We start from the raw sequence: 61931 nt of genomic DNA, 5'->3' as shown, positions 1-61931 counted from the left end.
CTCGAACCCGCAGGCTCAGGCAATCCACTCACCTCAGCCTTCCAAAGGCACGGGATTACAGGCTGCGCCACCAAGCCTGGCTGTTTAATGTTTTAAATGCTACTGTAGATGATATTTTTTATTTCATCTTGAAATTTTTCATTGCTAGTGTGTTTAAATATAACTGATATTCGTATGTTGATTTTGTGTCTTGTGACATTGCTAAATTTACTTATTAGTTTTAGTACTTTTCTGGTTGATTCCTTAGGACTTTCTAAACAACATTATCATGTTATCTGCATGACAAAGATAAAGACAGTCCTGGTACTTGTTTTCCAATCTGTATATCTGTTCTTATGTTTTCTTGTCTCATTGCAACAACACTAGTTCCAGCACAATGTTGAATAGAAGTGATGGAACTACACTTCCTTTTTCCAGATCTTAGGGAGAAAGAATTCACTATTTCACTATTAAGTATTATATTAGCTCTATGCTTTTCATGGATGCTCATTACAACTTGAGGAAATTTTATTTCTAATTGGTGGAGACTTTATAATATAAATGGGTAATTATCAAAAGGTTATATAGATATTATTATACAACTTTTCTTCCTCGGCATGCTAAAGTGATGAACTATAGTGGTTGCTTTGCATATGTTAAAAATCACTTTGCATTTGTGGAATAAACCCCATTTAGTACAAAGTTGATCATTTTTTATATATTGATGAGTTTGATCTGCTAACATTTTGCTAAAGATTTATACATCTATAATTTTAGGGATTTAGCCTCACAAAGGATATTTCAGATCATTAGAGTAAAACTCTGGTGTCAGTGTGAGTGTATGATTTTTGTTTGGTCACCGGAAGTAAGCTAATACCTCCTTCTGACTTGGATGGTGATTCTTTGGGAACAGAATACAAAACAGAGTTCTGGAATATGCAGTGGTATCAGATATCACAATATAAAAATTTATTCTGAATTGTATGTGTGTATGTGTGTGAAACCCTCAAAGCAAATTGCATAATCCTGTTGAAACTGTTCTTTCCATATTTACATTTGGGATTTTTCCTATATAGCTGTGTAAATTTATACAAACATTATACATTTTCTTTGAAGCCTATTCTTGTACTCTTTTCATGGGAAAATAAGTAATGTAATGTAGAAATTATAATTTATGTGATTTTATGGAGCATAGAAAAGAGTTGCAGCAAAACAACTCGAATGCAATGTTATTCTATACATAGCTAATCATTTTTTACTTAAAAGCTATTGTGGATTTGTTCCTAGGACTATCTTTTATCCAGTGCATAAGAGGATGATTAAAAAAAATAGTTCAGTAAAACTAGAGAAACCATCAGACAGAACCGTGGTTTGTTAAGGAAGTCCTCAAAAAAACATAAAATAGAGAAAAATGGTACTTCATCATTTATAAGCCTTCATTCGGTGATGAAAGCATTTTATAGTGTCACAAAACTCATGCAATAATAATTCAGTGGTGCTGGCTACTTTCATGATGAGGGGGAGAAAATGCAAAGCAACTTTGACTAAAATTATAATTATAGTACACACTAACTGTAGATTTTGAATAGTCATTTCACTTCCCTGAACCTCTTTACTATTCTCTAAGACAAGAGGCTTAGAAAATATGGTTGGCAACATCTATTCCAGACATCATATGTGCCACCACACCTAATAATGACTATTCATTGCTGTGGTGACTCAGATGCATTATAGAGTCTTGAACTGTCCTTGAATCATCAAAGAAGTTAGGGTCAATATTTTTATTTTGAACATTTACTGTTTTTGCTCACCTGGCATCTATTCCTTCTTTTAGGATTAGCATTCCAATCTTTGCTTGGATGTTGCTTCTTCCCTCACATAGTTCATTGCTTCAGGTGGTGCAAGGGACTCAAGCTTAAAATAATTAGTATAAGTTAATTTTCTTAATTTTAGTGGTTCACTGGATATGGAAAAAATATCTAATTGATTCAATCAGACTCAATCCCAGATCTATTATTTAGAAATTAGGGAATGATTAATTTATTTACTGATCATGAACAAGAAAGGACAAAAACCTGGGAGCTGTTGGCAGCCATTTTCAGACCACAAAGGGGAAGCATGCCGATTGTGGAGCCAACACTGAAAAAAAGCTGAAGAAAAGGAAGAACCAGAATTGAAATCATAGTCACTTTTTTTGAACTTCTAAATCAAGCCTTGCTGGAAGACGCCAACACTGTCAGATTTTTCAGTTACTTAAATCTTTGATTTTCTAAGCTAGTTCATTTCAGGCACTAGAAAAGAGTTGCAGCAAAACAACTCGAATGCAATGTTATTCTATACATAGCTTATCATTTTTACTTAAAAGCTATTGTGGATTTGTTTCTAGGACTATCTTTTATCCAGTGTTGTCTATAATAAAAAAAATCCTGCTGATATTAATTGAGAAAATGCTTTTATTTAAAACATAGTTAGTGTATAAAACAAACTGTGTTGGTTAAGACATAGCTAGCTTGGGCCAATCACAGAATTTAACACTCTTGGCAGAGGGATGAGAATAAGGCTGGGCATGGGGCTCTATAGAGGAGTCAAGCTTTCTTGACATTGATCTATGACATTTGGAAAGAGGAACTTTTTTTTTTCCTGCATGGGGTTCTAGCTATGAGGATTTCAGTGGAGAGTTCCCGGTGGTCATGTCTCCTGTCACTTGAAGAAAAATGTTCACACTACAGGAAAGAATATAGCCAGCCCAGAAGAAAGCAGGCACTGGGGAGAGAGAGAGCCCTGAAAACAGCATTCGAGGCCAATACTCCTTCCTTTCCTGAAGCTGGCTTCACCTTTGAACTCTTTTGTTATTTTGGTCATTACATTTTTCTTTTGAGGTTAATCTAGAATGAGGTTAATCTAGTGAGTAGAGTTTCTGCATTTCTTAAGTCCTGACTAATAATAATATATATGAAAACTTGTTCAGATTTTCATGTGCATAAAGGTACCTTATGACTAATGTCGCTGCACACCAGCTCATTTCACTTTCTCCTTGCCACTTTTGTTCTTTCTTCTTAGTGTTTGATGTTCTGATGGTGTTGGGAAAGCTGATGGCATTCTCTGCCCCCTCCCGTACCTCGTACTGTATATCACTCTCCTGATAGCAGGCTTCCTAATGAGGATGCAGCCTTGGCTGGCTTTTTGAATCACAGCTTGGGTCTTACATCAACTAGACTTAGCAGACACTTTTTCTGGAGCTGTCTAATCCAATACACTGGCCTGCATATGAATTGATTAACTGAAATCTCCCCATCATTTTGCTGTGTACCCAGTGACAGTCAGCTGGTGCTAGGGAGATTATGAGGAGACAGTATTTCTCTCTCTCTCTGCAAATGGATTTCTAGGGAGGAAACAGCTGTGAGAGCACATTCCCAGACCAACCAGAACATCTAACCTTACATTGCATAATGTTATCTTGATACCACATTTTTTTTTTTTTTTGAGTTGAAGTCTCACTTTCACCCAGACTGGAGTACAGTGGCAGCTCCCGGCCACTGCAGCCTCGACCTGCTGGGCTCCGGCTATCCTTCTGCCTCAGCCTTCCAAGTAGCTGGAACTACAGGTGCGTGTTACCTGACTAATTTTTGACTTACTGTAAAGATGAGGTCTCGCCAAGTTACCCAGGCAGGTCTCGAACCCACGGGCTCAGGCAATCCACTTACCTCAGCCTCCCAAAGCACTGGGATTACAGGCTGAGCCACCGAGCCCAGTTTGATACAATTTTTATGCTTATTTTTGTTAAATTTTAATAGAAACTTACATTTTTTCGTTTTCAGATATTCAGAAATGAGCCTAAAGTTGGCACAATTGTCCCCACCTTCCTCAATCTGGAGTCAGTGTAGAAGAGTACTAGAACTTAGTGAGCTGCTGCTGATGCCAAAAAGTGATATTTTTTGATTTGTCAGGTTGTTGTTCTTTATGGCATCAGAACAATGTGTTGGTTAACTCTCAAAATGTCATTGGCTACAGTACATATCTTTATATGAAACTGTCTCTGTATTTTCCCTGATTTCATTATCTCTCAACTGCCCTTTGACTGTCTCATGCATACACATAATTTCAAAGGACCAATCTCTTCCTTATAGCCTAGTTACTATCTGGCTATAGGTATTGCAAGTGTTAATGTTTAGGTGTTTAGAAAACTAACTGTAGACATTTTTCTCATTCTTGTATTCAAGTCTGTGTTTAAGAAACTGCATTGCAGGCAATGGAATGCTTCATCCTTTATCATCAATGTCTAGTCATTTAATTGACTGATATTTTTGAAGTGTATATCTAACTTAGACACCCTGGCAAACAAGAAAGAACTGCAGTCTATCATCATCAAGCTAGTTGATAAATGATGAATTGGGGAGCCTTTAATTTCATTCCCATTTAGTAAATTATCCATTCATCAGAGTTTTAAAAGCGTTAAAAGCATTATCTCAATTGTGATTCATATAACTATTGTTTGTGCACTTTGTAAATTTGTAAAGCTGTATGAAAATATAAGTGACTAATTGTGTCAATAACTCTAAAAGAAACAATAGGATAAAGAAGACATTCACCGTAGCTGCTGGTATTTGTTTTGTATTTATTTCTCTCTCTTCTTCTCCATTTTCTCTTTGGAGGTTGCACAAATTTAGGAAAAGCTAAGCTTTCTTTAACTTCCACTATAGTGACTATGATTATTATTACATTACCTGAAGATGTGAAGGTGATAACTTATAAGTCACTGTTATTTAAATTGGGAAGCTGACAACCATACCCAGATTATAATATTTTTAAAAATTAGATATTAAGAGTTTACAGATGTCTGATTAATTTCATGATTGTAGTTAGAGGATTAAAATTCTAGCCTTGACTCTGTCTATTCTCAAAGTTAATGAGTCATTGAACAAACTTCTTGGGAGAAAGTTTGCCTACCTCAGGACAACCCCTGAATATCCTCCTATAGTTGAGAATGAGCATGTATTTCAGCTAAGTTCCAGAAATATTTTCCTGAATTGTTTCATCAATAAAAGAATTTTCTTTTCTTAGTGCATAGGTTTCTTAGGACAATATGGCATGCAAGCACTGTTACTTAATTTACTACATTACCCAAATGTATTCAAAAGTACCACTTTTAATTGTCTGGAGACAATTTGATCACAAACTATGAGCTGGGTAGAAAAGAGTTAAGGAAACATGGATTCCCAATCTCTGAAGTGGATGATGCTCTAATTATCCATCTTCCTTGCCATCAGCATTTGTTAAAAGAAAAGGAGAAATTTGTTTGCCAAAGAGAGAGGATTGTGGATGTTGGAAAACAATTTTTTCAGTTACATTTAACCTGGAATTGTATTTTCCCCACAGATGACTATAAATAATCCCTCTCATGTTCCCTGTGGGGATTATAGTCACTCCTAACCACAAACAGAAGAAGGAGGCAATCTTATGGTATCCTTTCAAATTCCCAAATATTCAACTGCTCAAAAATAGTCCCACCATGGTAACAGAAAAACTTCCCATTGAATGTGCCTTATTCTGGATGTGGCTAGGGCATTATGTATCCAAGAAGCATTTGATGATTAATAAAGTAGTAGCCGCAATAGAAACAAATATTAATCTTAACCAAGAAAGCCCAACAGTTTAACCTATTCATATTTTTTATTACCTGCCTTTTTACATTTCTGGATTAGCTATCCTGGTCACAAGGCCTGGGGTACTAGGATCTTGCCAAACAATTGTAATGATGGAAAAAGATGAGGACTATTAAAGGTATGAAACACCCGTGTGATACAGAATTTCTTGGTATTGGGTTTGTACTCCAGAAAGGTACAAATACTAAAAACTCATTCACTATCAGACACATGGAGATGTCTTAGTATTGTCTCTTGGACACACAACAGGCCTATGGCCTCCCAAGAGACCATCAGTGTGACATTGACCTTGTACATCTTTTTCCAAAGTCTCATCTGAAAAAATAAGTTCTATGAGCTACTGTGAAATAAAAAGCTTTTAGAGTCAAATTAGTTTACCTATATGTTATATATCACTATTAAAGACTCAACCTTGTTGGACATAATGCATTAAGGGATCTGAGAAGGCATGAATTAAATAAACCTGTTCAAGTTGGTTTCATACAGTAGTCCTTCTCTTCTTTGCAACAGATAATACCTGTGGGTGCACTTTGGAAAATGAGGCTTATGTGACTTTTCTTTATGATCTCTTTTTTTAACCCTTAGAAAGTGCTGACTATATGCCAGATGACTTTCTCAGATGAGGAAACTGAGCTAACAAGGTGGTATAGTTACTAAGTGGTGGATCCTGGGATTCATACTTAAGTTATTTGGTACCCAAATCCAGACATTTGATGATTTCATATCGAAGGTTTGACCTTCAACTTTGAAGTTTTAGAAACTTAATTTTGTTTATAAGTCATGGAATGCTCCATCTGTAGGGTTGTAGGTGCATGAAATAAAATCCATAGATTGATGGTTCAAACCAGAATCCTTATTTATAATTTACAGTAAGAAGCTGCCACCTTAGAGATTAGAACATTCAAAGGCATCCATTACACATTTTTGTTTTCTATGTAGATGTGTATGGGAAACCAGATCCAACTCAAGTGTTGTGGGAATCAGAAGAAAGGGAGGTAATTAGATCATTTCTTCTTATTCTGTGCTTCAGGTACTTGAACTTGTGAGAAAATAATATGAATTAGAAGTCCTTCATCACTGGCATAGTGAAGTTCATTTTTTTCCCACAAAATTATCCGTAGTGGAGAAACTGCACCACAATGAAAGACTGAGAATATATGCCTACTCACCTTCCCTTCTAAAAGCCAATAAAAATATATACAGTATTGTTATTTGGTCACAGGATGAAGCAGGAAGCCAGACCAGGGTCTACAGAACAGAACTGTAAAATCAAGATAAAATACCAGGGAGCTATTTCTCTCCAAAAAAGATCAGGTTGTTTCTAGTCATAAAACAATTCAAGTCCTATCCCAAACTTACCACAGCCCTGTTCTCTCGTCCCCCTTAAGCACCAGAGGTAAGCTATAATCATCAAAGTGGTATAGGGGCAGTGAAAACTTCCCCTTTGCCCTCAGGCCTGCTGAAAATCAACTGACAGGAGATTAACAGGAGAAAAAAGATACCAAATCTATTAACATATTCCTGTGTTCATGGAAGTTATACAAAATATGAAAACTCAAAGGGCTAGATGGCTGATGCTTTTATACGATCTTGAGGTTACAGAAAGAAGACAAGTTTGAAGCATGGCAGAACAGGTTATGGGAGAGAAAGAGAGAGGAAAAAAAGGCATGGCATGCAAAAATGGTTTTGTTATAAAGATGAATTCTCATAGGCAGTAGCCCTCAGAAAGAACAGATGAGAACCTATGACTGAGTTCATCTTTCCTAGATCAGAATAACAGGGAGGGCCTCAGAGAACTCCTGGCTATTATTTCACTAATGTAGATTTTTCTGTACAGATGGAAATATCCTCCACAAAAACAGGTTTTCAGGGCTATTCCTGTCTGAAGGCCCTCTAAGTATCTATCTCAAAATATGTCAAAGTATACTTTGGGAAGAATTTTTTTTTCAACAGTCAAGGGTTATCTAATTTAAATATGATTGAATACCCAAGAAGCACTAAATATATGTAAGAAATTAAAACCATGAGAGTCATTGACTCAAACATAAGTGCAAATAACACCTGACAGAGAAAATAGGAGAACACCTTAGCATAACTAATGTTTACTTGAGGGAAAGTTACAATAGACTGTTATGATCATGGAAAAGAATAAAGTAGAGATTGTGAACATTAAAAGTTTGTTGGGCTTAAAAATAATAGAGGGGAATGGAAATAAAATAGTCACAACCAAAGAGTATATATATATATTTTTTTGTTTTGTTTTGTTTTGTTTTGTTTTTGAGTTGGAGTCTCACTGGAGTACAGTGGCATGCTCATGGCCACCTCAACCTCAACCTGCTGGGCTTAGGCAATCCTTCTGCCTCAACCTTCCAAGTAGCCAAAACTACAGACACACACCACCATGCCCAGCTAGTTTTTGTGATTTATGGTTGTGACGAGGTCTCACTAAGTTGCCCAGGCTGGTCTCGAACCTCCGGGCTCAGGCAATCCTCTTGCCTAGGCCTCCCAAAGTGCTGGGATTACAGGCTGAGCCATCGCACCTAGCCAAAAGTGCATATGTATAAGCTGGGAGAATAGCTAGGATTTTTCCCAAAATTTCAATAAAAATTTTAATATATATAATATAATAATAAAACATAATTAAATAAACTCATAAAAGAGGGGGAAAAAGTTAATTCAGATAAAAATAAATGTAAAAATCAAGATAAATAGTTGAATTTTCAAAAATTAATAAAATAGATTAGCATTTGAGATAAAAAAGAGGACTGTGGAAATAAATTGTATTAGACATGAAGAAGAAGACATAAAGGCAGATTCTGAAAAAAATTAGTATATGTGAGAAATTCTGTACAATTTTATACCAAAGCATTTAAAAATCTAGACAGAATGGAGATATTCTGGAAGAATTAGAACTTACTAAGATTCAAGCAGATGTAGAAATTATAAATGGAATAATAACTATTAAAGAAAAATTTAAAATGTAGTTAATTATTTACTTCAGAATCGATCTTTAAATTTATTGCAATCTCTGTCTAAATCCCAACAAGGTGTTACTTGAGCTAAAGTTCAGATAAAAGACAAAAATTCTGTGAAAAGCTTAATACTTTTCATACAGGGCAAAAATGAAGAGAGCACTGAATTATGAGTCATGAAAGCATATTTTAGCTATGACAATCTAAACAAATTTTTATTCATGGTATCTATGTATGCATACACATAAGCACACTATATATATGTATATATATATGAAGACAGCATTGAGTAACAATTCTATGGATATATGAGAATTTCCTAAAGATAATATTAAATTTGGAGGGGAAATGAAGAAATAATCAATAAATGATGTTGGAACAACAAAGAAATAGACTTTTTAAAAATCATATTCATGTAGTAAATTTAAGGTAGATTAAAGAGCTAAATGAAAATTATAAGATATCTTGAATTGAGGAAATTATGATAAAAAATTTATAACTCACAAAGTGTTAGAAACACAGCATTGACCTCATAATGTTTTTTAAAAATTTTATCATCATGAGCTCCCTACACATGGTTAAAAAAACCTGATGGGGTTGAAAAAATTCTACTACTTTATTAATAGTCAAATGGTACCATCATGTATTTCAAACGCTGCTGACAATTTTTCAGATGACAATAATATCATTAGAAAAATGGGCCCTGCCTTGTTACCTTTCATATGTCATTTGTCTTCATAATACCTTACATACTATGTATATATCTGATTTGCATCTTAGTATCTATCTCCTCCCTATTAGGTCATGTTTCAAGACTGCAATAATTTTTTTCCTGTTTTGATTAATTTTGTAAGCCTCAGTTCTCAAGGTATCATAAGTGTTCACATGCAAATCATAGAACCAAGATACAAACAGCCGATAGCCATGTGATGGCACTGTTCAAGGATCAGAAAAAAGCAAATTAAAACGAGTTCTTAATTTTTGTCATACACATTGGCAAAGGAAAATAATTTCAATAAATAGTTTTGAAAAGTATATGGGAAAATAAGTATTCTTCATGGGATATTAAATTAAAAAACAAGTTTGGAAAGCAATTTGGAAAATTATTTATGATATTCAAAATGTATAAACACTTTGACCATAAGATTTTGCTTCCATGAACAGATTGCAAGAAATACTTGTACATGTGCTCAAACTATCTGAATAAGAGTGTGTTATTGTAGCACTGTTTTTCATAGAAAAAGACTAGAAATAAATCTGTCAGTTCATATGAAGAAGACATGTATGTATTAATATAGAAAGATCTAAAAGATATATAAGCCAGTCATTGTGTCTCATACCTGTTTTCTCAGATCTTTGGGAGAGTGAGATGGGAGAATTGCTTGTAGTCAGGAGTTCGAGACCAGCCTGGACAACAAAGCAAAACATCATCTCTAAAAATATAGAAAAACTAGCTGGTGTGGTGGCACACACCTGCAGTCTCAGCAATTCTAGAGGCTGAGATGGGAGCATCACTTGAGCCCAAGAATTTGAGGTTGTGGTGAGCCATGATTGTGCCACTGCACTCCAGCCTGGGTGACAGAGTGAGACTCTGTCTCAAAAAAAAAAAAAAAAAAAAGCGAATACAAGATATGGTTAAACTTTAAATAGTTTTGAAGGGTACTTATAACTCAGCATTTTTATGTAAATATAAAATAAAAAAAACCTTTAACTGCAGGGAGAGAGGACTGAAGGATGGACATACAGCAAACTTTTATTATGGCTACCTCTGGGTAAAAGATGGGGTTGAAAAAAGATTTTAAAATCCTTCTGTGTGCACTTCTCAATCTTAAAACGAGAATGATTTAGCATATTACTGTGTAGTAAAAAAATATTTAGTAGTGGGATACTCTAAGAGGTGATATTAGAATTTTCCCAGAACTCACTGACAAATATCTTTTTTTCTTCCAAAACTAACATTAATTTTAAAATATAAAATTCTTATACAAACATCAAAGCTATTTTGAAAAGCATAATTGTAATAATGTATAATCTACCATTCATTTTTATGTAGCTATTTATAACTTTTGTGATGCTCTTTCCATGGTTGATTCTAATGCATATAATTTTCACATTATCACAATTATAATGTATTCAATTTTAAGGTTTTAACATTTTTACATTATTATGTAGACTACAGGCTTTATAACTATCATTTGTAAAAGTTGTATGCTATTCCAATATTCTTTACAAACTTGCTGGTCATTGGGTTTAGGTACATTTTAGAGCCTGATCAATGGAACTAGAAAAGGGTTAATGAATTAGTTGGTTTTGAGTTAGCTAAGCCTGTTTTAGGTGGCAGGCATATAAACAACCCTTAAAAACTACCAGAAAGCTGGTGAATTCCCAAGTAGTGAGTTCTACCATTAAGAGGGGAGTAAATATGGTTTAAAATAGTTTTTCTCAGAATATGTTGAAGAATACCAATCTTTTAGAATGTTCCAGTTCAAACACTTTGAAAAGAAAAATTTTGAAAGGACAATGGCTACTATATTTTTATTTTAGAGTTCACAAGTTATATTACATTTATAAGAAAAAAAACCCCTATTTAGTACGGTTTTAAAAACCATTTTATTTGTGTATTTAACAATTGAATTTGTTTTCTATTGCTATGCAACAAATTATCTGAAAATTTAGCAAGTTAAATCATATACATTTATAATCTCGCAGTTTCTTTAGTTCAGAAATTTGGAAGCATCTTAGCTGGGTGTTCCTGGGTCAGAGTCTCTCATGAGTTTGCAGTCAAGCAATTGACTTGAGACTACAGTCTCTCAAAGGCTTAACTGGCCCTAGAGGATCAACTACTATAATGGCTCACATTCTTTTTGACTGGAAGTCTTAATTCCCTACTATGTGGACCTCTTCTTAGGGCTATCTGAGTGACAAGGCCTGTGTTTCCATGACAGTAAGGAAGAGAGAGAGAGAGAGAGAGAGAGAGAGAGAGAGAGAGAGAGAGAGAGAGAGAGAGAGAGAAACTAGAAGAAAACCACCATGCCTCCCTTCCTTGTTTTTTCTTCCTAATACCTTTTAAGATCTCGTCTCAGAAGTTAAACTTTGTTCAAAACAAATTGCTAAGTGTAACCCATTTTCAAGGGAAGGGAACACAGGTCTTGCATCTTGAAAAGTATCAAAGAATTTGTGGATATATTCTAAAGCCACTCCCATAGCAGAATCCATTCTTATCACTTAGCATTATGCATCTCTTTGGAAAAATATGTTTTAAATAATGCATAAATGGGTTACCTGTGATACATTTTTAAACAGAGTACTACTCAAAACAGTCAACAACATGTAAACCTTATATAAAATCAAGCATTTGGGGACAAGGCATGTGTTGCTGATGTGTTACTATATTTGAGCTTCTTTCTACTTTTCACTTATTCATCCATTTACCAACCTATTCTTGAGAGCTTAATGGTCACCAGACTATTGAATATACTGGTATACGAATTCTAGTGAAGAAAAAGCCTCCGATTACTTTTTGAAAAACATTACAGTCTCGTGGAAAGAGACATTCATGGAACCATTTGCAAAGAAAAGTCTAAAGTAGGTAACTCACAGAAATAGAATGAGAATTTGTGAGCAAAAGGATGGAATAGCTAGCTAAGTATGTATGCATAGAATAAGAACTTAGGTTAAATTTTTTCTTCACCGTTACTTTTGTTTTCACTTGTAAATCCTAGCATTGTAAACCTTCACTAGAAGTAGTATTCCGATGTGTGAGTAGTCTATGTACCTGGTAGAATTCATCTAATTAGTGAGTCCTACATACATTTGCTTAATTTTATTTTTGAGAGCATTTTAATTTTATTTTATTATAGAGATGTGGGGTACAAGTAAGGATTAACTGCACAGGTCGGCTGCTTGTAGGTAAAGTTATGGTCTTCAATTGGCCCTCACTTTTCCTGGTTTGGGAACAGGTACCCTTTGTGTTGTTATGTGTATTACATGTGCCACCGCAACCGGTCTGGCAATGTCCAGTGACTGCCAATCCCTCCATTGTGTTAATGTAATTAATACCATTTTACATCCAGGAGCAATTTACTACATCAACCAAATAGAAGAAAGCTAATAGAATCAGATCACATAAAATATGTCCTGTATACAAGTGTGTATGTAAGTTAGATACATAAACATATACATCTGTCCTCTCATGGTCATATGCAAAGAGTGAAGCAATTAGAAAAAAATCTAAATTACATACTGATATTTTTTTCAAACTTTGCTAGGGAGAAAGCACATACATTCACTATCTCTACACACTCTCACTTGCTCACCTTTATTATGCTAATGAGAACACTTTTCCTAGACCCTCAGAACTGCATATTATTTCTTTTTTTTGTTTTTTTGAGTTGGAGTCTCACTCCGTCGCCCAGATTCAGACTGGAGTGCAGTGGCACGCTCCTGGCTGCTGCAGCCTCGACCTGCTGGGCTCCGGCGATCCTTCTGCCTCAGCCTTCCAAGTTGCTGGAACTACAGGCGTGCGCTACCACGACCTGCTAATTTTTGATTTATTGTAGAGATGCGGTCGTGCCAAGTTACCCAGGTGGGTCTCAAACCCGCGGGCTCAGGCAATCCACTCACCTCAGCCTCCCAAAGCGTGGGATTACAGGCTGAGCCACCGAGCCCGGCATATTATTTCATTATTTCTCATTTTTTAACATTGACCACAGAAAAGTGAGATAACAGGTCTAGTTATAAGACTGGAGTTGAAAAAAAAGCTTAAAATCAAAACTTCATGGAAGTCACTTTGGGAGAAATGTGGTCTGTTAGAATAAATATGGGCCTTAGAGTCATGTCCCACCCAGCTCAATGTTGCTGTGTGGCACTGTTATTTAAACTCTGTATGCCTCAGTTTTCTCAACTATAAAATGGTCATAATCATGTCTATTTTCAGTATTTTAATAGAAAGGCAAATACGATTATGCTTCTAAATGTTATAATAGTGCCTTATGCAAAAGTGTTACTCTATAATTATAATAGTATTATCTATTATTTAATGAGCAGCAACTCTGTTTTGGCATTGTGCCAAGTACTTTGTATATATCATTTTTAAAAACCCTATTCATTTACAAAGAAACTGAGAAAGGTTTAGAACCTTGCCCAAGTCACTGACTAAGAGTTAAACATTTTTTTGAACCTAAGTATTACAATTAACCACCACCACATTATCTCTTCCCCACAGGCTAAGTAATCTAAAGCAATCCAAAGTGTAGCTTTTCACCTATTAGTTTATTGCTTCTTTTTACTGTTTTCTTCTCTAGAATAGAGGTCATGAGGACAAAAACCTCGTTTAATATGTTTCCTGTGAAAACTTCTCTTCCTAAAATGATATTTGACACTTAATAGTTGCTCGATAAATGTTTCTTGGACATGTAAGTGAATGACTGTCTAAGTTTAATACTTAATTTCACAACTGTTTTTCGTCAAAAGTTAATAAAATCATGGAATGCTTGAGGCCATGGAAATCATCCTTGTGAGTCTGTTATATTCATTTTACATTTATAGAGAGATGACATTGGTTGTGTAAAGTTACATCCTAATTATTACTGTGTGTAGGTGAGGAATCAGGTCTCAAGCTAAGGCATTTCTGACTTTCCCATATTTCTTTTGGTTTTTCTTACACTCACTCCTTGCTATTATCTTTGTGCAATCACTATCATCTTGCTTTCTTTAGCTATAAGAAAGCTTCAGTGTTTATTTTATTGTGTACTTGACTCTAAATAAAGATGTTTGGTGATTCTGGCCAGTATTAATTCTACTGAATAATGCAAATTTGTGTCTCAAAGAGTTAAAGAAAAGTTATTACTGTTTATACCAACCAATTGCCACCAGAAGACATTTGGCACTCTAGAGCAATCCGGAGTATAAAGTCTTCCCTCAAATTTGCAATCAAATGAGAAAAAAACCCAGCAGCAATACTTGGGCTTTACCGGGTAGTAAAGTAGTTTATCAGATATTTTTTGGCCATCTCTTTGATTCCCAGATTCACTGGCTTACATCATGGCTAAATCCTGATCTTGACCAAAAATAATAAAAGCAATTTATAGTTCAATTTATTTTGGTTCAAATCAGAAGTATTTTGACCCAGAAATGGTGCTTGACACTTTCCAACACACTTTTTTATTCACCTCTTCTATAGAGTCAATAGCCCCATTTTGAAAAGCAGAGATTAAGGTTCCCAAATAGTGACCTGCCCATGGTCACATGTTAAGTAGTAAGTCAGGATTTGAAGCCAGTTTGTTGTGTCGTCTATCAAGCACGTGACCTCTTCTTCATGTTATCTTCCATAATGGGTATGATAGGTAACAAATAGACATCACTGTGGATTCTTTAATAACATAAATAATCAGACTGACTGAGCTGTCAACTCACCTGCCATATTGATTATCATAATGGACCTACAATCTGCTATTTTCTTAAATCTCTTGTTAGGGATAACAGCACAAAGATTTCTAGTATGACCACCTCTATTCATTACAAAAATAGCAGAATATTATTACTGTCTCTGACTAAATGTAATTATTTGGTCTGTGGAATGATAATAATTTCATCTTTTCAGTGCCTTTCTGTTCAGTCTTTCAGGGTAGGACTTACATTATCTTGACCATTAATGATATTCTGGACTATATCATCTGCCTATAAAAGGTATACAAGAAATGGTGATATAAAAGGAATGGTGAGATGGAGTCCACTTAGTCCACTAAAATTTGTATCCTAGACAGAGACATTATCATGAGAAAGAGATTATTTTCTTGTCTTCCTAGTGTACATTGAAGTTTTTGCTGTGTTTTCTTTAAAACTTGTGAACTGAAGATTTTGTACCCATGTTAAGAGTTCAGGCTCTAAGTTAGCTTGACCTTGGTTTGGTTCTTAGCCCTGTGACATAGCCTTGTGACTTATCAAGTGAACTTCAAAAAACCATGGTTTTCTCATCTTCAAAATGGGAATAACAATCATACCAATGTATATCATATGTTCAATAAAAAGATTAAATGAGTAACTACAGATAATGCTCTTAAAGCAGTGCACGGTTTGTGGTAAGCATTGAATAAATATATGGTGAACTTTACTTAGCAAAGATTCTGCAGAATCTTCTCTGTTCTTTGCTCATAGTATTCTAGATGTTGTGGGTGGATTTACAGTTCAAAATCAACAAAAAGTTAGATAAAAACTAGTAAGAAAATCAGCAGTTTTGCTTCTTTTACATGCTGTCTACTCCCATCCCTGAAATCAGGTATCCTCTTCTTTTTCTCTGGGAATCGCTGAATTCCTAGATGTTATTGATTAATAATAGGAGTTGAGTGTCCTTAATTTGAACGTTTGAAAACCAAAATACTCCAACATTTGAAACTTATTGAGTAACAACATGATCTTAAGACAAAAATGTTCATTGAGGCATTTTAGATGTCAGATTTTGGGATTAGAAATATGCAACTTGTAAGTATGTATTCAAAAATCTGAAAGGATTTGAAATCCAAAATATTTCAGTCCCAAGTATTTTGGATAAATGATACTCAGCCTGGATCCTACACACATTACCTACAAGAGAAAAAAATCAGAGATATGGCCCAAGTCTCCTCAGCGCTATTTTTCTATTTTTATAAGCATTTGCAATATCAATTGGATAAGTTCAAAGTTGACCAATCCATAAAAGTCTATACAAAGAATATTAGGGCTGTTCCAGGTATATTATAAAGGATAACAGTCATTTTTCCCTCAAAGTGTCACTTTTTATATCTGTTAAGAGACAGAATCCAGAGTTGGATGGATTATAGTTTTGTCTCCAAATGGCATGTCCTTTTTGAAAGGAACTAACTATAGACAAATGTTTGTATTCCCTTGTCCCCTGAACTAGCAGCATCATTTAGTGTCAATGGATAGAATGAGAGTGACAGTCCAGGTGTAAAAAAATTTATGACCTAAAAATGTACCAGGCTCTCTGTTTATTTTAGAATACATGAAAGCCTCCACTATTTGATTGCCTTTATGGAAGATTAGGGCACATGATTGTATTATAATATTATTATAATAGTTTATCTTGAACTCAATGGCCACGTGTATGGGGTTGAGGGAAGTGTTGTTAGGGAGTAGTTAGCTGGAAAAATAAAATGGAATGATTCTACGTAATAAGAATAGTAAGAATGTCACAACAAAATTGTATTTATAAGATGAAATAATATGTATAAAACACTATTCCTTTCTAAACCATTCATAGTGTAAACTATTTTTATTTTGTAGTTGATCAAGTGACTTAATTAATTTGATTTATTTATTAGAATAAATTCTTGGCATTTGCTAAAGCTAAACACGAATGATTAACATACATATTTAGCATGCAATGTTGCCTATTTTCTTATTTCCTTTTGCTTGATCCTAATAACTCTGTTGAGAAGTATATTAATAAGAAGACTAAGATTCAAGAAGTCAAGTGTCTTGAAAAGTCCACTTAGCCACTTAGTACAAGGTATACAATAGATCTAGCTCCCTATACTCTCCAGTTCAGTCTTCCTCCCAACTTCCCAATTAAAGTGGAGGAAATTTGAAAACATTCACGAAATCCCTCTTTGTAGGACTGTGTCTGAATGTGATAGAGCCATCAGTGCTAGAACAAGTATTTCAATTCTCAGAGATAACTTATTTTATTGAGAAGTCACTTTTCTTTTTTAACGTATGCAGTAAATTTGAATGAGATCACAACTAAAACCCTGTGCCATTGAGGCCAATTTCAGAACAAGAGAAATGTGTATGTGGATAAAGATGCAAAACAATTAAGTATTTTTACTAGAAATAATTGGGCTATTGAGATGTAAAAATATAATGATATAGTTTGGTATATGTAATTGCTGGCTTTTACCTTAAATTTAGAAGCATTAAACTAGTCCCATATCACATTTAAAGTGCACTTTCTTTACAGGTCTGTACACCTGGACTTTAACGACTGGTGCATAAAAATCTCCTCAATTTAGCCTTCTCAGTGATCAATGTGGCTGTCTGCATATATTCTGGGTATTGATTTTGAATGATAGCTATGCTTCGATCCAGATTATCTGTCTCATTGTCCTGGTTAGCAACTTATTTTGATGATCTTCTTTCTATGATACTACCTATTATTAAAGTAATTACTTGTGATTATTTTGTTGCAGCAGTGCTTTATTACATTCCAATATTTTATAAGCCAGATTTATTTTGACACGTTAGGCAGCCTGAGTATGTGGTTAGAATGAAATATTAACATACAAATTAAGAAGAATGCTAATTTATTTTGTTCTGAAAGTTTATTAACTGAAGAAGACCTTGATTTTTTATCTATTTTGAGTATCTAGTGTCAGGAATATCATGTTCATAGCATACCTCATTAAGTAAAGTAATTTAACAAAAAACTGTGTCCAAATGAATTCTAATAACTTATAAAAGCACAAATAAAATCGAATTTATGTGAAGAAGTGTTTGCCTATGTCTAGACACTAGGTAATTAATTTTCACATATTCCCTGGAAATAATTAGATAATTTCATCAAATTTTATTTAGCCTTTGTATTTCAAAAAATACCATATAACATTAAACATTTTTTTTAAAAAGCAATAAATTCTTTTCACTCAAGATTGCTACCTTTTCCAATAAGATTAGCATTATTTTAGAATAATTTGCCATTTAAAAATTCTTTATATTGTTTTCCACATTTGTACCATTTTTTTGAAATTTGGAAAGAACTGAAACCTAAAAGGAAAGTCACAATGATTTTTTTTTCCAGTGATAACACCTTTGAAAGCAAATCTTTCTGGATTCCCCTAAATCAATCAATCAACAAGTGTTGACTCTACCACTTGTAGGGCACTATTTTGAATCCAGATGTGCACCAGGAACTGTATCTTTGGGAAATGGTTCTTTTACGTTGGTGTTCTTCTAGTTACCTAGAAGGTCCAGAATTCAGGCTACCACTACCACTATACATGAAACATTCTTGAGGCCACGTGTGTGAAATGACTAATTTTCAGGGAGAAGGATGGTTTTTAAGGAGACTTTGAAAATAATTTTCAAGTTACATTTGTCTGTCAGACAAGTACTAGTCTTAATGTGGGTAAGACTTTCAAGTTGGAGTTCTTTTTTTTTCTTTATTTTAAAGATGTGGGGTACAATTCAGGGTTATGCATAGAAATGTTTGTTATGCAGGTATCCTTGTTAATGAGGTGTGCACCCTCCCTCCCCTGGCAGTTTCCCACAACTGCCAATCCCTTTCTTATAGCATTATGATAATTGTTCAAGGTCCACTTATCTTTGTTTCTGTGATATATCACAGAGTAAGATTGACTCTAAATCTATCCAAGTTGCCGTGAAGTCCGTATGTTTGTCCTTCTTTATGGCTGCAAAATATTCCATTGTATATATGTACTACATTTTTTTTAGTCAGTCCAGATTCGAGGGGCAGCCTGGTTGGTTCCATGTTTTTACTCTTGTGAATAAAGCTGCAACAAACATGCATGTGCAGGTATCTTTTTGGTAGAATGACTTGAGTTCTTCTGGGTATATTCCCAATAGGGAATTGCTGGGGCATATGGAAGGTCAAGTTCTAGTTCTTTCAGAAATCACCAAACTGTCTTCCAAAGAGGTTGAACTAGTTTGCATTCCCACCAGCAGTATAGAAGTATTCCTTTTTCTCCACATCCTCACCAGCATCTGTAAGTTGGAGCTCTTTTAATGGGCATCTGCTGATATCTATACAACTGATCTTGTTTTCATTTGCATATCTCTCAAGTGCCTCAATTTGCATGTTTATTTATCTGTTTTTTTGGTTTTTTATTTTTTTGGTTTTTTGTTTTTTGGTTATGTTTTTTGTTGGTTTTCCCTACTAGAATGTAAGCTCAATGAAGACAGAGGTTTCTGTTTTGTTTTATGCAAACTTCTGAGCAGCACCTTAATGAAACATTTTTCCTGTCTTTGAGAAATTGGCCATTTAAAAAAAATAATGTTAAAGAGTAAGTGAGCTAAGCTTTGTGATGTAGAATATCAAAAAATGTCTAAATTTTAATTAAAGTCTGTCATTTTGCATTAAGATCTCCAGTCTCTAGCTTCATGCTTAGATTACTTGTGTAAGGGTTGTTATCAGGATAAAAATAAAACAGTTGTGAATCATTTAGAAAAATGCTGATCATATGAGGACCTTTCTATTGCTGTTGGCCTTTCCCCCAAAACACCATGTGTAGTTTTTAATTTGACTAAATTATTTTCAATCAAAAATTATATTTTAAAAATATGCAATACAGTACAATATTATTAGGTGAATCAAATGAACAATAAAAATTTATATCTTGAGAAGCTTGCCTCCTCTTTGATCCCCTTGTGTCATTCCTTTTCACCTATTTTGATAGCCCTTTAAAAACATGTCTCATTTAACCTACCAGGGACCCTTTACGCAAATAGCCTCAAGGGACCCATTTATTAGTATTACTACTGATTATTTTGAGATTTTTACATATTTATATCTTATATATTTAAAACAGTATCTATTCTCTCCAAAGTTCCCTTGCTGAGTCAGAGGGTGTAAAGTTAGTAATTACAGCATGTCTTCAGAAAGACAGTATGGTCTCTGGAACCAGACTAACTTGAATTAAAGTTCCATCTCTGCTACCTACAAGATGTGTCGTTCTATACAGTTGCTTATTGTCATTAAGATAAATTTTAGTATTTCAAAATAGAAACAATAACATTTGCCTTTTAGAAACTAAATTACATGTGGTAGCCATGGAGTTATGACACTTAGAACTTCCTTCAAGGGAAACTGCTGCCAGGAGGGCGGTTGGGACCAGCCTCCACCCCCTGCACCTTCAGACTCAGCATTTACCCGGAGACCATGATTTCTACGGGCTACTCCCAGCCAATAGCTGAACTCAGAAGAAATATCAGAGATGGTCTATGCCTGCTGACACAGGAGTTTGCTGATAGGCAATCTTTGCTTTGGGCTTTCCACAGTGAAAGTTGAAATTACTCTTTGAAGCTTCTGCTATCCAATCCTCCTTCCTTGCCTCACTCTATTCATAAGTGTCAGACCTGCCTTGCTGTCTGAAGTATCTCTGCCCTACTCCTGTATGTCACTTTCAACCCTAATATTTATCTCCAATGATTCTCTTGCGCACATCCACCTCTCTCGGCATCTGCTTCCCATGGGACTCACACTGCCCCAGTTGGTAGAGAAGTGGTTTCAGTAAGGTGGAGCTGGGGACTGCATTGCTCACTACCCAACTGGTGCAGGGACACCTACCTGAGAAGAATGTGAGGTACAAATAATCCCTGGCATAAGATGGTGGCCTAATTGCTGAAAAATTCTCCAGTGATCACCTAGGGACACAAATAATCCCTGGCATAAGATGATGGCCTAATTGCTGAAAAATTCTCCAGTGATCACCTAGGGGCACAAATAATCCCTGGCATAAGATGGTGGCCTAATTGCTGAAAAATTCTCCAGTGATCACCTAGGGGCACAAATAATCCCTGGCATAAGATGGTGGCCTAATTGCTGAAAAATTCTCCAGTGATCACCTAGGGGCACAAATAATCCCTGGCATAAGATGATGGCCTAATTGCTGAAAAATTCTCCAGTGATCGCCTAGGGAGTCCCCTTGCAAAAACAATGACGCAGGCATTTGAAACATGTGGGGAGCACAATGCCTCTGAGGATGGTGGAGTCATATGTTCACGACTAAAATTAGACATGAAAGCCATTTGTGGGAAACAAATAGTTAATAGTAGCCTTGAAACCAGGGGGCCTCTCTGATAGTTTAGAAAGAGACTCATAATTCATTCGGTGAAAGAGCTGGCACAGCAGAGCAGCAAGCTAGAGATCTCATAGTTAGCCGCTCCCAATTAAGAGGTCCTGGGACATTTAAATGTTCAGCCAAGGAAGGTCTGTTCCAATAAGGTCCGAATTCTGCTCAGGACAATCTCGTTCCTTGGAACACTGAATAGGAGCATCTGGTTGACTAGTCAGAAAGATTTTTATACTTGGAGTGAATATACTGTAAGTTAGCCCTCAATTATCTTGAGTAATCCCTTCTCCTTTAGTGTGGGCAGGACTCTGGCTTGCTTCTAATCATAGCAGAACATGGCAAAGGTGGTGAGATGGCTCTCTTGCAAATATGTTCCATTATATAAGATTCCGTCTTAGCAAATTGGAGAGAGAGATTCTCTTGCTGGCCTTGAAGAAGCAAACAGCCATCATTGAACTAACTATAGAGGGAAATCACACGACAACGAATGTGGGTACTGTCTAGGACCTGAGGGAGACTTCAGCTTACAGCTAGTAAGAAACTTGGAACCTCAGTTATATAACCAGAAGAATTCTTCACAACCTGAATGAGTTGGGAAGTAGATTTTTCCCCAAATAAGAACGCAGCCCAAAGACACTTTGACTGCAATCTTGTGAGAACTTGGACAGAAGATTCAGCTAAATCAGATTTAGATTTTTGAACTTCAGGAACTTTGAAATCATAAATCTGTGTTAAGTCACTGAGCTTGTGGACATTTTTTCCATAGCAATACAAAAATACAGCTTGGTAGACTCCTTTAAACACCAACTCCTTGCAAAAGTACACACCCCTTTTTAGTAGGGGTTCCCCATCTGTAAAGATGCTATAAAGGTCTCTCCTTTGCAAGAAGGTAAGTTTCCTTCCTTACCTCCTCTTCTGGTAGTTAGGGTTAGATCTCAGCATAACCAGGCTACAGATAAACTGAACCCCATAATGGGGGAAAGAGTAAAACCAAAGGAACTCCAAATGTGTACCAGATGAATTCAGGGGAATGCCTCTAAAATTGAATTTTAGGTTGCTTGATAAAGTGAGCCAGAATTTAAGAATGTGCAATAATTCATTGACTTGGGTGTCTTTTATTGGAATGTAGGATTTAACACTACAACAAGGACCCTGGGGAACAAGGCAAAATCAGTGTTAGAGTGGCAATTAGAATCTCAGAGAAAGTGATGGTTTGTGCTAAACAAAGTGGACATGCCCAAATTTCCCTTAAAGACGGTAGAAGAGGGAGTGAAAAAAAGCCAGATAAATGGGCATACTTAAATAGGCATATTATGCAAGACCAGAAGACAAACCAGAGGATAGCATTGCATAGAAGAGCCAGAGAACACAACATTCATTAAGGTGATCAAGAATGAGCAAGGAGTATCAGCATCACCAAGAATGTCAGTGGTGGCTTTCCTCTGCAGGCCAGGGCTGATCATAGAAGAAGTGTCCACAGAACTGGCTTCATTATTAGTGAAGGGAATAATGCTCATAAAAAAATAGAGTCCATTTGGAGATGTTTTATTGCCTGAAGCCAAGCAGTCACAGATACTATAATGATTGGTAAAATTGGAAGGACAACCATTGAGACTTGACTTGTAAGGAGTTATGGGATGGTTTTGCCATCTCTAGGACAAAATAGATGGGCAGTCACTGAGGGAACTTCTTCACATTTATATATAGAGGAAGGCAAAACTGAAGGAACATGAGTCTGAAGGCAGTCACCCTTATAAAAAGTTATGATCTTAAAAAGTTAAGTTCTTGGATCTTAACAAATTTTCTTACATAAAGCCCACAGACTAAAGCGATATGAATTCCAGGTGGTAGGATGCTGTAACAATGCATAGACTATAAAGGTTCCCCCAGTGCTTGTGGCATATACTATGGTGTTGGAAATATCATTGGTGGGTAATGATGCAATATGGAGCTTATAAGTCCTGGTGGGAAAATTATAACACAGGCCCCTGGAGTTCTGAAGCAAAGCTGTGCCATCTGCCACAGAGACTTATATGTCTTCTGAGAAACAGATAGATTGTTGTCCATGAAGTAACAAGTGACCATGCATTCAGAATTATTCATTACAGACTAGATTTTGTTGGACTCACAGGTCATAAAGTTGAATGAACCTATTAGGATTCTATTTATTCAAAGATGGAAGTTGTGCAGCCTGAATTGAGCCTGGACAGAACCAGAGGGCATGAGTATGATACATAAGCCGGTATCCTAAGCCACCATGTTAACCACCACATTGCCCACCACATTGCACTTGTAACCCTCCTTCGGCTCATGCATAAGACCTGGTGGGGGAGGGTGTCCTCTATGTTCAGCTGAAGAAGGAAAAATAGCTAGAATCTAGCTATGGATAGGTCAATTTAATAGGTGGGTATGAACTGAACATTAATGGTGGTTGCATCACAGACACGTTCAGGAGTGGCTTTGAAATATGGTGGTGGCAGAAATCCTTCTTAATGGATTGAGCTGCAAGTATGGCAACTGGCTATCTACTTTGTGAGAAAGGAAGAGTGTCCTGAGATGAAAACATTTAAAAATTATTGGACAGAGTTCAATGGCCTAGAACTGGAAAAGAAAAACACTAGGGTACTAAAGACAAGGTGGTCTGTGGTAGAAATATGAGTCAAGACATGGGAGAAGACACAAATGCTGAATACCAAGTAGACAAAATGATTTGCCCGATGACTTCAACCTGACTTTGTCATCAATTACTGCACAATGGGCATATGAACAGCGTTGTCACAGTGGCAGAGGTGGGCTGCATGTTGGCCCTGTGGTATACGTTGCCACCTAACCAAGACAGACCCAACTACTGTCTCTGAATGTTCACCCTTCCAGCAAAAAACTCCAAGTGGACACTTGTTGACAACCTAGTTATATGGGTATTGTTCCATTCTAGAAGGGCTCAGGAGTTCATCCTCAGGGATAGATACTTATTATGAGTTTGGGTAATACTTACGACTTTGACCTTTCTTCCCACAAATATTTAGTCAGCACCACTATCTGGAAGCTAAGAGTATGATCCCCAGACATGGAACCAAACATAGCAACCAATAAGAGGAACTACTTCATGGTGAACATGGTACAAATGTGGGTCACTGATTGAATCACACATCACAACATCCAAAGGCAGCTGATATCATCGAATGCTGGAGTAGTCTTCTACCTTGATGGCAATACTGTGCAAGGAGGGGTTGCTAGACTTTAGGGCACAATTTGAACAATAAATTGGAGGTCTAAATAAGAAAACTACATGGGCCCAAGAGCCAAGGGGTAGAGAAAAATTCACACCATTATCTACTATTGCTTCTAATAAAAGTCCTTGGGGACTGTGTGCTTTCTATTACAGGTTCTAGATGGTAAGATCAGAAAACTCTTGCTAGAGGAAACAGCAGAGATCTCATTAAACTATAAGTCATAGCTACCCCTGGACATTTTAGATTTTGTGTCTAGAAACCAGCAGATGAGGGGAGGAGTCACCATCCTGGCAGGAGTACTCTAACCTGATCTCCAGAAAGAGATAAGGCTGCTTTTACCAGGAGGGGACAGAGAAGAATATGTGTGGAATTCAAATGATCACTGTGATGCCTGGTAGTATTCCATTGCTCAATTTTAATGACAAATGGACACATGCAGCAATCCTAGTTTGATAATTGTGTGATTATCTTGGGCTCAGTACTACCTGGAATGAGTATTTAGGTCACTTCACCAGGAAAATTAGCAGGATCTCTGATACTAATCACCGAGACAAGATTGTAATGTGTGCTCCTAACCTGTCTTTTAAAAAATTTCTTTCACTAAGAGGGACTTGCAGGAATGAGGGACTTCTTCTTGAAAATGTGTGGAGAAGAGACTCCATGATACATATACAGTGATCTGTGGTGGCCACAGAAGTACACCACTCGGATAGCCCTTTAGGAGAACCTGCTGCCAATAGTTGTCAGGATGCTACATTTTTAAGATCCACCACAGTGCTCATGTAAAGTCCATGTTCTTCCTGGGTTGTCCCTAGTTTATGACTGAGCACAACAGAGCTACTAAGACCAGGCAACTCTTCTCAGACATGGGACTCGGTTGAAGTTCTAGCTTTACATTGGGATTGTACTGCTTTTACTCCCCAAACATTTTTTTTTCTCTGTTCACAGATGTCACACTTGCATCAGAAACTGAAGGTGTTCCTGCTCCTGTTCCTCCTTTTTATTCTGCAGGCATTTCTCCCAGTAAATCACTTACACATTTAATTCTGTCTTGGAATCTGCTTCTCACAAGATTCAAATTGTTTCAGCAGATAATGCCTATGGAAGTTCTCATCATTGTGATGAAAACTAAGCACTCTCATATGTTATAGAAATTGTTTATTTCTTATGTCACTTTCTCATACCTCCTAACCATAAAGGTATAAATATTTTGCATGCAAATGAATTTTGACTATGTAAACAAAAGGATACAATTATATTGCATTAATTAATTTGAAATAGCATAAATATTTACCTGTGCTATTTTCCGTATGTCTGAAATCTAATAGAAGTATAGAGAAGTAAAATTCAAATTGTGTTTTATATATTGTCATATGTTCCTTCTCTGCTTGTAGGTATCATACTTCAAAGGAAATAATATTCTCTTCAAGATCCACCTCTACTTATTCAAATTTGAATAAATAGTCTAAGTAGGAAAAAAATTACATAGTTTTCAATTGTGCCATTATGGCAGAACTAGGGAAAAAAGTAATTTTAATTTGGATAAAACATCTCCCAAAGTAGGTACATGTAGGTATTGCTGCAGATGTAGAAGGATTGGCTGGTCTTCTGTTTCTTAGCTGACAGCTGCCATAATCTGTGACAGTGAATTAAAATGAGAACATGTCAAAATAGAATAATTACAGTGAAGTTTACACTGGTATGCAATGCAGAAAATACAGGGAGCATTGATAATATTGACCTCATTACTGTTGTATTTGTCTAACAAGAATGAAGTATTTAAGTCACCATTATGTCAACTTTGAATTTACATTTTTTTTGAATCACACTTTCTTTAGGGATTGTTTTCTTTCCTTATATAGGATATATATTTTAGACATTTGGATAAGAAAGAAGCATAAATAGTTGTTTCTACTTAAGCTAAAGTTTGTATCAGGTTAGCAGTTGATTTCTTTAAAAAATAAATACAGAATATGTTTGGGTGGCTTTTTCTATGCCTACCCTCTTGTCAAGAAATCTACCCTCAACTGCAGCCCTTGCTGAGTAACTATGGACATAGAACTGTAAACCACATGACTTTTCACTTTGTGGGCAAGTCAAATATCTAGTCCTCATTTTTCTCTCTACTCAGCTTGTTTTTGGAGTTTCAGCTGTCTGCCAGAGTTTCCACCTAAAATAGCTTAGTCTTAACTAAAATTCATTCTGTTGTGTGGTAAAGAGTCTGGCTGACATTAGTCTCTGGCCATTGGAAGAAAGCTTCCAAACCCTCAGATTTTCCAAGTGTTTGTTATAGTGGTCTCAATGGACCACATTTGTATTTATGCTAGTGAGATGGCTATGGAGAGCTTCTCGATAGTTTATGCTGATTAGATGGGCAAAGATAAGGGCTGCCATGCCTGAAAGATTTATCATGTGATTGCAGGGTTGGGGCTTTGAGCCACAGAATATCAGCCTGACCTCTGGCTAAAGAGAAGAAGGGGGCTGAAGATTGAGTTCAACTCCATGGCAATGATTCAATCAATCACACCTATGTAATGAAACCCCAATAAAAACTCTGTACAATGAGGTTCAGTTCCATTTTATGGTTGGTGATACACACAATGTGCCAAGAGGGTGACATATTCTGAAGATGAGGGTGATTCACATCTGGGAGCCTCCCAGATCTTGCCCTATACTTATCTTCATTTGGCTGATCCTGATTTTTATCTTTCATAATGAAACTGTAATGTAAATATAGTGCTTTCCTGAGTTCTGTAAGTTGTTTTAGTGAATTTTTAAACTGGGGAGATAGGTGAGAACCTCAAAATTTGTAGCCAGTTGATTTTAAGGGTGGGTAGCTTAGAACTCAAGACCTGTGACTAGAGTCTCAAGTGAAGCTAGTCTTTTGGGGTCGGTGACAACTTGTGTAGTTTGATCTAACATGGGTCAGCATCAGAACTGCATTGGTCAGTCTTAAAATCCTAAAGCATAATCTTTTCCCAGAGCTAATTATCTTATCTGCTGAACTTTCTATCTCTCTTCCCACATTATCAACTATTCAGTACAATTTCCTCCCTTCATAAACCTCTTGCCTGCAGTGCCTTCAGTTCAAGTCCACTGTCACATGTGTAACCCTTTCTGCCTGGGTTGTTTCAATACTATTTAAACTGGCCTATTTACACTGTCATCTATTCTGTATTTCTCAGCCACATTTAGCTTTCTTACTCTCCCTCAAACTCACATATCTTTTTAAGAGATGTCTGTTAAGCACCCACTGCAACATCTCCCAAGTAGCAGGCACATAGGTAGGTATATGTGGAATACACATCTTCCTGCTATCCAAACTCCATAGCTGCAATAATTCTGTGAGTTGGCTCATACACTCCTCTTCAAACCCATATTCTCTAGATTCCATAATTAATTTTGGACTCCAAACCAATAACTTTACTTATTACTTTCATTACTTTGCTTAGACCCATACACCTGAACAATATGGGTCTATTTCCATTCTACTGAATAATCTGTGCATGTCTCAAAGGTTGTTTCCCTCTTTACTTGTCTAAGCTCCACCTCCTCTGTGAGTCATTTTGGGGTTTTCCATTCCTCAGGAATTGCTTCCACCTCTGTATTCTTGTAGCACTTATTGTATGTATATCATATATGTATTGCACGTGGTTTTCATTTGGCTCCCAGTGTAACCCACTTGGAACTTTTGCTTTTTAAATGTTTTAAAAATTCCAGGTCCTTAAAAAACTATACCGTAGATTTATAAAAACAAGGAAATGTAATATGATTTCTTTGAATCTGAACAATGCAAAATTACATAATACTTTTAAGTTTTGCTATAGGTTTTTTCTAATCAGCATAATCAAGTCTGATCTGTAAAAAAAGCAATGCAGATGAAGGAAATACCTTATCTACTAATTTTTAATGTGTTGTAATCAACCCAATGATTCAAATATCTTTGAAATTTTAGAGATAGTATTATCCATATTGTTCTGTTTTTAATCACAATTACAGAGAACCTATATTCAATTTCTGTTCTTCAATAAGGCATGCATGATTTTTCACTTATTTGTTCTAATCCAAACTTTTCTCACTTTAACTTCTAAAGTCAACAAGGCTCACATCTCTCACCACAGATCCAAACAATAATGCACTTGCAAGCATAATGGGTGGCCCCACTCTTGCCAAATAGAGAAAGGATCATGTCCCAAACACTCTTTAAGTAATACAACATTTCCAGGTGTCTCTGCATCTATAATTTGGCATATCTTCTTACACTACTCATATGTCTACATATAACTGAAGACTAAATATTGGCATTCTCTACTTTTCTCATTTTGTGGCAAAAAGAAGGAAACCAAGACATCAGCCTCACTAATCAAAAAGAATACACAATTCAGCATTCATTTAATAGAGACATGCCTTGTGCAGAAATGGTTTTTGTGTGACAAAACATAGCTTTTTAATAAAAACCAAACCCTGGAAGTGACTACAGGAAATTTACTAAGTCTTTTGGGCACATGAGTTCTGGAATGTTAGGTCTACATTTGTTTTAAATATTCTGACCTGACTGATCAAAAATAATACTGAAAAACTAGAATGTTATAAAGCTGAATTTTTAAGTGCAGAGCATCTAATCTGTGAATAAAGATGAATGTGTTTGAAAATAAAGATAAAGTGAATAGTGAAAATTTGCTTCTCTGGAAAGCTTTATCTAATAAATTTCAAATTTCCTTGTAAGAATCCACATTATTTTTACTTACTGTCAATAGAAATACATTTTTGCAGATCTTGCTTTGTCAAATATAATCTTGTAGTTGTTCTATATTCCTACACCTGAGTTAATGATTTCTCTCAAATAGTACTTTCAACCATTTATAGGTTTGTGAGTCGATACACATTTTAAAATGCTCAGTAGGAAATTTTAAAAATTACCTCCTATCAACTCAAAAGGAGAGAAGAACTATGCTATATGCTGATATAATAGTCTATAAAATTTCATGGTGACTGAAAAGTTCAATTATTTTTACTTTCTCATCCCTGCCTCTTTAATTAGTTGTTAAGCATAGAGCTGATAAGAAATCATACTAGTAGAAAGAAATGTAGAAATGAACATCTTTTAAATACATGTTTATTTTAACATTTTACAGATGTATCATAGGGTCTAGTAGCTGATGACCATAGTTGGATCAAAGTTGACTTCAGGAATGAGCCAATGAACATTTTTTTGTAGATAGAGCAAAAACAAAGGTAAATGACTGCTTTTTGGAGAAGGCCCCAAGCTCCAATCACTGGAGGTTTCAATGTCTTCCATAGTGAACAGGATTGTCTTTGGAGGAACGTACCTGAAACCAAACCAAACATACATAGATTGAGAAGGCTTCTTGGGAAATTTTTCATATGTAGTAAAAGGTTGTGTTGTGGCAACAGTGAGTTGTATGCTTATAGGGCAGAGTAAATTCCCATATGATGCCTGAAATGAGAAAGCACAGAATAGCTACCAGTGGCGTGAGTTTTCTTAGTGGACCTCAGACACTGGACCAGAGAAGACAGTGGCCAAGAGACAATGGCAAGAGCAGGAAATAGATTTCATCATATTATTCAAGAGGGGGATACATTTCATCACATTGCCAAGGACGAGGAGCTTGGGCTCTAAATATGAAGGATGTATACCATCCCAAAGAGGACATCTTAGAGTCTTGGGCATATTTCTAGGGCTGAGTTGAATAGCGAACACTTATGTCAGGATTCTGCATACACTGCCTTGTCTCTTTGACAAAACAGAGGCAGGATTGCTTTGTAAACAAATTGTTTTAAGTCGCAGATTTGGATTCCCAAGTAACATCTCTCTCTTTCTTTGAAGAACATCTGACCATTTCCAAGGAAGTTAAATTTGACCTAAGTTTTGGATGTGAGAAGAAAGGTAGAATAGGGAATGGCAGAATTTTACCTAGAACATATATATCAGTAAGTTTATGGTATCAGCAGCACAATACTTAATTCAGGAAATGCCAATCATTGAAGAATCATTTTATGAACACTTCCTATATGCTAATAAAGTGCTACATATTAGAACTATAAAGACAAATAGGACCTATTTTTGCCCTAAAGGAACTTACATCCTTATGGGGTGTAAGCAGAAAAAATAAACAGAAAATGACAATACAGTGTGCTACATTTTCTGATGAATTTGTTGAAACTACTCAGGGAAGGGAGTACTAGTCTACTTTGGGGCAGTGGGGAAGGGTCAGAAAATATTTTCAAGGAAGTGTGGCTGAGGTAAGTCTAAAAATCAAATTTACGTGTTTGTGAGTTTGTATAAAAGGCTATCTGCTGACTTGTGAGAAGAAATTCTATCAGTGGTATTCAAAGATGAGTTAGTAATGGGTCTTGAATGTCAACCAGAAAATTCTGACTTGAAAGTAATAGGAGATCATTTATTGTCAGTGGAACAATCAGATGGAAAGAAGATTGTAGGTGGAAAGGTTTATTAGTAATTGGTTTTGTTCAATAACTTAAGTGTCAGGCAATGGAGACCTAGATCTAGGTGAATGGTTTTGGAGAAAGCACAGATTGTCAGAATGTGAGTCTGAGCTGGGCTCGGTGGCTCAGCCTGTAATTCCACACCTTTGGGAGGCTGAAGTGAGTGGATTGCCTGAGCCCACGGGTTCAAGACCCGCCTGGGCAGCGAGACCTCATCTCTACAATAAATAAAAAATCAGTTGGGCGTGGTAGCGCGTGCCTGTAATTCTGGCTACTCGGAAAGCTGAGGCGGAAGGATCGCCGGAGCCCAGCAGGTCGAGGCTGCGGTGGCCGGGAGTGGCCACTGCACTCCAATCTGGGTGACAGAGTGAGACTCCAACTCAAAAAAAAAAAAAAAAAAAAGAATGTGAGTCTGGATTCTGGATTTTTCTCCAATGGTTTTTCCTAAGGAATGATCATTTGATTGAAAGTAGAGGAGAGAAGAAAGTCTTAGGTGAATCAGCAAGAGCACCTTAACTGATAACTGGTTCAAACACTGCGAGTGAAATTCTCTTGAGATGTAAATACAGGTTTTGAAAAAGACAGGGAAATAGATATAAACAGAGAAGAAGGTTAATGTCCACTTACATGCTTATTTGTTCCTTTGTTTAACAAGGCTGCTGCTATTATTTTTTCCAGCATTATACAAATGTTTTCAAAGAAGACATGAATGACTATGTGAAAGGACTGGCACCAAATGTTTTGAGTATGGTTGGTGAAAATTTGTGAATTAAAATAAATTTTAATATACCTAACTGTTATTTTAATACCAAATAATCTCTAGAATAAAGTGATATGTGACACGTAGGATAGTCCTAATGTGAGAATTTAGCAGAATTGAATAATTTATCATGATAAATATCACTGAGTAAAAGGAGAAGAAAACACTTAGTGAACATTTATATTCCAGACATTGTGATAGGTGCTTTATCAGAACAAAAATACTTCTTGAATTACAATGTGTACATAACATATACATGACGGAATATTACGCAGCCATAAAGAAGAACAAAATCATGAGCTTCACAGCAACCTGGATCGACTTAGAGCCTATGACACTGAGTGATCTTTCACAGAAACAAAGAACTGAGTATCACATGTTCTCACTCATAAGCAGACCTTGAACAACTATCATAATACTATAAAAAAAGAATTGGCAGTAGCGGGAAACAGCAGGGGAGTGGGAAGGCCGAGGAGACAGTATTGGCAGGAGTGGGAATCTGCCTGGGGAAAGAGGCGCATCCCTCATCAACAAGGGTACCTGCATAATGAACATTTGTATACCTAACCCTGAATTGTACCCCACATATTCAAAATTAAAAAAAAAAAGTTTAAATAAATAAATAAATCCTAAAGAACTTAAAAAAAAGTGTACATATCATCAGATTTTATCATTCTGGTTGATAAGCTTACTAGAATGACATTAGTTCATCCTAACAAATAAGATTATAGCATAAGCAATTTTGAGAAGTTACTTAGAAATCAAAAAGTAAAGCTTTCAACTAAATTAAAAACTTTTATGGCAATTGGCTGTAAGTGGCATATTCTTTTTTGGTTTTTTTTTTGAGTTGGAGTTTCACTCCTTTGCCCAGTCTGGAGTGCAGTGGCACACTCACTCACGGTCACCCCAGCGTCGACCTGCCTGGCTCTGACGATCCTTTCGCCTCAGCCTTCCAAGTAGCCGGAATTATAGGCGCGCGCTACCACACCCAGCTAATTTTTGATTTACTGTAGACACAAGGGCTCTCCGAGTTGTCCGGGCTGGTCTCGAACCCGCAGGCTCAGGCAATCCATTCGCCTTGGCCTCCTAACATGCTGGGATTACAGGCAGAGCCACCAAGCCCAGTTGGCATATTCTTGATAATGCATATTATCTACCTTTGTTTATAGGCAAATTCTGTATTTGCCTATGCTCTAAGCTCTGCCCCAAAATGAAGATGGTACATTTTGGTGTCCCTGTTGGTAGAAGCTACTTTCTGGCAGGGCCACTGCCCATTTTTCTCAGGGTTGGAGCACCTCAAATTCATCACTGCCACAAGAAAATTCACAAAGCAGATATCCTACAGATCTCAGGTCACAATAATACTTTCCATATATGAAAGGTAGTGCATAATTGTACAAATACAAATGAAGATCAATACTCTCCTCGCTTAATTTATCTCTAATTTATCTCTCAGTATCTTTTTTGAAGTATTCATGTCTTGAGGTTAAAAAAAAAAAAAGAACCAACAAAAAGCCTGCTTATAACAAAATAAATTACCCTTTGATATTCAGTGCCGCAACCTACTATTTGAGAAAAACAGATCTCCACAAAGGCTTAAGATATTCAGAATTTGACAAAGTGTGACCCATTTACGGAAGCAGAAAATGCACCACAGGTTTTTTAGTGTTTCTTTTTTTTTTCTCCCCAAAGCAGATAAATCATATTTACCAAAGAAAAGAACTGCTTCCAGACTTGCTTATTTAGGAAAAAATAGGGAGAGAAACAGAAGAGGCAACATAAAGTAATTTTGACTCAGGAAGATACTCTCAAGATACAGAACGTGGTGGGCTTTAAAAGATTTCACAGCAATGTCAGAATACTGGAAGGATTTGATGAATTTATGTAAAAAAGAGAGTGGTTGCTGGAGAGTCCTTCAGACCCTTTACATACTGTGAGGATGTTGAACTGCTTATAGAAGCCATGTGCTTGTGTTACCATCTTTCACAGGAAATTTCTAAAATTGTTGTCAGAATTTTAAATACACTGGAGAAGGAATAAACAACATTACAATGCAAAACCCACATTCTGGCTTAGGTGTTAAGCGCTCATCTCCTCAACAGCACTTTTATATCTTTCTGTATGGAACAGTTTCATTTTTCTCTTTTTTACTAGACCATCAACTCCTCAAAAGTGGGAACTCTGTCTTGCACAACCTCATGTGCCTGGTTCCTGTGCTGCACTTAACACGTAATATATCAACAAAAGTTTACCAAATATAAGAATGAGGAAACAAACACAAGTCCATGGGCAGTTGGTTATACAAAAACAATAGCATATATAAATGTATAGATTGAGACACCTTCATATTATTAAAGTGTTTAAAGTAGACCCTTGTGTTCACTGATTATGTTTTAATCTATGAAAAGCCCTTTCAAAAAGGACTTATGTAAAATGAAACTCATTGATATCATTCAATATTTTTATACAATATCAAAATAACATGTCCTGTAGTTAATATTATATTAATATTATTTTTAAAATTTCGAGTGGTGAGCATTATGTTGAAAAACTGGAACAATAACTGGGAGATTTCATTTAACCACATTTTAAAATTTCACACTGACTTGTGCTTTAAGTCAAAATCAGGGTTGTGACTTAAATTGAGTTTTCTAACAATCTAGGTGTCTTTTTTATTTATTTTAATATACATTTAAAGTTATATAAAAGATTTTTTAAAAAAAGGCTTTCAAATGCAGTTCCTTGATTCATTGACACTCACTCTTAATAGCCTGATGGGATAGATCAGATGTGACTAGAATTAGTTGTGTCCACAATGCTGTAGATCAAATTAAGAAAAAAAAATGGAAATAGCTTTTTGGACGTTGGAAACCACTTCCAGTCTAAAGCCACAAGGGCAGAAATAATCAATAATGGTAGCCATTTGGTTTCATTCGTTTCTTTTAATGAACACACTCACCACTCACTAAAAGCATTCTTGCAGGATGGGGATGGATTTCAATTCTCTGGTGACTGACAGAAATAGAGCCTTTGATAGAACCTGGAGGGGCTGCATTCTCTCTACTTTTCCCAGCCCTCATCTGTAGGCTTTTGTGTTGTTTATCTTAGGAAAGTGTCATCTTGGTATAGACTGACAAGCAGTTGATCAGCAACTATTAACTGAATTTTTCTTGTGATTCTTGATACAATTTATTTTAAGAAAGCATCTCTGAACTGTGGATCAGTTTCAAATATGTGAAGTCTGATAAATGCAGGAATAAATGCCTCAAGAAAAAAAGGGGGGGGGACTGAGCTGATTTAATCATTGTATTAGTATTCAATAGGATCATTTCTATTTCTGTAGCCATTGCCCTAGTTCAAGTAAGCATTAATTTGTATCTAATAAAGTGCCATTAATACTGTGGATACTTAAACATTGCTTTTGATGAATGAACAACATCTGGATTATTGCAGCAGCCTCTTAACTTGTCTCACTTATTCAAGTTCCTTCTAATTATTATCTATTTTATCTCTAACTGCCAGGAAAAAAAAAAAAAACAAACCACTTAATTTTCCACCACTTTTAATTCCTTGGTTATGAAGCTAGTTTTCTTATTTAACAAAATCAAAGTTCTTGTGCTGAGATTAAATATTTTTCATCAGTTTCCCTAGGTTCTTATTTCTTACTAGCCAATTAATCTCTGATGGCTTCACTGCATCTGTATTTTTCAAAAATTGCATTTTAAGCCGGACTCGGTGGCTCAGCCTGTAATCTCGCGCTTTGGGAGGCTGAGGTGAGTGGATTGCCTAAGCCCACGGGTTCGAGACCCACCTGGGCAACTTGGCGAGACCTCATCTCTACAATAATTAAAAAAGAAATAGCCGGGCGTGGTAGCGCGCGCCTGTAGTCCCAGCTACTTGTAAGACTGAGGCGGAAGGATCGCTGGAGCCCAGCAGGTCGAGGCTGTGGTGGCCGGGAGCGGCCACTGCACTCCAGTCTGGGCGACAGAGTGAGACCCCAACTCAAAAAAAAAAAAAAATTGAGTTTTACCTTTTTGATGTCTACCAAATATAGTAATAACCTCAAAAAATGCAAATTTAAAAATTTCTAAAATAAGTATACTAACCCATTGGTAAACAGAGACAAGAAGGTCTCTATGATTTCAGTAAATGCCCATTTCTTGAATTCAAGTTAGAGGTAACGTGGGTGAGAATGAAAGATGTTGGGGTGAAAGGAAACTGATGACTGCCCAGGACTCTTTGCCAGTTGCTTTTTTTCTCCCTAATTTTAAAGCTGTATTGTCTGCACATGAGAGGTTTTAGTGTTCAAGGGATAATAAATCTTTTCAGAGGGAATGAACAGTATAGTCACTGACTGAGTGTAAATTTACCTAAGTGTACATTTTAGGCCCTTAAAAGGAAGTTCTCAGGGGTTCTAGTATTATGGTTGCGTATCATCTGAAATTGAATGATGTCTTGCCCTAATGGTTCATGTTGCAAATGGGGAAATGAAGATAAACGGAAAGGAATGGGGAAACTTTCAAAAGTCTGCTTGTGTGGAGAGAAGCTCCCTGTGACAGGTAGGTATGCAGTGAGCACTTTTTCTGTCCCAGGCCTTGAAATGGAATATTTTTCTTCAATGGGATTATTTAAAAAGCCTAGATTCACAGCTTCTGTGTCACTGGAGACTTATTATTAGAAATAATACCGTCTTTGGCAGTATTACATCAGCTACATCAGCTACTACTTTCCACTTCATGGACTCCCAGTGAATCAGGGCACATCTGCCAATCAGCTCTGTCACCAAGTGTCAACTCTATTTTGAGAAAACAACCTCAACAACAATTTACAAGCGCAGACATAGAAGCAAATTACAGGGTTTACTTCTTTACTTGTTCTTCCTTTCTCATCCCATGCTGGGAAATGCATATCCCACAAATATATTCTCCAGTTTCTCCAAATTATGTTTTCAACCGAATCCCATACCTAAAATGAACTTTTGTGTATGGTCAAGTCATTCTGCCCAGAGCTACCATAGTAACATTTCCGGAATGATGCTCTATTCATTTCACTCACATGTTCAAACGACATCTCTGTAAAATGAGACACATTCTCTTTATTTTATATTCAAGGGCCTCCATAATTTGATTCCTTTTCACCCTATCAGTTTTTTTCTGTTTTGCTTTGTTTTTTGCTCACCACCTCTTATGCACTAGATGCTATATGACCCATGATCATAATTTATACTTATCCATTTGCCTTCCGGTCTTGAATTTAGCCACTTTCCCATTGCATTCTCTATTCCTGGAATGCTCTCCTTTTTTCAACCTACTCATATCAGCCCTCATGTCTCTGTGGACTTTCCTTGATTTTCTCAACCGGAAGTCATCTTCATTAACAAAATATGTGTAGGACTTTCCATCTAATGCAGTAGTTCAAAACTGTTGATGACTGTGCACTATGGTTCCTAGGGAACCTTTGGCAATATCTAGAGACATTTTTGCTTGCCACTACTGGAGAGGTGTTATTGGTATCTACTGGGTAGAGGTCAGAGATGCTGCTAAACATCCCACAATGTACAGGATAGATGCCCACCATAAAAAGTATTTGATTCAGAATATCAATAGTGCTATGATTGAGAAATCCTAGCCTAATCCAATTTGACACTTCTATTTCAATCCTGTCTCAAATTTTACTTCTATGATGCATGTGTTTAACTATCTGTACTAGACTACAAGCCTTGGAAATACTAGGACCACATCTCGTACATAGTCTTATTTCCTCAAAAGTCTAGCACAAAGTCTGGTGTATGTGGGTAATGAAAAATATTTAAAAATCAATATGATATGGAATAACTGGATCATCATTTATTAAAGAATAACCATATACAGCCGGGCTCAGTGGCTCAGCCTGTAGTCGGCGCCTTTGGGAGACTGAGGTGAGTGGATTGCCTGAGCCCGCGGGTTTGAGACCCACCTGGGCAACTTGGCGAGACCTCATCTCTACTATAAATCAAAAATCAGCTGGGCATGATAGCGCATGCCTGTAATTCCGGCTACTTGGAAGGCTGAGGTGGAAGAATCGCCGGAGCCCAGCAGATCGAGGCTGCGGTGGCCGGGAACAGCCACTACACTCCAGTCTGGATGACAGGGTGAGACTCCAACTCAAAAAAAAAAGAATAACCACACAAGAAGAAAATACTTAACAATAAAGCTACATTAAGTTCAAAATACACTTTTTGGCAACTTGATAATTTATTTGTCATTTGAAGATCTTTTAATAATGAAAATAACTTACCATTATTTTGGCAAAAAGAGAATTTATGGCTCAATATTTACAATTGATAAAGATAAAAACATAATTTTATAAACTATACTGTATTTTCATAACAGATGAACAGTTTAGAGTTTTAGTTTTGCAGAGCTAGTCTGTCTGTCTTCAATAGCATCATCTTTTATCTCCTATGTTAAATTTGGTGAGTTGTTGTTTTATTGTGCTACAAACAATTAATACTTGTGTGAAGGTCTCTCAGCTGCTACAGAGTGGGTGCTGGTTAAATCAGCTCCAATTTGTTTGCATTTCTCTAAGTGGAGCATCTAGCTGTTGGGCAAAATAAAACATTAAATTATCTTGCCAATTTGCTATAAATATTTGGAAATGATTGCTACTGGAATACATAAACAGTTTTTTAAGTTCTCTTATGAAATGAGCTGATATAGTCTGCTTACTAATGAAATATCTATGTTTATATAATGTTCATCAGTCTCCCATATATGGAAAAATGAATATGGCTGGTGGCTGCCTGCTCCAGAGGACAATGTTCAAGCTATTTTACCTGACACTTAATATTCTCTCAAACATGCCACCTACTTACCTTTTAGGCATATCTCTTTCCCAGATATTCTGCTTCTGCTAAATTATCTTACTTATAGTTTGACTATGCCTCTTACTTTTCTCACCTCCAAGGTTTATGTCTTTTTTTCCTCCAAGTTTTTGAATCATAAACTTTTGCTTCTTACCCTTCTCTCAAGTCAATTTCCTTGTGAACTGCTGTTTACTCTAACCCGTCCATTTCACATGCCAAGTTTTCCAAAAAGAATCTCCTCATCTTCCAAACCATACTTCTGTTTTCAAAACTATAGTGTCTATACCACTTAACTAACTTCTATTTCCATGTTGTTGTCATTATCTTTGTGCGTTTTTAATTTTCTTTTTTCTTCTGCCTGTAAAGTCATGGAGTTAGGGATCATGATTGACAGACATCTTTGAATCACAGTCAGCACCTCCCAGTACACTGTCCTGTACATAGTAACTACTTATTATATGATAGTTGAAAAATGTTGAATTAGCTAAAATTTTGTTTTCGAAGGAGAAAATTGTGTGACAATTTGGTCATAAAATATAAAGTAAAATTTGTTTTTCTGATTTAAAAAATTGGGAAAAAAATGAATGGAGGACTATTACAGACATAATAACCAAATAACTAAATCAAAATATGTTATAGACATAGTAACAAAAAGTGATGTGTGGACCTTGTCCTGACTTGAACAAACTAACTGTAAAGGAACATCTTTGGCACAGTTGGAGAAATGTGTATGTGAAATGTGTAATAGATGATATTAGAGATTTATAGGATAACAAAACCATGTCCAAAATATTTCTTATCAGTCGAGATGCATATTCAATAATTTTTAAATAACGTGTTTGACATGTGCTTTAAAACAGTGGTCCCCAACCTTTTTGGCATCAGGGTCTGGTTTCATGAAAGACAATTTTTCCATGGACATAGGGTGAGCGGAGCATGGGAAGAATCATCAGGCATTTAGATTCTCCTAAAGAGCACATAGCCTAGATTTCTCGCATGAGCAGTTCACAACAGGGTTCATGCTAATATGAGAATCTAATGCACCCACTGATCTGACATAAGGCGGAGCTCTGCTGGTCAGTCGCTTACCTCCTGCTGTGAGAACTGGTTCCTAACAGGCGACAGAACGGTACTGGTCTGCCTCCTGGGGGTTGGGGACCCTTGTTTTAAAATATCAAGAACCTGGAACCAACCATGCTGTCCATCAAAAGAGGACTGGATTAAAAAAATGTGGTACATATATATGATGGAATACTATGCAGCCATAAAAAAGAACAAAATCATGAATTTCACAGCAACTTGGATGGAACTAGAGTCTATAATACTGAGTGCCCTCTCACAGAAACAAAGATCTGAGCATCATATGTTCTCACTCATATAGTGGACCTTGAACATCTATCATAATACTATAAGAAAAGGATTGACAGTGGTGGGAAACTATAGGGGGATTAGGGAGGGGAAGGGAGGTGGGATTAATGGTAGTCAATATCTGTCTGGGGACGGGGAGACACCCCTTATCAACAAGGGTGCCTGAACGATGCACATTTGTATACCTAATCCTTAACTGTATCCCATAATTTTATAATAAAAAATATGTTTAAAAAATAAAATAAAGTATTCCAGTAAAAAAGTTTGAAAGATAATACAAACCTTGGCAACATTTGGCATACTACTGATAATCACTGAAGCACAGTGAAGAGTACGTGATGCTCATTATGCTATACCTTTCTGGCTTAGTGTAGGTTTAAATTTTTCCATAAAAATGTATTGTAGGAGAGTAATATTTCAATCGTTCTTACAGTAAGAGAATAATTATTCAGTCATTTAAAATATTAGAAATAAGAGACTCTAGTGATGTGAATAAATTTTAATTTTATACTGTGTAATCCAACACCTAGAACCAATTCAAACATGAGAACATTCCATTAATTGCATACTGTCCTGCTCCTTTGTATGTCACAGAAGACTACTGAGTGTTTCATAGTGTGACTTTTCACTCCTAAGGACCCTGTCATTGCTATTCATAACTCCAGCTTGAAGGAGATTAGAGTCAGCACAATCGCTGACCCCAAATGATTTACTCTCTTATCCTGAGAATGCCCAACAGCTCTGTAAAAAGAATAGATTTCTTTTTCTTTACTAGCTGAACTGGATCCACTCATCTTCAACATCACAGAAGAAAACCGATGTAGAAAAACCTTCCTTTAATAGATATACTGGGATCAGGTAAGTTGAGATGGAAATTGTGGACATGACCAAGTAGCAAACAGTAAAGAAAGATGGCAGTCAAAGACAGAACACGGATGAGTTGGTGATTTAAACTTTGGACTGACTTACTGCCAAGTCTTTCCTCACACTCATCCCCATCTTTCAATTCTGTTGCCACTTTCCTAGACAAACTCCTCTTTATTACTTCTTCAGTTGAGCCAAAGCCTCTAAGCTCAGCCATCTCTATTGGTATGCTCGAAACCACCCCACAGAAGCACAAAATCTAAGTTATATTCTTGTGCTTAATATGTAAAGACAAGCTCCAGAGAAGTCTTCTGCTCTCTGGTTTTCAACCACCATTATGCCCTTCCTTCCAGTGTCAGAGGTGCACCTCCATTTTCCTTTAGAGTATGCCAATGATATTGGTCTTTTTGCTTCCAATAGTTTCTTTCTCTACCACACACTATGGGATGCTTCCAGGTTAGACTTCCTAAAATATAGCACTTATCATGCTACTCCCATACTTAACAGCTTTCACTGGCTCACCAATGCCTTTCAAATAAAGTCCATTCTTGTTCACTCAGGATTTCAGACCTCAAAAATCTATCCAGAGTCTGCATTCTAATTGTGACTTTCTTTAAGCACTTGAAACTGTAAACCGACTGAACTAACTGCACTTCTCTGAACATACTCTATATTTCTGGATCTCCATTATTTGTTCTTATTTAAAGCATCCCTTTCTAAACATTTCCACTCCAGATATCCTCCAATTCTTCATCTCATCATTCCTTAGCATGAAGTCTTTCTTAGTCCTTGCCAGAACTAACCTTTTTCTTCTATAACGTTCTACAACTCTATTAGATTCTATAACTCTTGGATATTAAATTTTTCTTAGATATTTCTTGGGCACTTCTTGGATATATCTCTCAATAGTACTGTAACATGGTATGAATATCATTTCTCCAATCAACCATAAGCCTATCCATTTCATCTTTGTATCCCTAGTGTCTGGCACAAGATCTAGTTAGTAAATATTGGTTAAAAAGCTAATAGAAAGAATACTAAAGTTCTATACAAAGATGGAGAGTAAGGCAAAGTTGTCCTTTCACAAACTGAAAACATTATGATCTAGTTAAATTCTAGGTATGAAATACAGTATTATCATTCAATTGTGGCTGTGCTGGACATTGAACTGTGTGTTCTTTGCATTGTCACATAATCCTCTCAGTTCTATACTTTTACAGATGAGGAAACTGAGGTAATTTGTCTGTACATGGTATATTTGAGATTCAAATCCATGTCTGCCTGAAGTCAAACCTTGTCACTTTTTATTATAGTATTAATGTGTCTGGGGAAGCCTTGGGGTTTGAGAACATACCTCAAGGGACATCGCAGGAGAATAAAAACAAACAGAAACTAAAACAGATGATATTCTCCCTCGCTGTTCTCTACTTCAGTAACAGAAATTTCTCTTTTGTTTGCTTTATGTAGCAACAGTTTTCATTATTTAAATTTTCACTTGGGATACCTGTAAGTAGGATATTGATTTTCTGATATGCCATTATTTCTTTTCCTACCTACTGTCCTATACCTGAACATTTCCCATATTTAAATTATTTACTTGAATGCATTGAAATACATAACTCTTTACTTAATGTAGCAGGAGTAATATTTTAATAAAAATTACAGGTTGCATTTACTTTCCAAAGATATGTCATAGTCCATGTGCCTATTTAAATAATGCCATCATGTTGCAACACTTATGTTCCATTCCACTTTTGTAATTGTTCTCAGAACCAACTTCTAAGTCTCACAAAAAATAAATAAATAAATTTTGTTACTTGATAGGTTAAATTCCTATTTGCTCCAAATAGTTTTGACTCTTTCAAAAAAATTTTCTACCCTGGAAGAATGAGACTATTATGAGGATATCAAAAATGTAATTCTTTAAAGCCAACTCCAAAAATGAATTTTAAAAATTATTTGGAAGATGCATGGTTTTCCAAAGCTGCTGCTTAAATAAGAGCTCACTTTGTATAAATTCTGATATGCACACATATATGTGAATATATTTTTCTGATATGTGTACATATATATCTATATTGTATGTATATATATTCTGATATATATATTCCTGATATAAGCTATAATCAGGAAAGTAGTAATACACTGTGTGTGTATGAATGTCAATATCAATATATGGCTGTATATCAAAAATTTCAAAAAGTTTGAAATTTGAAAAGAGAAATTTCTTCTGGAGATAAGAAAGATAGGAAGGTTTTCAGAAAGGAAATGCGGTATCTGAGAGTTCCATGGAGATATGAAAGGCCATTGAATAACCTACAAACATTCCAGTCTGGTGTTTCCAAAGCATTTCCTGGAGTGCTGTCCCCAGGAGATGCTATTGTGTGTGGAATTGGGTGAAAAGGGGATTGATGGTTCAATGTGTTGACCAAATAAGTCTTTTAGAGACTTATGGAACAAAATAGCATGTTAAAGATTCAGAGACTTTTTTTTTCAGAAAAAAAGTTTAACTTTATGTTTTCATTATATTTGATAACAGATCACCCTTATAATCTGTACATACCCTACAATAACACCCCCAGTATCCTGTTTAAGTAGACCTATGACACTTAGGCTCCCGACTGTGATGTGGAGTGGATGGTGACATGGTAGCATCCTTCATATTCTTACCTTGATCATTTTCCTACACTTTCATCCAGTTTATCATTTGCAAGCTGTATAAATACAGCAAGTTATTTAATCTCTTTGAGCCTTGGTCTGTTTATTTGTAAACTAGGGATAACCTAACACCCATTCATAAGGTGTTGAAAGGATTAAATGTCAGTCCATGCAAAGTACTTGGAACTATGTCCAGTCCCTCTATGGTGTGATCTTGGATAATGCTTGCAGCTCAGCTAGAAAACACTAATATTTCCACAAGTTGCAGTCTTTCCTTTTGGCAGTTTTCAGTTACAGGATTGTTATGTTAAAGCACACAAGTCTGTAGACAGAGTTATTGTTTCTTATAAAGAACACTAAATAAGCTACAAGAGAACCAAGTACCTTTAAACAATTTGTATCTAGAGCCCTTGGCTCCTTGATCCAGAGAAGTCGGCAGGTGCTTTTAGAGTTGTATTGCACAATATGTGTCTGTCCCTCTGAAAAAAGTGACTTTCTTTTCTTCTGTGTTGCTTTTTGTGAGTTAAAAAAAAATACAGAAACTCCAAAATTCTGAGTGTGCCAACAAAACAACAACAACAAAATAAAACAAAAAACCAGCATTGGGTAATTATGGGAAGGTTTCAAAACACGTTATTCATGTGTCCATTATTAAGAAGATGACTATTTTGGTTTCCTGAACTTGCAAAACTGTGAAGAACATAGTCCTCATAATGTGGTTTTTGTACACATTCAGAAAAGTCCCTGAAGTTCCTTGGGTCCCACAACCTTGTCCTCCAGCAAAACAAACTTCACTCAAACTTTCTCATCAGAAATGTTTATTAGGTATTTGAGTTCTTATGTATCTAACGCTTTATCAAGAAATAACAGATAAAAAAATGGATACGTATGGTATGTATTTAAATAGGCAACCTTTATTATCTTTATAAACTTTCTCATGACCCTAAAGATAAAATAAGATCATGGAGGAATGATTGGGGAAGCATTCTATAAATGGTAAATAGCTATAAAAATATGTTTACTGATAGCAACAATAGCTAATTGGTATGTGGGGATTGCCATATTTAGGTTTATAATTTTATGTGTTTTACATATCAAGGGAGGGACCAATCTCAGTCAGTATTTTCATAAACAGATATCAACAAGTCAATAAAACATGACGTTTATGTAAGTTTGTGTGTAATTATCTACAATTATACATAATTGTAGATAATTACATAACATGAACACAGAACTCTAACATTTGTTAACCATCCCTCCCTGGAGCACAAATGAATGCTGTTCAGTTATTTGTTGTGATACACAGAATTTTTAAAAATAGATTCTAAATGCACTCATTAAATTTTTAAACCTTGAAACCAGGGTGCTTCTCACACTCAGTATCCAAAAAATTGCTGATTATTTATATTTTGTATAAAAAGTACTTATAAAATATGTAACACATCTTACAACCAATTTCATGTCATAGTAAGGAAGTAGAATATATTGTGTTACTAAGCATCTAGAGACCTTTTGTGGATATAAGCTCATATCACTCAATTAGCCTCCCTGGTCGTCTATGCATTCCATTTATTTAGTTTTGCTATGAAGTATTTATGAGTTTTTATTCTACCTAAGTCATTAAGTGTCATGATGTAGAGGTCATAGACTTTTCTAATGTTAGTTTTTGTTTTCAAAGGCCAAATTGTGAATTATGAACAAGTATCTTAGTAAAAAAATATATGGAAGCAGTGATCTAACTCATAACATGCTTGGACCAGCCATGCTCTTTAAATGAAAATCAAGCTGGGCTCGGTGGCTCAATCTGTAATCCCGCACCTTTGGGAGGCTGAGGTGAGTGGATTGCCTGAGCCCGTGGGTTCGAAACCCGCCTGGGCAGGTGAGACCTCATCTCTACAATAAAATCAAAAAATTAGCTGGGCGTGGTAGTGCGCACCTGTAATTCTGGCTACTCAGAAGGCTGAGGCGGAAGGATCACCGGAGCCCAGCAGGTCGAGGCTGCAGTGGCTGGGAGCGGCCACTGCACTCCAGTCTGGGTGACAGAGTGAGATTCCAACTCAAAAAAAAAGAAAATCAAAAGATAGCAGCATTGAAATCACAAACGGCAGGTCTAAATAAGAACAGAAAATTGTCTCAAAGGTGACTCAAATATAGATCTTATATAACTCAACCTACAATGCCATTAAAAAAATTCTGTTAAAGAAGCAAAACAAAATTAACATATTAAAAGATAAATTATGAATAAAATTTATTAATTTGTATCATTTGAGTTTTTTTGATATTTGCTACCTTTCTAATTGCTTGAAATATTTTAATATTAATCCATTATCTCTTTCTATAGTTCCTATAGTACAATACAAGTGAGCCCAGTGTTGTCTTTATTTAGGGTAAAAGTAGACTCTAACTTCAGTTTGAGATGAAGGCATGAACAGTAATACTATTATCGTGACAACAAAAGATGTTCAACCTTCCCCAGCCACTTGAAGTCTTTTGTCACCATCTTATTATCATGACTCCTTTCTGTACCCATTCTGATATGGTCAGATTACCTGTTCATTCGTTTGTTTGTTCATTGAATCTTTCTGAAAATATTTATTTTGCACTCGTCAGGTGCTGTGCTTGATTTCCAAAATTTAGAGATGAATACATGTTCCACCTTCAAGGACAACCTTATGTGAAAGCAGAAAAATAATCAGAAACTTTCATTAATATGTGGCAAAACAGTTATATAGAAAAGCCACAGGAGAACAGACCAGTCATTCTTGTCTGGCCTGGTTGGGGAGGGGAGAAGGAGACAGGGTTTTGTCCTAAAGAAGCCAATGTGTCGCCTGAGTAAAATAATATGAATAGGAATTGATCAAGTGGCTATAATTGTATGTTTTTCCTCTTTACCAGATCTCAAATTTTGTAACTTATCAGATACAGTACTGGGTCGGCCTGCCTGTTTTCTAAGCACTCAGCCTGAAGTAGTTTCATAGATTCTCATGGCCTTAATGGCTTCTCTATCCTGATTATTTCCATTGAGACAAACATCTCCATGTCCGATCATTTGTTTGTTTGTTTGTTTTCCTTTTCTTTTCCCCCTCTACTTTTTATTTCTCTTTTTTTAGGGCTTCTGTAGGGGGTTTGACGGATTTTGTGGTTGAGCCAGGAAAAAAATATGACCACAAGGTGGCAGTAACACATGAACTTTATTTGGGGCTACTTTGACAGGTTCTCAAGAGTAGGAAGTCCCTCACAGCAGGAGTCTGTCCAAAAGCTAAGGTCAGGGTCACTACTCAGAAGGGGAGGAGAGCTAGAGAACTTCTAGGAGACAGGGACTTATGTGTCTAGGCAATGCTACTCAGCGTCATGGAAGAGTGTCTGGGTCAAAGAGTTCCAAAGGGCTTGGGTCTTCATGACCCACCCTTGCTCCAGATGTGAGGTGAGTTTTTGTGGGGTGTGCAAAACCGACAGATTTTAAATGGCTAAAAACCTGCTTGTGTAGCCTATTTAAAAAAATAAATGCATGCATAAACATTTGTTTTTTTGTCCCCTAGTTCACTTTTGAGTCAATGGGTCTCACCCTGAGTGATGAAATAACCAACGCAGGTGCCAATACAGGGTGGCCATCTTTGACTCATTGATATAATGGTTTCACATCAGTATATTCACATGCCTACTTAACATCTCCACTGGGGCATCATGTAAGTAACATGGCATTAACCTGATCAAGACAGAACTCCTGATACTTCTCCTATTTTTCCTTCTCAGTAAATAAAACTGTCATTCCATACTTGAGGCAGAGACTTCAGAGTCATATATGGTTCTTCCCTTTCCAATCTAATCCCTTAGGACATTTTGTTATTTCTAGATCCTAAGCATCTCCCATATCCAGTTCTTTATAGCTCCATTACTAACACTCAAGGCCAAGTTACAAATGTCTCTCACTCGGATTACTCTAACGTTCTGCCAGGTTGTCTTCTTATTCTACTCATATCCCCTTCCCATAGGTTTCCACACAGCACCGAGGGTTATCTTTTTTGCTTTTCTTTTTTTTTAGTATTTATTACCTTAGTCTTTAATGTAATCTGATTGTAAGTTTATATAATTTGATTTTTTAAAATAAATGTTGTTGTATATATTTAAGGTAAACATCACGAGGCTGTAAGTTACACACATATAGTAAAATGGTTAGTGTAAGGTTATTTTTTGAAACACATCATCAGATCATGCTAAATTATTGCTTGTGTACCTTGCAACAGTACCCTGTTCTGTATGAAGCATATCCAAATCAGAAGATCCTGGATGATCCCACCTCTCTCTGCCTCGTATCTCTTCTCAGGTCTTTTGCCTCACTGCTCACCAGAGTCCAGCGGCAGGCTCAGTGACTGGTGCATGCTCTTTTCCATAGCACGGCCTCTGCAGTGCCATTCTTTCTGCCTGCAATATGCTGCTCTCTCAGCAATTTGAATGGCAGGTTCCTTTTCTTCCTGCAGGTGTTCCTTAAATGTCACTCCCTCATAGAGGCCTCTGTAACTGGCCTAACATTTACCCCATCTCCCCACCTCCCACCCCATTACTCTCAAACTCCCCATGTATTTCTTGCATAACAATGGTCTTAGTTTATAATTGAAATAGGATATATTTTGTTTATTGCTCCAAACTCTCTCTCGACCTAAGCCTCATGAAAGCAGATATTTTATCTTGCTCATTGCCTTTTGTTTTATTTTAGTTTTTTCCTTTTAATCAGGTATTTAGTGCAATGCCTGGCACATAATAAAATCTAACTAATTATTTGTTAAATGAAATACATACATACATTCAAAAACAATATATAAGTGAATAAGGGCAGTCAAATGGAAAATATCTTTTTTTAAGGGCTAAAGATTTTATTGTATTATGCTACACAGTTAAACACTATGAAAACCTCAGTACTTTATTATTAATGAGGCAAATAAATTTAAACAACATTGGAGAATATGAATAGCTTTTGAATACATATGTTGAAAATCATTGAGCTAAACCAGCTGGGATTCCTTTGCAAGGCTGGGAGGTACTGAAAAATAGATTGGAATCAGCTGTTCTCCAAATGTTTTAGACAAAAATAGGAGTAATATTCATCATTAGGTGTTTAAAAGATATATGAGGAAACATTTTTTGTGGGGGTAAGAGTGAAAGAGAAAAACTGTCAAGAGGTTGTAACAATATCTGAGAATCTTCACTTTCTACCATGCTTTTTTACATTTCTATTGCATCTATGTCTAGATTCTCTTTTCATTATTCTTACTATTACTTATCTGTAAAACCCTTTGATTTATATTCCTTTGCTTAGTCTTAATGGAAGTGTATCCACCATGCATTAGAAGTAAACCTGTCTTAATCTGGAGATGGTGACAACAAAAAATACAAAGAATAAGAATATGATTGTGAGTCGGGCTCGGTGGCTCAGCCTGTAATCCCGCGCCTTTGGGAGGCTGAGGTGAGTGGATTGCCTGAGGCCGCGGGTTCGAGACCCTCCTGGGCAACCTGGCGAGACCTCATCTCTACAATAAATAAAAAAATCAGCTGGACATGGTAGCGCATGCCTGTAATTCCGGTTACTCAGAAGGCTGAGGCGAAAGGATCGCCGGAGCCCAGCAGGTCGAGGCTGCGGTGGCCGGGAGCGGCCACTGCACTCCAGTCTGGGTGACAGAGTGAGACTCCAACTCAAAATAAAATAAAATAAAATAAAATAAAATAAAATAAAGACTATGATTGTGACCATTTATTGTTTCCTCTGTGCCAGATGTCATTCTAAGGGCTTTACATGTTCTAACTTATTTCATCCTAAAAAAGGAGCCCTAGGAGTTAGGCACAGGTTGAATATACCTTATCCAAAATGCTTGGAACCAGAAGTGTTTCGACTTTTGATATATATATATATATTTTTTAGATTTTATGATTTTTAGAAGATTTGCATATACATAATAAGCTATCTTGTGGATTGAACCCAAGTCTAAAGATGAAGTTTATTTGTTTCATGTACTGCTTATATACATAGCTTTAAGGTAATTTTATTTTTACCTTGGGGATGCTGAATAAACACGGCATTGTGCTCCAGTGTTTTAACTGTGACCAGTCCCAAAAGGTCAAGAGAGGAATTTTCCATCTGTGGCATCATGTGAGCATTCAACCTTCAGATTTTGGACTTGGAATTTTTGGATTAGGGATGCTCAACCGGTTCTATTATGATCTCCATTTTACAAATGAGGAAACAGAAGCAAATGAAGGTTATGTCACTTGCTTATAATCTCACAACTAGAGAAACGTGCGCCAGGACTTGAAACCAGGTTGTCTGGGTTGCAGTTCGGTCATGAACCACCACACTCTACTGCTTACTCCTGTAATCGTTCCACTTTTCCTTTTCAGCCATCGTATTTTTTATTTTGGAGAAAAGAGTGCCTGTGTCTACAGATGTCGGGATGGGGTTGGTAGAGAAGAAACAGGAGGTTCAACAGTAAATGGAGAAATTCCCAACTAGAATTTTTTTGCTATCTGATTTGGCAATCATTGGCTTTTTAATTAAGTTACTTGTAGTTTTACTAGTGGGTAGCACGAACAGTGGGCAGTGGAGATTTTCTTGTTTTTCTCTTTTCCCTGTCTAGGTAAAAGCAAACTGAGAAGTCTGGGAGCCTCTTTCTGAAAAGAGGCAGATTATAAACCTACACAATTTTGCAGTAAAGTGAAGAAAATGTACTCTTTTCTTTTTTTCCCTATACTTTTAGTTCTCTCCTCTCTATACTTTCTGCTCAGTAAAACTTACGATCTCATGGAATTAATGATTGAAAAAAATCTTTGCTCTCATAGATACATTCATTCACCTTTAATTTATTCAACAAACACTTATGAGTACCTACTATGTGCCAGGCTCTGCGTTAGCTGGGGTGTTTAGTGTGAAGCACGTCAGGGTCAAGGAAACCTGCAGAGGGAAAGATAAAATGAAACCAGGAAACACACATGCACATTCATACATAGGGTGTTTTTTGTATGTATTGCTTAGACATATACACGTATATACTTTACATCTGCCATAGATCTTACATATTTATAAACATTTAAATGTATTTATTTACTTCATAGGCTTATTCTATATATGCTTTACATACATACACACATACACACAACACACGCACATATTTACAAGTTATCAAAAGTGCTATGAAGGAAATGAACAGGTTCTGTGACAGAGAACCAATGATTAATAATGGGAACTACTAGAAGGGCAGTGGTGAATCCCTGGGGAGAAGTAGGTTAAGGATATCCCTGGATTCAAAGAAAAGAGGCAAGGGAGTCTTGGAGTCCTCATGCAGCCCACCCTAGCTCACATAATCTCTGGTCTGGAATAAAGGAACCACCCAGAGCTGTGTCCTGCGTGGGTGACCAAACGTTTATGGAATTAGGTGCAGATGAGCATATCAGCGTGTTCATCCAACAAGGAACTAACATACCAGCAGAGAGACTGGTGAAATCTAGAAGACATTTAGTTTGTGAGCCTATATTGTGAACATGCTGTGAGGAGACATAAAAGAAAAAGCACCTTTGACTGCAAAGCTCTGAGTCTAATTGGGTAGAATAAACAGATGCATGAGAAATGACACCGGAGGCAATGGACCAAAGTGTACAAAGAGAGCCATTAGAAATGGAGTAAACAGAGCATGCCTGAGCTCATCCTTTTTAAAGGAAATGAGTTGGAGACATGACATTTACTTAATTGATGGTGGAGGCAGTGAGAATATATTTAGACAGACACTAGAAACAAGGGCTTAAACTTAGAACGACAAATACAGAAAGAGGATGCAACTTCTAGTGAAGAGGAATAAAAACATGGTAAAGATTTGAAAAGTTCTGTCCTAAACTTATTAAAGAGCTGCTGTTCCTCTTATGACCTGTTCACCTCATGTGTCAATGTTGTTTGACAGAGACAAGGTACTTTTATGGTCAGGGAATAGACACTAGGCATCTCATGAAATAACCAGTTTGTTAAATGGTTGTTAGCAAAATATTCCTAGTACTAAAATATTTAAAAATAAAAACATGGCCAGGCACAGTGGCTCAGCCTGAATCCCAGCACTTTGGGAGGCCAAGGGGAGAGAATTGCTTGAGCCCAGGGGTTCGAGACCAGCCTGGGCAACTTGGTGAGACCTCATCTCTACAATAAATTACACACACACAAAAATTAGCCGGGCATGGTGGCGTGCATCTGTAGTTCCAGCTACTTGGAAGGCTGAGGTGGAAGGTCAAGGCTGCAGTAGACGTGAGCGTGCCACTGCACTCCAGCCTGGGTGACAGAGTGAGACTTCAACTCAAACAAAACAAAACAAAAACATTCTATTAAAAATTCTAATGCTAGTTATTGTCCAGCATGAGAGGCCTTGGAATTTTCAGAGTGGTGTTCTGATACAGTTTAACAAATATGATTTGAATGAATCTTAAGTGTCAAGGAAGTTAGAGGACACTAGGAGTGTAAGGATAAAACATAGTTCTTTCTTTATGGAGCTTAATATCTAGGGTGAAACAGAGAGAGAGAGGGAGAGAGAGACAAGACACACCATGGAGGCTAAAACAGGGCTACAAGTGATGTTGCTCAGAGGATGAGTATAAGAGTTTAGGGAATGTTCCTGGGAAAAAGGTTATTTGACTGAGAATTTATAATACGAGAAAGGAAAATAATTTTTTAAAAGATCAATTCAGGAAAAGAGAGCAGTGCAACAGGATGAGTGTACAGAAAAAAATGAGAACACGTATAAAACGCTATTTTTAGAAATTCAGCATCAATGCATGCTTCAATGCTTCAATGTTCAAAGTTCAAAACAGGCTGAACAAATGTATGGAAAGTACATTAGTTTGATACTTTTGAATGAAGTTTATATTTATAGAAATTAGGCTTTTAAGACATGGAGTTGCTTTGTGGCCCAAATTTCCTTCCATGAAAAGAAAGCAGAAGAAATGAAATTTTAGAATGATAATGAAAATAGGTCCATATTCTAATCCTGCTACCTTCAATGTTTACATGGAGGACAATAATGCAGAGAATTGGTTAAAATAGGAAACATGTGGTAAAAGAGATGCAAGAAGCCAACTAGAGAAAAGTGTGAAATGAGTAACAGGAGCAAGCCACAACCAACTCGAGGCTGGAACATGGGACGAGAAGACAAGGAGACACTACTGTAACTAACTCAGGAGCCTTGGGTTACCTACTGGAAACTAGAACTTGAGTAATGAGAAGCAGGGCTGGTAGCTGCCATTGGAGAAGGCGTGGAGGCAAAGTGAACGCTAGGAGAAATACCCCAGATTCTACCCTCTTCACAGTCTCCAAGTTTCCTGCCAGAGTCCCAGGTCTCAAACCCCCTTGGCAGAAATCAGCTAATTCAGCTCTTTGGGAAAGGAAACCCTGGGGGATCAGAGCTCCCTCCTCCTGATTGAGCTAGAAGAAAGACAAGGAATGAATTCAAAGGCAAATAGCCCCAGAAACAGCACAAAACCCAATTAAGAGAGTTTAAGTTACAGAAATCCCAGGACTATCTTACTAACAAAAGAAAGCCTGCACTCCAAAGACTGGGTTCTTAGAAGGTTTAAGAAAAAATATATTCAAGACATGTTTCTCTTTTGTTTTTCTTGACCAGGTCAATGTGAAATGGGAACAGCTCCATGACCAAAAATTAATTTTAATTTGGCTGGAAACACTCATCAGAGAAGACAAATGGGTTTTGGGGGTTTTTTTTTCCCCTCTAAAAGAAGTTGCTACGTTATATCCTTTTTTATAAAGTTCAGCCTACATGTAGGCTTTCTTGTTTGTTGTGCTAGTACATTTTACACATTAGAAAATCCTTGACTTATCAAACAAAGGCTTATTTGCCTAAATTATCATGCTGGCCTGACACTGAGATGTGGGGTTTGTTTTGAGTCTTTTGGTGACCTGAAGTATTTTGATAAATGCCATTGCCTAAAACTATTCAGTAGGAAGTTTGGGCACCATCTGTGTTTGTTTCTACAGGAGCAGTAACTGACTAGAGAAAAATCTGATTCTCATTTCAAAGATGCAGTATAAACAAAATTCAAGATGATGCCTTTAACATAATTATTCCACCTTTCATTTACAATGTGCTTTATGCATTTCAAAGTGATTTGATGTGCTTTCATTTAACAGATCTTTACAAAACTTGTGGAAGTTGGAGATGGGCTTCTAAAAGATATAAAGCTCGACAAGGAAAAGAACACTGAAATTAGGCAGTCTTTTAGGGGAAGACTGTAAAAAAAACAAACACTTAGCTTAAAGAACACTCTCTGGCAGATACTTTTTGGAGTGTGTCACATACATTAACTCATTTAACCATCAAAACAATCCTATGAAGTTCTCATTTTAAGGATAAGAAGACAAAATGACAGGGACTTTCATTGACAACTAATAAAGATTTGAGACCATGGCAGTCAAATGGAATATCCTCTCTCTAAGTAGTGTCTTCTTTAAATAATTACTCAGCAAGCCACATTTCTAATTACAGACATATATACTTATATTGGATCTCTCTTTTTTCTATCAAAATGTGCATGCAACTCAGTGGTGTACTGGTAAACAGGCCCACTGACTCTCTGTAAAAGAAAAAAAAAGTTCTGATTTATAGCGTTTGCCAATTTCTATGGCATAAATGCACTCACTAGAGTCCACTTCAAGCTACCAAAGTGAAGTCATTGGAGTCAGTTGAAGAGAGCACACATTTGAAATATTTCTAAAAAAGGAATTCATTTGATTTTCAGCTGTTTTACCCAACCTGATATGAATTAAACTGTTTAGATATGTTCTTGTTCAATCAAGGCTTATAAGGGAGTTATTTAATCATGTTAATTGAAAACTTGTTTTTCCTTGATGATAATCAGGCTTGTCTGGGGTGAGTTGATCATGTAGTATCTGGAGAAAGGAGCAGGGAGGCCGAAAAAGCGCGACCTCTCATAAGATGGCCCATAGACACAGTAGACCAATGGGCATCCTCGTGCCATGAGAACGGCTCCTGCCCAAGTACCAGCCTCTGGATCTCAGGGACCCCTTTCCTAGAATTAAAGAAGTGACTGTCCACATTATCAAAGCTGTCTCATGCCAAAATGTTTTACAAACACACATCCACAGCTAAACTTTGCATGATGCCTTTCTCTCTTTCCTTCGTTCTCAAAAGCAGGATGATAAAAATCAAAGCTTTCTGCTCACCATACTCTATTCCCATCTGTGTTTTGTTTTCTTCTCATTCTTTCTTCTTATTTTCCCCTATGAAATGATTTCTAAAAGTATTATAAAATTCCACTGGGGAAATATAAACATCTGATATATATATGTTTTTCCCCACAACCACAAAAAAACAAAGGAAGCTGGACTTGACTGGTACTGGGGAGACATAATGCAGAGTCAGATAAAGAGTCTTTGTGAGCTTTGTGGCTGTTCCTGAGTCTTAAGACTTCATTAACAACCCAAACCAAAACAGTTCTACAAAAAAAGTGGGTCAGCAGAGAGAGATTGGGAAAGCTTGGAGAAGGTCTGGACACCTTTCTCCTGTTCATGAACAGGTTTGGTGACTTTGCTGTTCCCTGTGGAGTGACTGGTTTACCAGCTGTTCTGGACATCAACTTGGAAGAATTCTGTTATTAAGATGTATGCAACTCTCCTTTGCCTCTTCCATGTGTCTTCCCTTTCCTTCAGTATCTTTTTTTGGAGAGAAAAAGCCTACAAACTTACTCTTATAAGCTAATGAATGTGAAAGTCTTTGCCAGACCATTGGTTCTGGGTCAAGAAACAAATGAACAAACCAAAATCTTCATAGCAAAAATACTTAATCCTTCAAATAGAGACCATTACAAAATTTGCCCCACAAAAAAGGTAGAATAAATAGGTCAAATCCAAATGTCTCATTCATTCAGCAAACATATATATATATAATGCATATTTTAGATACCAATCTCATGCTAAAGATCCAAGAATCCAGATTTGAATAAAATATGAATCCTGCCCTTTCGTATTTTCTAACTGTAATTAAATTTCTTTATTATTATATAAATTTATAGATCTATAACAATACACAAGATTTTCGGTAAACTTTTAAACCTGCTTTTCATATAGCAAATCATAGCGATATTAGAAAATAATTGAATATTTCCTTGTATTTATTGTTATAAGTTTTATCTATTCCAGATCAGTCCAATTAGCAATATAAAATGCAGAGAAAAACCTTAGAGACAAAATTTTATTTTGTGCTAAAAAAGAAAAAAATATTTAACTTACCTTGTGTCCACATCTGACCTTCCATTCAAATCTTATCTCTTCTGTAAAGTCAGCTTCAAAAGTCCCAGCCCAAATTAACATTTCAAATCTACATAGTTATAAATATATTTTGTTGATGCAGGTAGGATCCTGACATCACCATACATGATGCTGACATGCACTACCCAGTTAAGAACCACGGTTCAAATTACACTATACAATTTGGCATTTTATAATAGCAAACAATCTACATCTATGCATTTATAGTTCTGTGTTCCCAAGTGAATTGTAATCATCTTTTGAGTACAGGAACAGACATATTCATTCTGTTCTCTGCAGTATGCAGAACTTACTCTGCACTAGTAAGAATTTCTACACTTTTTGTTCGAAAAAAATTACAAGGAATTTTTGTCAATAACCTCTATATAATGCTATCATATCTGCTTTTATATTCATATTCTTTATACAGTGGTGGAGCAGATTTGATTATGAGTAAATATAATTTATTTATCTTTATTTAATATTGCTGTTCAGAAAGGTTTCCAAATTGGGGCAGTCACCGGAGAGTTTCAGAAATGGATGCTCTCTCTAGCATCGTGGAGTTAAACTCACCTTGGTTCAAATCCAAATTCTCTTCTTATTTGGCCTATGGTTAGGAGAAAACAAAAGAAAAGATAAAAATCTATGTAAGGTTCATGCCCTTATTAAACACTCAATACACAACAGTGAACATTAATATGAGGTGCTAAGGAAGTCCCTTTGTCCCCAACAATTTTTCTTTGCATCCATATTCTGTGCCTTTTATCCTGGTAATCAGTTACTCCCAGAGACATCTAAACAGAAAATGTCAGAACCTGAGATGCCTGCTGAAATGATTTAATCTCCTAATCTTAATTTTTGACCTATGAGCCCCAATTTAGGTCCAATAGCTAAAGCAATCTATATACACTCATGGGGTTCAAATATTCTGCTTTGCTGAGCTGTTTTAAAGGTTCAGTGATAAAACACAGGAGAAGTCCCAAGTACAGTGCCTGGCATAAATTAGTCACTCAACAAATCATAGTTGTTATCATTAGTATAGTTAAGTTAATATCGTAAACTAAAGCCCATTCGAGTTTTAGTTCAACCCAGTGCTCTTTTCTTGCCTCTTAAAATGCACACACAGTCCTTATAAAAATATAACATCTAGGAAGAGTAATAAATTAGAAGTTGATAATCTTGGAATGTATTAAGAAAACTAAAGTTAATTCTATCAACTAATAGGTAGGAAGATGGTACAATAATCTCCCACATATGTTGTTACAGGATCATACCTTCATCTGGGTTCAGGTTTGCTCACTGTGAGAGCAGACCATGCTATTTAACCACTTTAACTCTGTTTCCTTAAGTGTAAAATGAGTCAACAATCTACATGCCTTGTTAGGTTATTGTAAATAATTTGTTATATGTGAAAGTATGTCAAAGTCTCTGACAAATAGCAAGCTTCCAGTAAACGTTATTTATTGGTATTATTGTTATCGACATTTCATTATTATTTATAGGTAAGGTTACTATAACTTGTCTTCCATACTGGGACACTTCTGAAAGTGAAAGGCAGTGCTAGCAATAATTGCACTGGAATGACAGGTGTAAATCAGGATGCAGGGTCTCTCTATCTATAATGTGTTTTCTAGCTGAAAGCAAATTCCTAAGGGAGTGTCATATCCTGCAGGAAAATTTACTTGGAACTCTTTGGAAAGAGTGTGGAAGGATGTTAAGTATGGGTCAGATTCAAGATGACACAGAAGTAAGGTGTTGTTTTCTTTCTAACTCCTCTGAGACAAAAAGAAGAAGGGATGTTGTTTCTATAGTATTTATAACTCATCTCAAGGCTTTCCTAAGGTCTTTATATTCTGGGAAATGCACTTTCATTTAAGAAATTATTTAAGTACTTAAGTAAAATTTTCAGAGATATTTTATACAATTTCCTGTTGCATTAAACAAACATACACACTGTAATTTATACTCTTTAAATAACATTATTCTAAAATATGAGTATGTACAGAAGAAAAAAGAAACTTCTCTTTTGAATCATTTTTATTGCTGATTATCCAGTCATACGTTCATTTCTCTTTTTATTTTAGAACAAATTAGAATTTCAAGAGAGAACTAGTAATCATGGTCCTATTCCTTCATGTGCTGTTCCACTCTGCTCCCTTTCATTCCATTTTATTCTACAAACATTTATCGAAAGCTCCTATCTATTATTGTCCCTCTCCAATAAATTGGAACTTTCTCTCTAACACAAAAAAAGTCAAGCCGGGCTCGGTGGCTCAACCTGTAATTTCAGCGCTTTGGGAGGCCAAGGTGAGTGGATTGCCTGAGCCTGAGGGTTCGAGACCCGCCTGGGCAGCTTGGTGGGAACTCATCCCTACAATAAATCAAAAATTAGTTGGGTGTGGTAGCGCTCGCCTGTAGTTCTAGCTACTTGGAAGGCTGAGGCGGAAGGATTGCCGGAGCCCAGCAGGTCGAGGCTGCAGTGGCCGAGAGCAGCCACAGCACTCCAGTCTGAGTGACAGAATGAGACTCCAACTCAAAAAAAAAAGTCAATATTTGAAAAGATGACAATGGAAACACTTTCAACAAAGGCTCTGTAAAGGTTCATCATGTATGGTGACTAACATTTCTTCCCCTCTTTGTTCTCCACCTTCCTTATTACCAGAAATAGTGTGAACATTCATCATATTCTCTTAAAAGAATGTATTTCCTTTCTTTAATTTTTGTCTTTTTTTTACTCTGTAATACAGGAATTTACAACCTCCAGTTCTGAAGATAGAAGGCATAAGATAATAGTGTGCATGTGAGAATCAACACATTACTACAATCCTACTACAATGGAGAATAAAACCAAGACTTTCTCGCTTTTTTGCCATTAATTGAATGTTCCACCTAGCGTCCATCTGATGCAAAGAGCTACTTCATCTACGCAGGCGTTTCTGTTTGGCCCCGTAATCAAGTGTTCTGTGCCTGTCCTGTAGGCAGAGTTTACAAATGAAATCATAAACAGATAAAAGGACTTACCTCTATTGTTCAAAATATTGAACCTCCAAACAGCCTCCAAACCGTGGCAGATTTATTCCAGCTTTTGGTTTTTCTATCATACGTCTTCACCTATAGTCCCAGAGGAGCAGAACAACTTTAAAGCATCATGCAATCACACAAAGAGGCATCTGTAAGGCATGCTCATATAGGATATCAGTCCATCTCATGACAAATGTCACAACAGCAGTAGTTGTCTAACATGCTCGAAACAAGATACATTTCCCACTCAATATTTTATATTTTAGAAAATTTTCTATATTCTGTATTTTAGAAAAACAGTTTAACTTGAAGTAGCTTTCTAGTGATGACCAGTCTCTCCTGAGGAAGTTTTTTTTTTTTTTTTTTTTAATGAGAGTGAATGAAAATAATGAAAAATGTTATCACTGCCATTAGCATAAGGCGTGAGGCACACAACAGTGACTATAAGCAGCTAAGATGCAGCAGAAAGATTGACTTCCTATGATTGGACAGGCATCTGACTACAGCTGACTGCTATTTTATAAGGGGAAACTGGCCTAAGTCTGGTAGTGGTTTACTTAAAGGCATGTGCATCATAGACCTAATTGTTCTCCACCACAGGGTATGGACTTAATGTGCTCTATCAACCAAAAACAAACAGTTCTGTTGCTTAATGGCTGTTCAATTAATGTTTATGCGCTACTTTTACACCCTGAATTATTTGATGAATAAACTTTAAGAAGTCACTTGAGAACGAATTTTAATGAGACCTCAACTATTATTAAACATTCCCAGGATTCTTATAGTACCTCACACTGTCAGCTAGGGAGTATAGAAAGAACATCAGTATTCCAAAATCTGTACTCCTGAAGGAAAGAACAACAACAACAAGACGTCTGGAAAGAAATAATCTACATAATTCAAACCTTGCTGCCTTGAAACTGAAGGTCAAAATAGGGTTAGAATGGAAATAACAGGACAGACCAACTCAAAGGCGAAACAGGTTTCTGTTGTTATACCAGAAAGGCTCAGCTTTTGTATTTCAGTTGCTTTCTTCAGTTATAATGCCATGCCTATCAATATTTCTACTTTTCTTATTCAAAACAGCACTTAAAAAATACAGGCGGATTGACTGTTAATTCAGCCCCCTTCTTCTGGTAGAAGTTCTGTAAAATTATTGAAAATATAGTTTTACTGGAAGATTGCCGTTTTTGAATTTATGAGAAAACATGATTACTGGCTTTTGAGTTGTTTGGATATAGCAGCATTACACCCATCTACTGTTATTCATTCTAATATAAAAGCATGGGTATCTCTAAAACTAGGGGAATTGGCTAATAATACCCCTTAGGGTCACAAATTAGTTGGGCATCATTAGACATAGGAGACAGAAAAAAGCAATGGGAATTGAAGAAAAGAGAGTACACATTTCCTTTAGGAAACCACGAATTCTTTTACAACATGCATGGTACTTGCAAATACTGATATATATATATATGTATACTTTAGTAGAACCATGGTGGGTCTCTTCTTTCTGTCTTGTAGTTTAACATAGCAACATAAGGTTCATAAACATAAACAAATGATGTGCAAGTTTAAAAAATGTCAGATATTCTTTTTGAGTTGGGAGTCTCACTGTGTCTCCTAAAATTGTAGTGCAGTGGCACAGCCACTGTAGCCTCGACCTGCTGGGCTCTGGCAATCCTTCTGCCTCAGCCTTCCAAGTAGCCAAAACTACAGGCACACTATCATGCCCAGCTAATTTTTGATCTATTGTAGAGATGAGGTCTCACCAAGTTGCCCAGGTGGGTCTCGAACTCATGGGCTCAGACAATCCACTCGCCTTGGCCTTCCAAAGTGCTGGGATTACCGACTGAGTTACAGAGCCTGGCTGTTAGATGTTCTTGACAACTTCCCCCTAAGAGCACAACTGAGAAAGGACAAACTTATCTCCCCGGTCGGTGGTAGGTTAAAGTTGACTGCTCTTGATTATAAGGCAACGAGCATTTCATTTTTTGTTTATCTTTTGTTTCTTAAACTTTCACTGAAACATATGCTGTTAAATTGTTTTGAATTTGATTAGTTTAGCACTACAGTTTTATTATTTGTCATAAATCAAGGTGACTCTATGGTGACAGAAAAAGAAACATTTTAGCTGAACAACTTTCTTTTCATTTTTAAATGTATCGTCTGAGATTAAAACAAAATTTATTTGTAATTAAACTGGATATGCTTTTTCTAATTCTACGCTTTGTTAGCCAATAATTTGTATTCTAATTTTTGTCTAGTCTATTTTTGAAGTTTATAAGCAAGTAAAACATGACATAAAAATTTGAATGTGTTCAGTGGATATTTTATAGATAAAATAATGAAATAATAAATTCTTAAATTTTTTTACTTCCAATTAAAAATCAATATAGGAGCCGGGCTTGGTGGCTCAGCCTGTAATCCCGCGCCTTTCGGAGGCTGAGGTGAGTGGATTGCCTGAGCCCGCGGGTTCGAGACCCGCCTGGGCGGCGAGACCTCATCTCTACAATAAATCAAAAAATCAGCCGGGCGTGGTAGCGCATGCCTGTAATTCCAGCTACTTGGAAGGCTGAGGCGGGAGGATCGCCGGAGCCCAGCAGGTGGAGGCTGCGGTGGCCAGGAGCGGCCACTGCACTCCAGTCTTGGTGACAGTGAGACTCCAACTCAAAAAAAAAAATAATTTATATTCTGTGCAATATAAGCAATACCCTATTTTGGTTTTATATTTAATCATAAAGATTATTCATGGCTTATTTTTTACTCTAATAATTTGATTTTGAAACTTAATTTCATCATAGTACATAGTCACCAACAAATTAACAGACTATGCCTGGCCCTCAAATTTCTATTCTCCAATTATGTTTTCTTTTCTTTTTGTGCATTGAAGGCAATAACAAATAAAATAACTACCACGCTTAGAAACAAAATATCTGATAAATTGAATAATTACATTTTGATATTGTCTATTTTTTTTTTTTTTTTTTTTTT

The 61931-nt window shown here is 36.4% G+C and overlaps 1 long non-coding RNA gene across 1 annotated transcript; it reads right to left on the bottom strand.

Moving 5' to 3' along the window:
• Positions 1-29749: 29749 nt before the first annotated feature.
• Positions 29750-50950, bottom strand: LOC103275686. Its single transcript, XR_002481273.1, has 2 exons — positions 50491-50950; positions 29750-29980 (listed from the first exon to the last, which is right to left on the bottom strand). It is a non-coding gene; the product is annotated as an uncharacterized LOC103275686 (long non-coding RNA).
• Positions 50951-61931: the final 10981 nt, after the last annotated feature.

Source organism: Carlito syrichta, unplaced genomic scaffold (genome assembly GCF_000164805.1).
Source record: "Carlito syrichta isolate Samal-C Ts95f unplaced genomic scaffold, Tarsius_syrichta-2.0.1 Scaffold315645, whole genome shotgun sequence".
NCBI classification, from domain to species: domain Eukaryota; kingdom Metazoa; phylum Chordata; class Mammalia; order Primates; family Tarsiidae; genus Carlito; species Carlito syrichta.
This window is presented reverse-complemented; position numbering and strand designations above follow the sequence as displayed.